This window comes from Arvicanthis niloticus, chromosome 1, assembly GCF_011762505.2.
Source record: "Arvicanthis niloticus isolate mArvNil1 chromosome 1, mArvNil1.pat.X, whole genome shotgun sequence".
Classification (NCBI taxonomy): Eukaryota; Metazoa; Chordata; class Mammalia; order Rodentia; family Muridae; genus Arvicanthis; species Arvicanthis niloticus.
This window is the reverse complement of record NC_047658.1, coordinates 134513181-134585269: the sequence shown is the minus strand read 5'-3', so window position 1 is coordinate 134585269 and position 72089 is coordinate 134513181. Positions and strand designations below refer to the sequence as shown.

At 41.9% G+C, this 72089-nt stretch overlaps 1 long non-coding RNA gene across 1 annotated transcript; it reads right to left on the bottom strand.

Annotated features, from left to right (window-relative positions):
- Positions 1–26916: 26916 nt before the first annotated feature.
- Positions 26917–39235, bottom strand: LOC143441112 (uncharacterized). Its single transcript, XR_013108339.1, has 3 exons — positions 39124–39235; positions 37226–37317; positions 26917–27825 (listed from the first exon to the last, which is right to left on the bottom strand). It is a non-coding gene; the product is annotated as an uncharacterized LOC143441112 (long non-coding RNA).
- Between the last annotated feature and the right edge of the window lie 32854 nt (positions 39236–72089).

The following is a 72089-nucleotide window of genomic DNA, read 5'->3' as shown; positions in this document are numbered from 1 at the left end:
TTCGCCTCTTAAGATTGAGAAACTGAGAGCCGGTCTATGTGGCTAAGCCCAGATCACATAAAAGGCAGGAGTTCTTTCTAACCAGCCTGGTTGTGAATAGTGGGGGAAGCCAACCTTCCAAAGCTGAAAGGCAGCCGTCACCACACAGGGAAGAACAGGCAAAAATGGGGTGAGAATCCAGAGGCATTCCAACCCATTTCTGCTTTGGCTATATTCCTATAGTGTCTGCAAGACACCTTTATATTCTTATAATAAATTCCCTTTAGTATTAAAATGGATTCAAGTTGCTTTTCCATATTTGTGCCAAAAAAAAAAATCCTCCATTATATCAAACATCCAGATTTCCCATTTCAATGAAGGAAATTATACTTGGCAGAAAAATAATGATCAGAAATGTTTTTAAAATGATGAACTTGACTGGAGATTATTCTTGCTCAGTGATGGGGAGCGCGTGCCTATCATACCCAAGGCTCTGGGTTGTCCCTCAGCAGTAAAATAAATAAACAAGAAACCCAAAGCCTTGTAAACAAATTATCAGGGATTCTTGTAGTATTAAAATGGATTTGGATTTCAGAACACTGGGTAAGCAGTACCCAGGGGCTTTGTCCATTCTTAGTTTTGAAGCAATAGGAAGATTTTTTTTCTCCTTAAGATAAAGAAAGAAAAATAATAAATATCTGAACTCACCACAGATAACATTAAACAGTAAAGCCAAGAGCCCAGCGGTGCAAATAGGGTTTGTGAGATACACACGTTGTTTGTCATGCTTCTGCAGTTCTGTCTTCCTGCTCCACCCGTTGCCAAGTCCGATATGTTCTTCTATCTCATCATGTCCTGAGCTTGCCTCCTCCCACCTGAACACTTGGCCATCATTTCTTATGAGAACTCCAAGGACGGCCATATTTAGGGAGCCTGTTGACAGGCTCCCTTGCTATCCGTGATTCAGCTCCAAAAGAGGCCAGTGACCTTCTCAACTTCCTAGCTGTCCCGTCACTACTTCCAAGTGAAACTTTTAATGACTGTGTTTACTTTTCTTGTGTCAAGTGCCACACCTGTCTGGCCCCATCTTGTCCTTCACCCCCTCCCTGTCCATACCCTGATACGGGTTCATCTTAGGCCCATGTCTTGTCAGTTACCTTTCCTCGGGGACTTTGATACATGTTACTTCTTCTCCTGGAATGCTTTTTTTTTTTTTTTTCTGTCATCCAGCTTTGGCCTCTTTCACGAGGATTCCTGCTAAGATAGGACTGTGCACTCAGTCCCTATGTCACAGCAGCAGACAGTATATGTAATTATGTAACAGTGCCAGCAAGTTTCACTGAGATAATAAACACATGGAAAGGTGGACCAAGAAAAAAGTGAGCAGAACAAAGCTGCCTTCAACTCAGCTTTTGTTTTCAAACACTGGGTGCATAATTTGGGTTTTTTTTAGACCAGTGGTTCTCAGCCTGTGGGTTATGACCCCTTTGGGGGCTAAACAACCCTTTCATAGGGGTTGCCTAAGACCATGGAAAACTATATAAATATATTATATATTATATATTTACATTATAATTTGTAACCTTAGCAAAATTATAGTTATGGAGTAGCAATCAATGATAGGCTTATGGTTGAAGGGTCACTATAACACGAGGAACTGTATTAAAGGATCACAGCATTAGGAAGGTTGAGAACCACTCTTGTAGAGAATATATGGCTATATCATTAATAATGATAATACCTCTTTTACAAATAAGGATGGAAGAGTATTGGCATATAATACATTATTACTGTCAGCTTTGGTCGTAGCCAACTTATATATGGTAATTTAACAACTTGTTCTTGTTATTGGTGGTGGTAGTGATAGTAGTGGTGTGCTTGTGTGTGTGTGCATGCATGTGTGTGTGTGTCTGTGTGTGTGTCTGTGTGTCTGTGTGTGCGTGCATGCACACACATAGCATATATACGTGTATTTGCCTCTTGTGGGCCAGGGATCAGTGCTGGGTTTATTTATTTATTTATTTATTTATTTTATTATATTATAATTGAGACAAGGTCTCCCCTTGGACTTGGAGCCCACTGATATGCTCAGGCTAGCCTGGACAGTGAAGATTCAGAAATCTGTCTGTTTTCTCTTTCCCCACACTGGAGGCCACAGATATGCATTGTTTTAGTGCCTAGACTGTTTATGTGGCTGCTGGGGCTGTGAACTCAGGTCTTCAGGCTTGTGTGGCAGGCGCGTTACTAACTGAGCCATCTCCCTAGTCATTATTGAAGTCTTACATCTTTGAGGCAGTGATTTAATCCTTGGAGTCTAAGTTCCTACAGCTTGAGAGGTAGGCCAGGGATATAGAGGGAAAGAGGACTCCAACAGTAAGTAACTCCCAGAGGCTCATGGAAAAAAGAGGCCCTCAGAGCCATTGCTAAGGTCTGCAGTTCTGGCAGTCAGCATGAGGTAGGCAGGCTGACCGAACAGAGGGAGTCATGGGGACCCTTCCTCTTCTCTACATATGTAACTGAGAGTATGGAAACCTCCATAGAAGGCAGCCTACCCTGCTGAGGGAAGACTTCTCTCCCCTCCAGACTACAGCAGTCGCCACATGCTTCGTGAGACTTTCTGTAAACACTTGATGATAAGAGGGAGAAGATGAAAGATTCCAGAGGTTCAGGATTGCTCTAAAGCTTCCTGATAAGGAGAGTAAAGGCAACTTGCAAAGGTGATGACAGACATTGATCACCAAAGAGAAAGGTTGAGAATCTCCAGGCAGTGAAGAGAAAGACAGGAGAAGACATGGGCTGCCTGCCTGGGAGACAGGGACACAAGCAGGCTGCTTCTGGTCACCAGGCTGTCTGACAAATATTCCCAGAGTAAAGCTTGGAAGATTGGCTACTTGCTTCCAGTAAATCTTTGTAGATAGTTTTTTTCTTTTGGAAAGAATAATCTGGCTGAGAAGTTAAGGAAAGGCTAGCACTGAGAAAATACTCAGTTAATACAATTACATTGTCATGCTTCATTTTCATGAAATGAGCTAAGACCATATACTCTGGAAAACACTTCATTGTTAAAATTCCAATAGAATAAAGGCTGGAACTGTAGTTCGGTTGGTGGAATACTTGCAAGGCTTGCAAGAAGCTCTGGTTCAATCTGTAGCATTGCCTAAACTGGGCACCACCCTGTAATTCTAGCATTCACACTCAGGAGAGAGAAGCAGAAAGATCAGAAGTTCAAGATCATCTTCAACTACATTACGGGTTCTAGGCCAGCCTGAGCCACCTGAGACTCTCTCTCAAATGAACAAAGCAAAACAAATGACAAAACAAAACAATGAAAACGAAAAAGCAACCAAACCAAAAGCAAACAAAGCCAACCAAACAACAATAAAAATAACAATCCGAAGCCTCCACAAAGAGCATTTTCTGAAATGAAATTCGAAATGCCTGCAAATGCTGTCCATGCAGCAAGACGAACAAGAATCCCAATGAGAATGAATCTTCAAGAATTTATCTCCACCTTCCCTTCCACTCCGGGGGTGGCCTCTTATTTGCAGCCGTGGGATGGAATCAGTGAACCAAACACTTGAAACCAATTTGCTGGTTTTCGAAGAGGTTATTGATTCTCACAGCGGGCATCTGCTTAGAAAACTTCATTGCTTAACTCTCCGTGTGGATGATCCTTGTCACACACTATTTTAAGTCGGGCAGATTGTGTACGGTATATATACTCTGTCCTGGCTTTATTGGCATCTTCAGAGGAGTTGAGAGATGTTTAACAGGTCTGATTGTTGCCTTGAGCTAAAAATACCTGTCTGTCTGATTTGTTGATAGGTATTTATTATAAGCATGTGCTTTGCTTTGAGAGAGGATGCTGAGAGAGACGTTTCTGGGCATTTTGTACAGCGCCAAGAAGACAATGGAAGTGAATGATAAACACACAATTAAGTAAATATATTTTTGGGTCTTTGTGTGTGTGAAAGTATAACTGCATGAAATGTTGGTGATTTATGGCTTTTCAGAAGCCCTATTCTTCATATGGTAGAGTCATAGTTTAGTGACCTGAATTTTTACTCTTCCAGTAAAAAGCAGCTAGCTTCCCTTTTCACCACCGGAAAAGGAGGACAGAAGAGGTCTGGGGACACCCGTGCTCACTGCAAGATCTCCTGTGGGCTGTTTTGTTTGCTTGCTTGTTTTTTTTGTTTGTTTTACTGCACAGTAAAAGTTCAAGTAAGTAACAGTCAGCTTTGAGTGGGTGAGAATGAGCTAAAGCTCAGCATGTTTGACGTTAGTTCCTGCTCTGTGTTTTATGGAAGCTGAGGGTGGGGCATGTAGCTCACTGGGAGAGCACCTGTTAGCATGGCTAAGGCCCTATTGAAATTCAATGTCAGCACAGGAAAAATGAAACTGAATAAAATAATGAGACAATACAAATATATATAAGATGATCATGGTGCAAACGGCTCATTGCTCTTGTTCACACGTGGTAATGGAGTTCTACCCCACTGTGACTCTCTACTCTCCTACTTTCCCCTAGAATGCTGTTATTACCCCCAGGAAGCCTGACAGTTTGAAGCAACCTAAGTAGCCTGATTAGCAGGAAGAAATGATTTCTTTTTCCACTGACCATTGGTAAAGTACTCAGTAAGACCCAGTTGGCTGTCACATCCATAACACATGAAGGCTTTCATCTGTGACAAGGGAAGTTTCTTTCTGCCTAATGAGGAGTGACATCTTTGTTCCCTGGCCCTTCCCTGTGAGCACTTGTGGTGGGAGAAAGTCATCCCTGTGGACACACAGTCAACACAAGCTGGTGTGTGTGTGGGCGGGGAGCTTTCTGATGAAGCATTATTTTTAGGAATAAAATCCAGAGCTGCACCTGGGGAAGCAATTAGTGAAAAAAAAAAAAAAAAAAAAAAAAAAAAGAATCAAGGTTCTGCTTCTCTCAAACATCTGCAGCATGGTCAAGAACAAAAACAAAACACAAATGGCAACATAACACAGTTATGTCTGTTTGGGGCCTTGCAGTCAGGAGGAGGATAGGAGAGCATTGTCTAAACTTCAGAGAGAGGAAAACAGAAACAAACAAACACTAGAATCGCCCGAGCATTTCACCCAAAGGCATGAGCCAGGGATGGAGGGTGAGCAAGCAGGGCAGGGCCATGCATCCCAGTAGCAGGAGGAGGCATCTGAGTGTGTGCAGCTTGTCAAGCCTGCAGCCTCAGACTGCAGACCTTACACTGTAGGTTAGGCAAAGGCTGAGCGTCAGGCCACTAGCCACATAAATGTCATGACAGCTGTGTGTCTTAGGCTTTGATGATTTGTCGCTTAAGGTCCTTCTGCTGAATTTCTTAAGGACACTTACAGAGAATCCTCAGGGATGTGACCCTTGGGCAGCAGGAGTCTCCCTTTACAGATGTCAAGGTCACCTTGCCACAGCACCTCCAGCCCAGTCTACAGCAGCCACTCAGAAATGAAATGCAGAGACAAAAGAGCCAGGAGGAGCCATTCATTCTTGTGGATGGAGAGGTGGAATGGTATTCTCAACGTTAAAGTAAATTTAAAGGTGTGTCAAGGACCCTGTTGCAGGATATTTTCAATAATTGACACCCATGTCAAAACAGCTCCTGACCTCAAATTTATCAGAAGAAAAGTTCATCAGAGATCATGAGAAACAGGCTTTGACTTTAGAGTTAAGGCCCTATGAACAGTTGGTCCAAAAACTGTGTGGCCTCCAGCTATGGCAGGATGTGAGATTTCCAGAGAGGCATGGATGAGGCAGGGTGGACAGAGGAGAAGAGAGAGAGCTGGTTCATGCTGGAGGGAAGAAGGACGGAAAGGAAGGGGGGCAGAGGGGATAAAGGTGAAGCAGAGAACACTCAGATGCTGCAGCCCTTGTCTTCTCTGAGAAAGACTCCCTAGCCTGGTCCCCAGAGGGAACAGTTCGTGGTGACAGTATCCAGATGACTTGGTGTCATTGGTTTCCAAGTAGAATCCAGTGTGACTGCAAACCTGAAAACCAAAGTGAGTGAGTGAGTGTTATATAGGGAATATTCGATCTAAGCCAACCCCAAGGGACAGTGCACATATGCAAGTGTGTGAATGAGCCTTCTGTGCTCGGAGTGTCACCTCAGAGTACCGAGGTGACAAAGGACCCAGAGAGTTTCTTTGAAGCCCTGTGGTATGAAGGCTGTGGTGTAATCTGTCCTGCTGTACCAATAGTCAGAGGAAGTGTTCCAAACCCAGAAGAGTTCTGCGTAGGAGGCAGCTCAATTGTAGAGACCCACCAGCTAGAAGGACATCTCAGCCAAAGCTGATTCAGCACACACACAAAGACACACACAGACACAGACACACAGACACAGAGAAAGACGGGGGGGGGGGGGGAGAGACAGAGAGCAGCATCTCTCTATTGACCTCTATTGACCTGGTACTAACGACAGGAATAAATATATAGATTTGAGTGACATTATGACTCTTACACTGAAGGTCAGCCCTGGATTGACAGAAATATAAAGTTAAATCTTTACAATTGTGTTTCTAGACTGAGGTGTGAACTCAGAAGTAAAGTTATTCAATAAATTGATAAGGAGGCTAAAGAAATGCCTAAGTAGTTAAATGTGCTTGCTGCACTTCCAGAGGACCAGGGCTCCATTCCCAGCATCCACATAGGGTGGCTCATGACCACCTCAAGCCTCAGCTCCAAGGTATCCAATGCCCTCTTCTGGCCTTCCAGGCACCCACATACACATGGAATTCATTTATACAGACATACACACGTACATATAAATACAAATAATAAAAATAGATCTAAAAGGTCTGCAACATGTCTGCATGCAACCTGAACTACCCCAGAAGCTCTCTCTGGTTTTATTCATTTAATCCTTGAGAAACATCAGTAGATCAGTTTATTCCTGTTCTACTGACAGATAAATGTAGGCTCAGTGGAGTGAGGCTGGAAGAGCCCATGTAACCGTGTGGCTTTGCCTGACACAGCTTGTTCCCACATTCTCTGGTATCCCTCCTCCAACCCTCCATCAACACAACTTCCTCTGTCTTGGGTGTCCCTTACGGTGGTGACCCACTTCTGTGCTTTTGCTCAGACCACTCCTAATTTGCACACTGCCCCCTTCCTTCTGTCCCTCTGTCATCTTTTTCATTTTCTGGGCACTGTTCAAGTCCACCAGTTGGTAGACATCTGCCTAGCCAGCCCCATACCTGTTCCTTTAGCACTTCTGTTATTCATCCAGTCCCTTTATCAAAGGCAGCTGTGCAGCCTCAGTGCTTGGTTAAGCTCACGTCAAATACCAGAGTGGGAACCCCAGAGGTGTACTGACTTGTGACTGTACAGCACCTTAGCATCCTGAGATGGCAGATGATGTGTACCTTGGTATGTGTGTGTCAAATGAGACTGAAGCCAAAGTTCTGAAACATGAACATAGCTTGGCCGTGTGCGCAGTCTCATGCTGCTTTTTTTCCCTCCAATTTGCTTCTTCTTTTTTTTAACTACAAAATAGTTTAAAGAATTGCCCAATGAAGAGTGACATGACCACCTAGCTTCTGTAATACCCACTCTCCTGTATGAGTGTTGTCGTATCTACTGCCCATCTGCCAACCCTTGTTATTCAGCCTCAATGGCTTTCAAACTCATCCAATGCCTGGGATTGGGATTAATTAATCCCAGATGTGGGATTAATTCCTTTCCTCAATCAGTCTGTATATGGCTTTGATTATGGTTTTGGCTTTGTTTTTATCTTAACCTGTGTCTGTCTCCCCCTTTCTCAGTTGGAGGTGGATAGTAATGCCTGACTCAGAGTATGGCGAAAGCCAAGTGAGAAGGAATAAATATCGACCCTGGAACTTGGTGTGTGTTCAGCTAATGGGAGGGGGTGAACACAATGTTTCCACCATCAGCACACTTTCTAGCAATTTCGGGTTTGGGCCATTTTAGTTCCAGTCTCTAGTTTAGGCCCTGAAGAAAAGGAAATGCTGGAGACTGTCGGTCTTAGGCCCTTCCTTCACTAGGAGGAAGAAGTTTCTGGCTTTGCATAGTGAGGTAAAGTAACCTGCTTTAGGCTTAGAAACTGCATTAGAAATCCCTGCTCCCTCACTCCCACCTCCAGCCCCCACCCCAAAAGCCACAGAACCATAGATCATTTGCTTAAACCCAGACAAGACCAAGACAGGGGGGTTGGCGGCAGAGTCAAAGCTCGTGGAAATGTACAACTTTCCTGGAGAGTGTCAGAGCTCTTCACAGCCATAAAATCCAGTTCCGGGGCCCCTTTATGCTGGGATTTGCATATTTCAGAGTCTAAGCCCTCATTACAAACAATCCTCTAAGGAACATCCCTATTATGGAGCCATCTTTTAATTAGGTTTCTTGCTCCTGAAATGGCCCTGCTGAGTGATGGCTGGAGACTGCAGGATGAGATCATGCTCTTTGGGGCTTTAGACCAGAAGGTGTTTAGGACATTGGAGGGTTGGTAAAAGAAGCCTTATCCCTACCCATGTCCTGCCTGGAAAACCACTGTGCCCATCCCCACACTCAGTCCTCACAGCTTCTAGCATGCCATTTAGCCAATCGCATCGCAGACATACTGATGCCAATAGTCATATTTTGAATATATGAATTGTGGTTCATCCATATGAAGTTTTCTGCGGCACATGCAGAATTGGACCTGCTAATTTCAAATTTGTGTTCGTGGGTGACAGAGAGAGTTGTCCCCAGGTGAGTTAGAAAATTTCTCATGTCCTTAAAAATCTCTACGGATTATCTCAGCCTCTTAGCTTAGTGCATGGTATCGCACACCCTTAATTGCAGCACCTAGGAAGCAATGGTAGGTGGATCTCTAGGATTTCAAGGCCAGTGTGGTCTATATAAAGAGTTTCAGGGCAGCCAGTACTACATGGAGAGGCCTGTCTCAAAACTAAAGTGATAAATAAATAATTATAAATAATTGCCTCTTGATTCCACATGTGTATAGTTCTTCCTAATATAATCAGTGAGTGAAGAAGCGTGTCTATTTTTGAAAAGATGCTTTTTTTGTTTTGTATCTTTAATTATGTGTACTGTGGGGGGGAGGAACGTGCATGTGAACTCACTGCATGTGGAAGTCAAAAGAGGGTCTAGAATGCCCCCAGAGCTGGAGTTAAAGGCAGTTTTGAGCTATCCTACCTAAGGGCTGGGAACTGAACTTGGGTCCTTATAGGATCAGTACATGCTTTTAACTGCTGAGGCATTTCTCCAGCCCCTAAGTCAATGGCTTTTTTTGTTGTGGAGTTATTATTGTTGTTGTTGTTGGTGGTGGTGGTGGTGGTGGTGGTGGTGGTGGTGGTAGTGGTGGTGGTGGCAGCGCGGCGGGCTGCCGCAGTGGTGGTGGTGGAGGAGGAGGAGGAGGAGGAGGAGGAGGAGGAGGAGGAGGAGGAGAAGGAGAAGGAGGAGGAGGAAAATAAACCCAGAGCCTCCCAAAATAGAGGCAACCAAACATTCTGCAACTGTTGCCCTTTGCAGCCCCAAGTATGTCTTCTTTTCTTTTTTTAGATACAACGTCTTAGTTGACCTTTTCGGGTTTTTTTTTTTTTTTTTTCTTTGTTTCTTTTCAACTAAGGGAAAACTAATTGAAGCAGAAAGATTGGGAAACTTTCTGACATGGAATAGATTGAATATTAAATAGAAGTAAGGGAAATACAAGGAACCCAAGGAGACTCAGATAAGTGAAGCAGTGCTCTGAGGTTATCTCAGCTACTGGGGAAATGCAGGGGTTATCAGCAAAGGGTACAGCCTAGGATGCAAAGACAGGCACACAAAGGGAATGGCTGCACTTGGTCTGTTTGAATAATACATCTTTCACATTTCATTATCCCCAACAACCGCCAGGCTGGTGCCATTAGGACAGAATTATAAGTGCTCATACTTGATGAATTTTCTTACTAGTCAAAGTAGCACTATTGGATACCTTCAACTCCTCAAAATTTCAGTCAACAAGGCAGTCACAGACTATTTGGAGGAAAGGGAAGACCTTGTCGTTGTCTAGGAATCTAGTGATATCATATGCTGCTGGTATTCTTTTATAAGATGTAGTATTGTAAAGGCTTTCTGGGTGTTAGTCTTAGAAAAGAATTCTGTACATGATCATGCAAGACTTCAAAAAGATTTATATTGCTGTGTGTGTGTGTGTGTGTGTGTGTGTGTGTGTGTGTGTGTGTGAGAGAGAGAGAGAGAGAGAGAGAGAGAGAGAGAGAGAGAGAGAGAGGATGATGTGGATGCCCAAGGATGTCAGAAGAGGGTATCACATCCCCTGGAGATGGAATTACGTGTGGTTGTGGGTGGTGGATTTGAACTCAGGTCCTCTAGAAGAACAGCAAGTGTTATTAATAACTGAATTATCTCTAACCCTGCAGTGTTTTAAAGCCTCTCTGCCTGCCTACTTTCCTTCCTCTCTCTCTTTCCTTGCCTTCCTCCCTTCCTCCCTTCCTCCCTCCCCCATCTCTCCCTTTTTCCTTTTATTCTATGTAGGTGTATATGGAGACCAGAAGACATTATATCCTTTGGATATAAAGTTTTGGGTGGTTGTGAGTTATCTGATATAGGTGCTAGACCCAAATACTGGTCCCCTACAAGATCAATAAGTCTTTTTAACCTTTGAGCCATCCCTCTGGCCCCCATAACCACATGATTCTTTTAAAGTTAAGGCTATATTCTTAATTCCTTTGGTGATGCGAATACCAGTTCCATATGCCAGTTATGTTTGAAAGGTGATTGTAGGCAACTGATTCTAAATATGGCAATATTTTAGGTACAGTGTCATTTCACATATTTTCTCTTGGTGGTACATAATATACTTTTAAATAAAGCTCCAGGCAGTGGCGGTGACTCGGATGCAGTGTAATATGGAATTTACAAAAGAGAATATAGAGGATTTTCAACTACAAACGGTTCCCTACTCTTGGTAATAATTACCACCCAGAACTGATAAGCATGTGCAGAATTCTAGGAGGAGGCCTACTGATTTGAGTATGCCTAATGTTCATACAACCTACCTTCTGACAAAGACACAAGAAAAGACCCCATATAGCTAAAGTAAATTGGCGACCACCGATCTCTCTCTACCTTACGAGCACAGCCACATCTAGAAGCCAGCAATTTGGACCATACAAGGCACCATCCCCTCATACTAAGCTTGAGACTGATGGGAGCCATCAAGCCTTGTCTGCACTCATTGCCACTAGTGCTGGTGTTCCTTGGCCTTGGTTCCTACTAAACTTCATGACCCTAGTGTCAACCCAAAACACTACTTTCTCTACGCTTCAGTTAACTGAAGATACTGTTGTGCTTTTTCTATATCAATAACAAGACTTCCAACTTCAAAACTTCCCAGAACAGCCTTCCAGGTTCTTTGCTTCTCTCTACTTTGACATTTGCCACTCACATCATAGAGACCATTTAACATACAGTTTGCTTAATTATAGTGTCATAAAAATCATATGCTTCTACCTTTTTTTCATAAAAAAATATATTGAAAACCCTAGCAAATGTCTTACGAAATACCAGTTGGTAATAAGCTGTATCTCTCTATATAATTTAACAATCTATATATCTAGATCCTGGATCAAAATAACAAGTGAAGTAGAAGAGGGGAATAGGGAAAGCTCAGAAATTTGGTTTTATTTAAGCTTCCACAGACATAGGTATCGCCTGATACAAGGCCTAGATGAATGATCAATTAATGCTTCTTAGAATGAAGCACAGTGTATCATTGTCAAATATGTAGGAGATCTGCCTGGCCGGTGGCTCTTTCTGGGAGAAGGTCTCTTTCTACCTATCAAGAGCATCTGTTTGGGGATGTCACCTGCATTGCTTAGGTCTATAGCAGAGCATGAACTGAACTCCTGCCTAATCATGTAAGTATTATTGCTGATGTGAAAACATGAGTCGGGCTGCCAGGGTGATCCAGATGCAGAAAGTCCCAAGTCTTTTATGTAAGCAGTTAATTAGGCAGCATCTTCAAGTCTGGAGACAGGTCCCATGGTGTTAATCAAGTGGAATATCACCAGCTGCTAAAAGAACAGGCTCTTTCCGGAAGCATCCCCTACACCAGACAGGAGAGAGATGCAGCAGTGGGAGGGAATCTTCTAAGGAGTCAGTAGCTAAGAATCCCCATGGAAGAACTGTGGGAAGGTGCTGGACAGGCGCCACCATGACAGGTCAAACATCCTCGAATCAGTGCTGGAGTTTAGGGAAAAGCCTACATTTGGAAGCCACTTAGAGCTGAGTTCAACTGTTGGTTCTCCTTTTGCTAGCTTTGGAAAAAGTAACTGAACAGGGTAAACCTTAATTCCTTCAAATTTAAGATGGAAGTGGCAATGCCTCCCTGGTGAGGTTTCTTAGCGATGAGAGAGAGAGGCCTCAGGGGGGGATACCCAGGGGCAGAGTGGTCTGGATTTCTCTCTGCTGCTGGCATAGCCTCTGTGATCCTGGGTGTACATTTATGTTTTTAAAGCTTGTTCTTTCCTTTTTTTGAAGAGGCAGGACAGTGCTGGCTGGTGCTAGCAGGTGTGCTGCCTGCCACCCTGACGGAAGAGACTCAGGGAGATAAAAGTGCAGTGAGACATGGCAGGATATACTGATGTGGGTGACGATGTGGTCATCCCCCCTACCCCCGGCAAATTCCACGGACTGGCTGGAGGCTACCTGAAGTAAGTCAGCTATCTTCTACCCTTACTACATGCCTGGCTGGCTGTTGGGCATCACAGGTGACAATGCCACGTGGAACATGTCTGTCTGTTCAGGGGAAGAGGCTCTTAGCAAGGCAATAAAGACTCCTGAGAGAACACCATGAATTTGGAAGGTAAGCAGCAGGACATGTCTTGTATTATTAACGTTAGTTTCTTTTCCTGTATTCCTCAGCATGCTATCTTGTATTTCTCCCTTTCTCTCATCAATGCTAAGTTGCTGATTTCCCCTGATTGTAAGACCTTCCTTGTTGGACAGGGGTAATCAGGGTGATATGTTTCCTCCTGGAGCTTATATACGTACACAACGCATGACCAGGAAGCAGAAGGAATAGTTCCCAATTCAGGCTTTCATGTTTACTTCTTGCTTTAAAATACCAATGTATATTTAATAGCATGTGAAAATATGTCGGAAGGTAAAGAGTCACAAGCTGGGATGGTGGCCCAGCAATTGACATTCCTTCCAACTCTCTGCCACCTCCAGGCCTGTGAGATGGCTGCTACATGTTTATATTTTGTATCCACACCTAGGGCTGGAATGATGAGGAAATGAGGTGAAGAGGGAGAATGGTTCTCTCCTATTGAAACTTGCCTTCCCATTCAAGAAGAGATTTCATCCCAAATTGGCCCAAACCAATGAAGTTGAGGGAAAAATTTTTTTTCACAGTCAAGATTCTTATCTTTCAGTTTGTGTTTTTCACGTTGCTTACTCACAGTGACTCATGAGAAGATTCTAACACAAGGTGAGCCTCGGCTTTGCCTTTGATAGAGATGACTGCCTAGACTGCCTACAGCAAGGTTGCAGTTGCTTAAATAACTTGAATTCTGCTCATTCAACATCCCTGTTTCGGTGCCAATATGGATAGAAACAACCATGAGGATAAGATTGCAATGGTTTATTTTTAAAAACTGTAAGTTTTCATCAGCTTTGGAAGAAGAGTCAAGAGCTTGGGTAACTGAGCTACATGGCGTGTAGGAGACTTTCCGTAGGGGTTGCTGCATGCCTGTCCCTAAGGAGGCGCATACTCTTAAACACATCCCCAACTTGCCAGGCTACTTCAAGGGGATATGTATGGGAAGCAAACATGTCTGCGGGGTGAAATTGAGAATCAGCACTGGAACAGATGCGTGATTACAGCTCAAAGCAGGACTCAGGGGTGGAGTAACTGAGGACAGAGAGTGTGAAAGTGAATGAATGAGAGTGGGATGCTGGGAAAGCAGAGTAGCCTGAAGGGTTTAAGCTATAAAGAATACTAAACAGAAAATATGATGACCCATGACCATAGGAATCAGGCAGATTCCCCATGTCTTGGGAAGAAGACTGTAACACAGTGGTGGCAGGAGATAAAACAAACCAGACATGTGAGATTTCAGGTGAGTGGCCACACTTCCTCAACTGGGCATGGGGTAGCAGAGGAAGGTTTAGAAGTAAGGAAGAGGCAGGCGGATTTCTGAGTTCGAGGCCAGCCTGGTCTACAGAGTGAATTCCAGGACAGCCAGGGCTATAGAGAAAAACCCTGTCTCGAAACAAACAAACAAACAAACAAAAACAAAACAAAACAAAACAAAACAAAAAACAAAAAAAAGAGAAGGAGAAGTAAGGAGCCTTTGAGGTAGCTTATTTAAAAATAAGCTAATGTGAATGTGTCTTTCATTCACAGGTCCAAAGATAGTTCCAGGGCGGCTGCTCGAAAGCAATCCCTCAAGAGCCATAGCAGTGTAGCAAAAACTCACAACAGAGATCAGTCAAGCTGGATACTCTAGTTTCTGGATTACCTCTTAGTGACATTTATCCTGGCGATTTGCAGTCATTCTTCATTGTGTAGGAAGTAAACAGGATGCCTGTGGATATACAAGTACAAAAAAACAAAAAAAAAAAAAAAAAAAAAAAAATAGTAATACCATCCCCAAGCCTACAAGCTTTCCCCAGTGGGAAAAGTCACAGACAACCCCAGCATCTTTAGCCCATGGGTAACTGAAGAAGCAAAATGTTTAAGAGCAACATCAGGGTATTTGAGCTAGATACATTTTATCACCAAGGAAGTTGTTATCAAGAAGGATATTATATTGGAAAATAAGTTCTTTTTAAAAGTGAGAATCAAGGAAGACAAACACACACACAAATTCAGTGAGTTCTCAAGGCAAATAAATAATTGGTTTCTGAACACATTTATATTCTGAAATGAGGTAGTTATTTTACATAGCTCATTTTGAGTGCCACATAGCACATTTTAATGCTCCTAAATTCTCAAGGGGGAAGCAATTAAAGAGACTGGAATGTACTTTCTTATGTCTAACCTAGAGTGAACCTAAAATAGAACTTTGTAGTTGTTGTATAAGGAGTCACATATTAGATTTAAAATTTGGTTTCTAGGGACAGAACACCTGCGTGGGGACTGTGGCTCCATCACATATCAGCTGTGTGAACTGTATGAAAGTCACCTACGCATATTACATGGTCAACTGCTTTCTAGGATGGTTTTGAGGATTAAGTGAGATAATCTATGTCAGTCTCACCATAATAAACATTCTGAAGGTTATAGACACACATGGAGGAATGTGCTGCCTAGCTTTCTCTCACTGTGACAAAATGCACAAGAACCATTGGCTTAGGGGAGGATTTTGCTGTTTTGTTCTGTACTTTGTGTTTTGTTTTTGTTTGTTTTTGTTTGGTTTTGTTTTTTTCTGGATGGCAGTTTCAGAGGTTTCAGCTCATGGCTGACTGGCTCTGTTGATCTGTAGAAAGACTGTTGTAGTAGGAGTCTAGAGTAGACTGAAACTCATGGTGTTTGGGAAGGAAAAAGAGAGAAATAAGGAAGGAGCGTTGTTCTGATAGTCCTTTCAAGAGCTTGTCCCTAAAAACCTATCTTCCTTCCACTCAGACTCACCTCTGAACGGTCTAACACTTTTGACCTAGTTTTTAACAAGTGCAGTAGGTATAGAGATGGATAATTAGCATCTTTCTTTGATTACTTTTATGTCTTTTTGGTTGAATGTTTTTATCAGGATTACAAACTTATTTTAAATGTAGGAGCCATTTTCATAGGCAGCTCTTGGGGAAAAAAAAAAAACAAGAAAACAACAACAACAGCAACAAAACCCCCAAAAGAAAACCAGCATCAACCTGTGAGGTGTCTGCCTTGTTTACTTTTTATTTTGGCAGAAAAGATACTTACAGGTTTATGTAGATATTGAGACGACGTGACCATCAAGAATAATAATTACAGTATGAGATTTCTGGGTCCAAAGTCCCACTAGATTCACCACTTTGAGAAGTTACTTAATCTTGTTGAGCCCCTTTGTCCTTATCTGTAAAAGTATTACTATATTAATATTGATTCGTGAAATTAGTATGGTGGTAGTTAGTCCTTAACCAGCTAATTCTCCAACAACCACACAGAGACTCAGGTCTATTAAAATTGCCATGAACCAAATACTGAGCAGTTATTACTCCAATCTAAACCTCCGAGCTGGTCAGGCTTCCTCCCAGACAATATTCCCCTCTTCTTTGAGATTTTTCATCTTTTCTTGACTCAGCTCTTTTCTCCTGATGTTTTCTCACCCTCCCTCATGGCTCCTCCTTTACTCTCATCACTTTCTCTGTGCCTCCTAGAGTTGGAAGTCCCACCTATTCTCTCTAAACCTCTGCATTGGCTCATTGACTTTTATTGGCAAGGCAGAGAATAAGGAGGATCAATGTTTATACAAACCTGAGATAGGAACTTCTAAGAATAAGCATAAGAAAGCCATGCTAGGATTGAAATGAGATCGAAACAAGGGCAGAGAAGTCAGCGTTTGAAAACACAAGGGTAAACTTTACACAGTGCATGGAAACATTATGCTACATTCATCTTTAAAATGGGGATCCGAGCTGAACATGACGAGAATTGTGCCTTTAATCCTAGCACTTGGGAGGCAGAGGCAGGTAGATCTAGTCTAGCCTGGTCTACACAAAAAGTTCCAGGACAGCCAGCCTATGTAGCAGGACCCTGTCTAAAGCAATCAAGCAATCAAGCAAGCAATCAAGCAATCAATCAATCAATCAAGCAAGGAAGGAAGGAAGCAAGCAAGCAAGCAAGCAAACCAATCAACCCTGGAGATCCTATATTCATGATTGGTTTTCATTTAGTTACTTATTTTTCTTTTGAGATAGGATATTGCTATGAATCACAGGCTGTGTATCACATTCTCTGTGCTTCTGCTTCTTAAGTGCTAGGATAAACCATCATGCATACTTTTGACTTATACTATTAGTTAAGCATTTTCTATAAGAGACCTTGGAAATGAAAGGTAATATGATAAAATATTTTTTCTTTACCTTGTAAAAAATTTAATAAACTTCTGGACTCCAAATTTATAGTGCAAATTTGAAGGATGTCTATGTCAGGACTTTATAATTTTCTCTCTTAGTCAGATAGTAAAGACACTATGAGATTATATTCAGATAGACTTGACAAACATGGGACCTACCCATACTCCTAGCTAAGACAGTGGCAGACATTACTAATCTATCTGGAATGTCTATGTACTGAATTCATACTTGCCTCCAAAGCTTTCTGCATGCAATACTCTAGAGATTGTTGTCCCTTTGATGAGCACTTATGATATAAGTAACTAAATCCTTTTAGAAAGATGAGTCAATTTCTAGGAATTAGATTTGCTGAAGAAAAACCAGATCAATTATTGGGTTGATTGTTGGAGTTCATTTTAGACCTTGAGTATTTTTCAGATTTGTTTTTTATCAGGTAGATATAGTATTTTAGTGTTGATGCTAACATTAAAAACAGTTTAGAAAAATATTAGGCTCTTTTTATTTAGTTTTGTTAATTTTTTTCCACATAACATTTTTATTGATTTTCTAAGAGTGTTGCATCATCCACTCCATAACAACCCCTCCCCAGTCTTTACATATCTACCTCCCCTTTCGTGACCACCCCCAAAAGAAGTAAAAATAAAAATAAACAGGCCTACTTTGTGTTATCTATATACTCGCTGGAGCATGGTTAAACCTTTAGTGGCCTGCCATTTAAATAAAACTGAAAATTTCCCCTCCCATCTCTGCTAGAGGCCATCAATTGTGGAGAGCTTAGCCATTACTTTTGAGAGGGAAAGTAGAGAGGGTGGACTTGAAGGGTAGGGCTTTTCACAGCAGCCTTCCATGTTTTTTCCTCTTAACTGTGTATCAGCAGTCATCAGTAGCACAGAGAAAGTAGCCTCCTTGCTCTTCCCAGTCAGTGGGAGCATGGAATATGGACCACTACATGGCTTCTGGCGACAGCAAAGACCACAAACATAGGCCCCCTGCTACAGTAAGGACCATGGATCCAGACAAGGCCCTTAGAGGATGCCTGGACCACACACTTCAACATGGCTTCAGATGGTAGTGCAGGCCACACACATTAGTAAGGACCCTAGTGGCATCACGGCCTGTGGACATTGATGCGGCTTTAGCCTCCACTGCAGACCACGCACATCTTCATGGCCTTTGGTCTTAGCTTGGGCCATGGACATCGACACAGAGCCCTGCTATAGTATAACTGCAGACCCACGCATGGCCCTCTGTGGCAGCAAGGACATGGACATTACCATAGCTTCAGAAGACACTGTGGGCCACTCACATCAATATGGCCCCCAGCGGCAGGATGGTCTATGGACATCAATGTGGTTTCAGGCTTCAGAACAGACTGTGGATATCTGCATGGCCCTTGTGGTAACAGGCCACAGAGGTCATCCCAGCTCCCAACAGATATGCTGTCTTTTCTGCTGTGTGCCCAACCACCGGTTTGGTTTATTTTTATATATTTTAAATAAAAAATAATTACATCATTTCTCCCCATTTTATTTTTTTTCTTCCACCCACCTTCCTCCCTCTCAAATTCCTGGCCTCTTTTTGTCTTATCGTTACATGTATTTCTGGCACATAAATACATAATTACAACCTTCTCTATCCTTTTAGTTTGTTTGTATGTATATGACCTCAGAGCTGACCACTCGGTATTAGAGAACCAATCTTGGTACTCTATGCTGGGGGAGACTATTTCTCCCCGATTCTCAACATTCTTTAATTGCCTGTAGTCCTTTGTCTGTGGATGGGGACCACGAGATTTCCCTCATCCAACATTAGCGTGTCTATTGGTATTGTCCTTGTTCAGATCTTGTTCAGGCAGCTATGTTGTTATCACAGGCGAAGCTTTCCTGTAATTTATAAGAGACACAATCTCATAGCATAGTTCCTGGTCTTTGGGCTCTTACTATCACTCTACCCCTTTTCCATGATGTTTCCTGAGCCTGATGAGCAGAAATTAGACTGTTGATCTACCCACTGGGGCTGGGCACTCCATGATCAGCTGCTTTCTGCATTTTGCCCAGACCCAGTTGTAGTTTTCTGTAATGGTCTCTGTCTGTACCAAAAAGAAGAAATAAATGGTTTTTCACTCTCATTCCAGTAACATATCTTCAGAAGTGACCTGACCATCCCCTCTGGAAGATAAAGAATGTCAATGTTTTCAAGCAAGCTCCTTCTGAAGTTCCAGTCAGAGATGATGATGAATAATCCTCTCTCATGCCTTTCAATAAACAGCATGTGCTACATAAAAGAGAGGGAAAGAGTTGACTAGCAACACTCAGGACCTACTGTTTGTACTGCTGTGGAAGATTCTGTTAAGACAGATGATGATGATAGCTATGACTCTTAAGAAGAGATTTGCTACAGCCTGAGAAATTTTATTTGGGATGTAGCTCCTGCAGCCGTTGACTCTGAATAATTTCCTGGAATGATAGCTTAGTTGCCATTGTTTAGTGCATCTTACAGCTGGGTGCCTTTTATTGTACCTTGGAAGAAAGACACAAATGATAAGAGTGAAGATTGGCTCTTCTGTGCTGATTGGTTTATAGACATTAAACTCTGCATTCTGCAGCATCTTGTAATCAGCATTGTTACGTATCATCATGGGATCCCATTCTTCAAGAAAGCGTAGTAGTGTTCATTATGAATCATTTTAGAAGACAAGAAAAATCTGTGCTCCAGAGGAAGCTCTGTCTCCTAACAATCAATACTAACCTGGAGATACCTCCAGTGGAAAACGGGCTGAAGATTTGGAGTGTTACACTGGGAAGAAGAGGAGATTCAAGAAATTGGAAAGAATAGGAAGAGATGCTCAAAGTAGTTATTGATAGAAAGATACAGAATAAGTTAATTATGTGCTATTATTTTACATGTGCCAGGTAAGCAAAATCAAGAAGCTGGCATAGACCTTGGCTCATGGCAATCCTTGTGCAGCGCTGAGAAACTGGTGTAGACATGCTAGAGGCAGTAGAAAACTAGATCTTTATTTTCTCTCTGATACAGCAGGCCAGATCCACTGCTGGGCATCTGTTTCCCAAAGGAACTATCAAAATCCCTATGAATCAGATACAGAGGTGTTCCAGCTTGCCTGGGATAGTTAAAATAAGCTTCTCTATTCTTGATGTAATTACTGACATCACTCTTTTATTTCACGAGTATATGCCCTCTGTCTGAGGCTACTTGTGTTTGCTACTTTTCTCATCTTCTTGTCACTGTAATAAATAGTTGACAAGAAGCAACTAAGGGAATAAGGGGTCATTCTGGCTAACAATTAAAATGGAGATGCAGCTTATCACAGCTGGGAAAGCATGGTGGCAGGCATGTGAAGTGACTGGTCACATTGGATCCACAGTGAGGAGGCAAAGGGCAGACAAGAAGTGTTAATGGGGTAGCAAGCATCAAGACTCACCTTCAGTGACCCACTCCTTCTACATGTGAGTGTATATATGTGCACTCAGTCTCAGTCTCTCTCTCTCTCTCTCTCTCTCTCTCTCTCTCTCTCTCTCTCTCTCTCTCTCTCTCTCCCTAATCCAAAGTCTTCTCCAACACTTAGTGCAATGTTATGATTGCATTTTCTAGGGACTCCTGTAAAAAATATTTTTTTAAGCATTGGAAGTTACTTACTTCCAATAATATACTAATATACAATGGCACAGAGTAAATATTTCCATTTCAAAAAGGGGTGATGGGAACATACAAAAGAAAAATTAGAACAAAGCAAGAGCTCAACCCAACACTCCAGACCACAAGACTCTGCAGCTACATATCCAGCATCTGGGACTCATGACACTCATCTGGACTCCAGTGTCCTTGGTTAGCCCTGCTCCCCAAGTTCTTCTACTCACAGCATACAAGACTTATCTCTGGGGCCAGCTACATTCCCACTTGTTGCTTATGTTAGAAGATGGTCTACTGTCCTGACATCACCACCACTATGGAATCTCTACTATACCTTAGATTTCACCTCCAGAACTTTACAAAAACATCTTTTCAGGGCCTGGCTTCAGTGATCTTCTGGAACCTTGTCGCAAGACTCCATTGCTCTCTCTGTGTTATATCTAACATGCCTGTAAGACCAGTACTATGTGGCTGCTGCTGCAAAGTTCTACAACCAGCTTGAGATGGAGTCTGGCTCCTTCAGATCAAAGCTGCGGTGACGTCTGTGTGTCTTGGCAGATGAATATGGGAACATGTTTTCAGCGGGCAGTTTAATTTGATCAGGGAACTCCTTGGGCAACATTTTCAGCTCAGGCTACCTCTTTTCAAATGAATTAGCATTTCTACCAGTTGGAACCATCAGTGGGCAGGGCCTTGCCATTGGGGCATGTTGTCTTGTTGTCTCATTGCAAAACCCCAGGGTTCTCTTTAAAGGGCTCATCTTTTTAGCTGCTTTTTCTCCCTCGTTATCTGTAACTTCACAGTCACTCACTGCTCTTCTAAACAAGTCAACATTTGTCCTATTTTTCTGCTGCATTTGTTACTCTCTCCCACCACAGAACCCGATGAAGAGCAGTGAGCAGTCACCATGACATGGCCTAAACTCTATCCTGTCTTACGATTTTCTCTGCCAAATGAATTAGTACATTACTTTTGAGTTCAGCCTCAAAATTGGTAGAATCTCAAAATTGGTATGGAAAGGAGTGGTCAGGGTACAACTTAATGGATTTGATTTTTTTTTTTTTTCTTCCACCTTTACGTAAGTTCTGGGGTAGAACTCATATCACTAGGCTCTCATGACAGGCTCTTTCCCTGCTGAGCCTTCACTGTCTGCATGTCCCCCAACATTCTTGTCGTCTGACTCCCACTAGTATGGCCCAGTAAGCTTATGGCAGTCTAGGGCTTCTGTAGTCCACAGTTCCAACTTCTTCCACATTCCTTCTGAAAATCCATCCTCAAGGCCTACAAGACACACAGGCTTATCGTAGTAGAAGACTTCATACCAATTTTCTCTATCATTTGCTGTTCTCACTGCTGTGACTAAATCCCCACCAAGAAGAGACTTAAAGGAGGAAGAGTTTATTTTGGCCTATGGTTTAAGATGCAGACCATCCTGACAAGGAAGGCATCATAGTAGGGGTAGGAGGTTACTGGTCGGCCGGAAGCAGGACAGGAAGTGGAGCTAGACTCACCTCCAGTGACCCACGGACTCCAGTGAGGTTCCACTGCCTGCAGTTTCCACAACCTTCCAAACAGCGCCACCATCTGGGAGCCAAGTGCTCGAGCACACCAGCTCTGGGGTATATTTCACACCCAAACCACAGCAGTGGTCTTCACAGAACATTTGCCGTGGTGGGAAGTAGAAAGGCAAAGTGTGTTAGGCTTCCGCTATTTAGCACAGAGACGCAACCGACTAAATGTGCTTGTAGCAAAAACACTTGCATCTTAAAAGCAGGACTGGATGGGGAGAGAAACAGATTGCGTTTGTAAAAGTTACATTTGCATGGAGTTAAGGCCACAGCAAAAACTATAAATTCTACAGAACTATAAAGGAGCCAGAGGGTGCGGTCAAAACTGTTACCCGGTGGCAGCAAAGGGAATAAGCAGGATGTGGGAGACAGAGTGGGAGGGGTCTTAGCTGAACCAAAAAATGAACACAGAGAAATGTGATGATTCTGCCTCGGGACCTGGATTTAAAAAAAATAAGCATTTTCTCAAAATACATGGAACTGGGGGAATTTTTAAAAAAGTACTCAGAAATAGAAATATTCAAATGTGAGCTTTCTTGGGAAAGAAGCATTTATTTATTTATTTATTTATTTATCTATTGCCTCCCCCCCCCCTTTAAAGTTCCATAAAGCACTGGATGGAGGCTTCTTAAATCACTATTTGAAAATGGAAAAAAAAATGAATGTTAAAATATTTAGACAAAGAAGCAGACGCACATGTATATGGAACTGCAGCATCTAAGGCAAAAGCAATGTGAAGCTAACATCTAAAACCCACGGCAGATGGGCCTGGAGACATGCCAGGGATGGGTTTCAGATTTGGCACTGAACTGGCCAGCAGGCAATACACAGAAAGGAGATGCCCTCACATACGGGATCTGTGTTGTTGAAGGAAAGAACCACCCACAAACTCGAGAATCCTAAAAAGCAGCGCACATTTCCACATTTCCCATTCTGAAGCCAGAGAAGTTTGTCTCCAAGCTCGTTAAAGAGGGCAGCGTGTGATGGACTACTGACCCAGAGAACTCATTTCCGCAGGCAGATTCGTTCCAAGGCCGTGTTGAGAAGCAGAATGTTAATTTACTCTAACAGAATTGAGGGCTCCTCGATGTCCATAGAACAACCGGGTTTCAGCTTCAGATCATCCCAGGACATGTTTCTTGGTATCCATACCCCAGTAGCCTTCAGAAACATGGGCTTTGTCGTTTGATCATGAATCTCGAGGGTGGGAGACTCCCGGTCATTACAGCTCTAGCTAATAAGAACAGAAAGAGAAGGATTCTTTCTCCAGATTCTGGGAGAGTCACTGTCTCTGGGCCCCTGAGGAACTGGTGAGAGACTTTCCCCATTTCTTTCCAAAATAGTTTTAACTGCCATTAAATTTTCATCGCCTGTAAGCCAAACATAGTGTTGTGGAGTGCATAGAAAGCAAATCTGCTGCCGCTGTCTAGGGACAGGGCTCACTGTTTAGTGGCAGACATGTGCAAAAGGGGTTCATCCCGAGAAATGCTCTTCAGATGTACACTTGGAAGAAGAGAGAGAGAGAGAGAGAGAGAGAGAGAGAGAGAGAGAGAGAGACAGAGACAGAGACAGAGACAGAGACAGACAGAGAAACAGAAACAGAGAGAGACAGACATACAGAGTCAGAGACAGACAGAGAGACAGAGAGAGGGACAGAAAGACAGACACACAGAGAGAAACATAGACAGACAGACAGTCAGATGACAGAGACCAATAGAGATAGAAGTAGAGAGACAGATACAGAGAAAATCTGTTACATTCTGTTTTACTCTAGGTTGGGGGCCAATACAGTTCATCAAGCTATTTTGAAGCCTGGTATAAATAATCCTTGAACATATCCAATTATACTTGATTTCATATTCACCAAGCAGCTCCTGCTTATTAATTCAATTTCCAAGAGTCTCAGAAAGGAAGCGGTAGATGTGCCAAAGCAGCTGTAATTATCCCCTCCCTGCAGCCAGGCCTCATGCAGTGTGACTTTGAGATTCCCCCCCCCCCTGCATACAGCTCAGTTCTTTACCTCTCTCTGGACTGGTATTGTGTTATGTCATGGTCATGCTGGAAGGACCAGTGTGCCAGCATTGAATCTAGGTCTCAAGAGGCCCTGTGTGTGCCTCTCCCATCCACTGAATTATATACAATCACCATGGGATGAACCTGGACCAACCTGGGCCAGCATTGAACCTAGGTCTCAAGAGGCCCTGTGTGTGTCTCTCCCATCCACTGAATTATATACAATCACCATGGGATGAACCTGGGCCAACCTGGGCCACGATGAGAAAGAAGGCCTATTCACTCTGTTTGCTGGCAGGCTAACTGACATGAGGCTATGGGATTTTTCAAAAATACTCCTCCATTTCCAGTTTACCTGTGCAGAGAAGGACCTAGAAGAGAGGCATTATAACAATTCAACATGCAGGCATGAAAATGGTTGGAGGAGAGTGGATGCTAATTACTCTCACTGGATCAAGCCTCCTGTGCTGGTTAGTTTGTACTGTCAACTCAATAAGCCAAGAATCACTTAGGAAGAGTGTCACACTTGAAGAACTTAGTGAAGCAGATTGGCTTGTCGGCATATCTGTAGGGGATTTTTAATTGATATAGGAAGATTAATTGACATAGAAAGATTGTTAATTTATATAGAAAGATGCAACCTACTGTGGATGATGACACCATTTCCTAGGCAGGGTACCCCTGAGTGGTTAAGGATGCAGAAAGCTAGATGAGAGCAAGCAAACAAGCCAGCATTCTGCATGCATCTGCTTCTCTCTGCTTAGGACCATGGCTGTGCTATAACTAGCTGCATAAGTTCCTACCTCTGTGCTGGAGGGATGGCTCCATGGTTAAGAGCACTGTTTGCTTTTCCAGATGACACACATTTGATTTCAGCATCCACATGGCACCTTACAACTATCTGTAATTAACCTTCAGAGACTCCAACATGTCTTCTAGCCTCCTCAGGCACTGGACACCCACGTGGTGGACATATATACATATACAAAACATTATGCATATAAAATAAAACAAGTCTTGAATGGTGGTGATCCTAGCAATCAAGAGATAGAGGCAGGTGAGTCTCTGAGTTTGAGGCCAGCCTGATCTACAGAGTGAGTTCTGTGACAGCCAAGGCGACACAGGCAAATCCTGTCTCAAAAAAATAAAACTTCCTGCCTCTACTTTCCTCAGTGATGGATTGTGACATGCAAATTGTAAGCTTAAATAACATTTTCCTCCTCCCTTGTGTTACATTTTTTGGTCAAGATGTATACACACACACACACACACACACACACACACACACACACTCAAATATGTATTATGTTGTAATTGGCATTTGTAAAAGAATATATGAAATTCTTAGTATTTAGGTCACCCCTCTTCCAATCCCTGCTAGCTCGAGTGACAGTGGCAGAGGGTTGTTTTCTGTTAGTGTGTCTTTAATTCCCCAGACTTTCCCTGCACCTGCTGCTGTGGCAGTCGCAACAGCTCCTCACAGAGCTGAGCCTCTCTGCTGGGCTGTAGCTCATCACCTCTCCTCTGGGAAATGACAGGGAGTTGTGTACCAAGTCCCTGTCAAGAGAGAAGCGGGGAAAGCCAACTTTTAATTGGGTTGTGTAGTGGCCAGACCTGAGCCCTGGCATTTTCCTTTCCCCGAGTCCTGTTGTCAGTTTTATTGTGAAGAGTTTGCTAGGGCCTGAGTGGATCTCCCTCTGAGTCCCTGCTTTCTGTTAGGATGTGCTGAGCCTCATAATTACCACTGCTGTTGGCTGGCAGATCTTTTGATAGCTGAAATGGAGGCCCATGGGACTCACTAATGACACGTAGAGAGATTCTACAGGTGGGATGCTGCCTAGGAGAGACCATGCACCCGTCTGTGACTAGCAAGGCACGAAAGATGTCTTTCCTTTAAAGACCAATGAAGGAGCCAGGCTGGCCTTCTTCGGCTGCCCATACAACACGATGAGGAGTTTGGGTTCAGGTTAGAAAAATGTCTAGGAACTTTGGGAATATTTTGTGAAATTAAAATTTTATTCATGCTCATTCTCCTGTTGAGAAATTAAAGAGTTAGGCCATTATACTGGGGTGATTCCTGGGATGGGAATGTGGAGCCTGGATTTGAGGCTCACTTGGGGACTATCCTGGCTCTGCGGTGCTAGCTGTGTGCCCCCAGGCAAGATACATGTACAGCTTTTCTGAGACTCTATGAAGTGAGATTGGTATTAAATTTGTCATGAGGATTAAGTAATTTAAATGTGTATAATATCTAGCATGGGGCTGAGAGCATAGACGCACTTGATAAATGTGAGCTTAATTTCCCACTCTCTTATCACCGTTTCTGACTTGATTTTATTGCTGTTGTTTGTTTTCCTGTTCTCTCTGTTGTGTTTGTGCATGTGTACATGCAGATGGACACACACACACACACACACACACACACACACACTACTCTGTAAAGTGGTAGATGGATTTTTGGAGAACAAGATGGCCTGTATATATCAATCTTTAAATATATATATATTTTCAACCTAATAATCTCACATAACTGTGTACTAAAACTATGACCCAAATTTTAAAAATTTACAAAGCTATACTCATAGCCTGGGTGTTGCTTTAAGAAATCATCTTTTTGATCATTTCTTATTTGTCTTTTTAAAAAAAAAATATGGCCATTGCCCTTTAAATTATGCCACCTGCAGTTCTTTTATTAATGCTTCTGTGGAGTCAGTAAGTTCTCATTACCATCCCAAGTCATTAAAAATACAGATTGATTTTAATTCCCCCGTGGGCACACAGTGAATCACTTCTTCTACAAAGTTTGTCAAATACGCTTATTTTCTTTATCCAGGGAACCAATGTTTTAAGCAAAGCTTCACTCTAGACCACAGCCCATCTTCAGTGATGAGGTATTTGATGGTACCAGATATGATGATGGTCCTTCATCTTGCTGACAATGAGATGGTCAAAGTGAGTACACTACACGCTGTGTGTTCGCAGTTGGAGGCAGAGGGAAGTCATTTTCGGGTGGTCGGCTGCTCCTCCCAGTGCAGGGCTCCTCTGTATAAGTCTATTACAATCCTGCTGTGTGGAACCATTGTAAGATGAGTTCTCTGAGTAGGAAGCTGAAGTCCAAGATTGCAAACGTCTTGCTTATAGATCTAGAATGTCAAAGGCAGCATGACCCTAAAATCCATGTTCTTTTTCTGTCCCCAGTGGCCTCAAAGGCAGAGGTTCATGCCTTTGGCTAATGCAACGTTTATGCAATCATTTTGAATGCTATCAAAAGTAACATTGCCTGATGCGCTGCTGGACAGGAGCAAAGCCAGAGATGCCCTATACCTGCTTTCAAAAGCAGCTCTAGGGTTCATTCTAGAGTTGCACTCCATCTTTTAAAGAGTAAAAGGTCAGTATCACCCTATGGAAGGTCAGCAGAGCAGAGAGGGTAGGAATAGAGGATTACAAATTGCAAACACATTTAACCTGCCATTGAAGACTGTGGTGAGCACTCAACTGCTAAAGTGCTTGACGACTTGAGTGTGAGTCCCCAGCGGCCATGTAAAAGAGTCAGGTGTTGGCTCGTGTGTATCTCCAGCCCTGGGAAGCAGAGACAGGCAGATACCAGAGTTCACTGATAGTAATCTAGAAAAAGAAACCCAGTAAAGACTGTAGAAAGGCTGGTTGTTTCAGAGCCTCAGGAGGCTGCAAAGAGGGGATAAGTGGAGAAGGGCAATTGTTTAACATAGTAAACTTATTCTACATTATATAAAATAACATATATTAATATATAACATCCCATTGTATATTATATTATGGGATTCTGTATTATATATTCTTTAATTACATAGCATACATTTTCGAGACCTGCAGAAACTCAATAACACAAAGTATAAACTTTATTGTATACTAACTAAATGAATCATGAAGTCAGAGGAGTCTTGGGGTGAAATGTGGAATTGTGACAAATCTCTTTAGTTTACTAGATAAGTTGGAAATAGCCTCACTGAAAGGCATGCAGACAAAGTGGGGCTAGCCCAAGTAACTGGGGAAATAATTGACATCTATAAGGCAAAAACCAAGAGAAATATAAATATACAGAAGCACCATGCTGGAGTTGAAAGCATCTCTCATAATGGTTCACATTAGCAATTTTGTACAGCTGTACAGCATACTAGACTCGCACATCTAGAGGCACAAACAGTGAAAGGAGCCAGGGGTCTCATGGTTGCCATGGGATATTACAGTTGAGTAAAGGAAGGATTCCGAAATCACCTGTGTGATACTGGATTAGAATTGAGGGTTTCAATGTAGATTTTGTGCACTGTATATAGACACAGGGTGTTACATATGAAAGTTTCTATAGATAACACAGAAATGTGTGTGTGTGTGTGTGTGTGTGTCAGTATACACACAGATATTTGTGTGACCCAGCAGCTGGGATGCCTTATATAACACTATTCTAAGTGTAACAGCCACAATTACTATGTGGACTTTGATTTCTTTAGTAAAATGAACATATTTTGTGTAAATGACTTGTTCTAGGACTAAGGTGAGAAATAAAAAAGATAAGACTGGAATTTTAAAAACGCTCATAAACACAGGCATGTGTGCACACATATGGGGATATGCCAAATTAGCCAAAATTAACCAAATTAACTCCCAGTGGCTCAGCGTGGCACATTTGAATAACAAAGGAGATAAATCCAAGGTGATACATACATGACTATATATAATAATATATTACACACATTATATATAGTAATGTATATGTAATAAATACACATATGACTATGCCAAAAGGAGTAAGTTATTAAATAAATATTTTCTTTTGTCAGGGAATTCCATCTAATATGTGTAGACACTGTATTCTTAGGAATTAGAGCATAATTCCCTGCTGTTTAAGAGTCAGTTGAACACAGTCCTTTCCTTCCAAAGAGGATAGTTTGAATACCAAAGCACATACACTGAAGCTAAATCATTAGGAAGGCATCAACAGATCCCACGTGAGGATCATTTTTTTTTTCCCAAATATTTTACTAGTGCTCCTCAAAAAAAGCTAAGGTCATAAAAACAAGGGGACCATCAAGAGCTGTTTATTATCAAGAGGAGCCCAAGGAGACCAATGGACGGTGCTGTCCATGTAGTGGAATAGCCTAAGGAGATCCTAGAAAAGAAAGATGGGGATGTTGGTTAAAACCTGAGGAGACGTGTGGAGTATAGTCAGTGATACTGTATCAACAATAACGTATCCTTGGGTTAAAGAGTCAGCTCAGTGACAGAATTCTTTGCTAGTACTTGAAAGACCCTAGGTTCAATCCTAGAGAGGCAGTAGAGAAGGGAAGAGGAAGAGGAGGAGGATGAGAAAAAGAAAAGAAACACCGACTTATTAATAATAAATGTCACATATTAATAATGGCAGTCTTGAGTGTGGCGTATATGTAAACTCTATACCATTTTCAACTTATATAAAGACAGCCTTACTCTCAGAAAAAAAAAAAAAAAACATTCATTTGAAATATTCAAATACTTCGTCATCATGCCCAAGATTCTGATTTAGTTAGTCTGGGTTACTGCCTGAAATTCAGGAACTTTGGATGCTTCCAAGGTGATTCAAATTTGTAACCTGCAATTCACCACTCTGTAGGAGGGTAGGTGTCTACAAACAGGCTGTTCTTTCTCCCTCCACCCCTTAATTATAAAAAGTATCCTGGCCTGGTAGAAGAGTCTGACTTAATGAGTTTGGCTGTTCGGATGCAGCAGTTCTTTAAGCTCAGGGCCAGTGAGACGGACCTTAGAAAGTGCTTTTACCTGTTCAGTTAAAATCTTATCCAAAAGCTTAGCACACAGAATTTAGGGAATTAGAGAGTGAAGGACAGAGTGTGTGAAATCTGCTACGGGTTGGATCTGAATGTGGTAGGAATGTCTTTTCCCCCTTTGCTTCTTACTCTTTGGGTTAGAAGTGAGACATCCCTAGACATAGAAAGGTTGGCCTTAATTAGAGAGAGAATTATTCTCTGGGGTTCGGCAGTGAAAAAGTGTTAAGATGTATGACCTGTGGCAAATGTCACTTTCAGGCTCAAGGGCCACAGAACTGAAGCCATACTATTTGTCTCTTGTAGGCATGCAGGGCGGCTGGCAGCTAGGGCTCCAGACATGTCCCATACCCTGTTCTGGAGATGGTGGACTTCATCAAGCAGAGAGGGGGAGATTGCAGCAGCCTGACATAAGTGTGGGTGAAGAGAGAAGGCCAAGAGGTGAAGGAGTCAGCAGCCCCTCACTGACAATTTGAGGAGACTTCCTTCCTACACTCAGACTCCTGGCTGAAAATTCTCGAGGGCCTGGAGATCACCTCACCCACATCAGGGTATGAAGAAGGCTTATTTTCCCTATCATTTTTCATCCTCAAATAACCAGTTGTAGGAATTCTTGCATTTTCAAAAAAATATTTAACTTGCCAGGAATCATTTTTCTAACCGTAGCTTATACAATGCTAAGCCCTGAGGAGGAATGTGTAAATGTGAAAAGGAGGCACGGCTTTTATTCATTTACCCCACCCACTATTTAATTGTGTCTCATGTGCCGGGCAGCTGGTAGATACTAGTGAGAGAATAAATAAATAAATAAATAAATAAATAAATAAATAAATAAAAGTTGTGATACAAAAGCAGAATCTAAGTGAGTTTTTGGCTTCTTTCTAAGTTTCTAGCCATCTGAGAGTTTGCTGTCTGATCTAGGTATTCCCAATGTCGGGAGAAACGCTTGGTCATAGATACTGGGAGGTCTGGGAGATGGTACTGTAGTGTTGTAGCTGGGGTGTGAAGCATCTACCCAAAAGATTCACATATTGAGGGTAGGGTCCCCATGATGGATCTAATCATTAAGAGGTGACAGAATCACAAGGACTCTAATGTCACCAGTGTCCTGGCAGAAGCTCTGAGGCAATGCTCATTCTTGTGTTACCTCAGTTTGGTTGTTGGTTAGCAAAACTCAGCCATGTTCAGCTATCTCGGACCATCTCTTTACTGGCATGGAATTTGGGGAGTGATTTACAGAATGGGTATTGGTTACTTATCATAAGATTAAAGATTTTCAGAAAACTATAAACAATATAAAATTTAAGTAGCTAAACCCTGTCAGGCATTGCTGATCTAAGTGTGTATTATTAAATAATTGTTCCATTAAGGCATGTCAGTAGGGAATTAAGATGTGACCCAAATTTTGTACTTCTTTTTAGTAACTCAATGTAATGTTGAGCTAACACTCAGTGGATCCCAGCTGCAGGCATGTGACATGAAGGAAGGGGAAGGGGGTGATATGTCCCTGGGGAGCTCTTACTAAGTGTAGGCGTAGGCTGGTGGGTGGGGTCTCTCTCTCTCTCTCTCTCTCTCTCTCTCTCTCTCTCTCTCTCTCTCTCTCTCATGTGTATGTGTGTGTGTGCATGTGCACACGAGTGCATGTTTGTGTGTTCATTTAGTTCTCTGTTATTCACATGTGAATTATGTTTGTTATTGTCTGCATCACTATGACCAAAATACAGAGTACCTAATAGGAACAGATTAAAAGACACAAGATTTATACCACTCATGGTTCCAGTCTTTATGTTGCTCATGGTTCCAGAAGGATGGGCCCATGACTGCTTAGCACCATATGAGGGCAGAACATCATATTAGCCAGAGTGTGTGACCAAGGATAGGGATAGTTTCGTACTGACCAGAAGTGGCTGGGAACGGGACACCCCTAAGAACTCATCCCAGGTGACCTACTTTCTCTAGTTAGGGCATAGTGAACATGAAAGGAACCTCCCACAACAGTGCCACTCCTGGGAGTGGGGTGGGGGGTGGGGTGGAGACCTGAGCATTCAAAACAGGAACTGGGAGAAGGGTAAGCATTTCATATTCAAACCATAGCATTTGCAATCTAAAAATAGTTAGTTTAAAGCTATAGAAAGGGCAGTTAGTGAGTCTCTCTTGCTGTTGTTGGAAAGGGTGTGTGACCTTTAAAAGGCACCACCCTCTAGACATTTAGATTCAGTGCAGCTCTGCCTAGAAACTCTATTCTCCAGAAGCCCCATTCTCCCTGTGTCCTTCTTTGTGGTCCACTCACCTTTGCAGCCTCCTACCTCTGAGTCAAGTAGGAGCATCAGCAGTTGAGTTTAGAGCAGTGACTTTAAGGACGTTTTTTTCTTTTTCCAACAGTATCTGTCTTAATTTTTTAAGCTGCCTATTATATTCTGTTCTTGAAGACCTGAGGTGATAATATTATGCACTGTTGATCAAAGGTTGTAACTTGTTCATGGAGGCAGCATCAGCAGCTGATGGAGTAGGAGCCTGGGTTTTCATTCAAGCTGAAGCCTCCCCCCTCCCCCTCCTTAGGAAAGTGAGCTGTGTGAGGCAGAGTGTGAGCTCTCCTCTGAAGGCATCTAGTCACATATTTGGATACATATTTTAGTTAAGAACCTAGAGTTTGCATAGAGCTTTGCTTACCTTTCTTGCTATTAGAAGGTGGTTACTAGTCATTGATAAATCCACTAATCCAGGAGAGTGATATTGAGTTCCACCAATGGAGGGAAAATTTAACACCCTTCTTCTCATGCTTGTTTTTCTTCACAGGGAAGAGACATACTCTTACAGTTTCCTGTCTTAACATATCAACTTGGGCCAGATGCTACTGGGTGGTCCTCTATGACAATTCTATTTTAAAGTGTCCATCACAGGCTCATGTGTGTAGATGATGCTGACTTGGGGGGTGGAGTTGTGGATGCTACAGAGTAGGACCCACGGCTGGTAGAGGTAAGTTCCTGGGGATAGCCTTTGAGGGTTTTAACCCAGCCTTGCTCCCAGCTGAAGGTGCTCCCTGCTTCTTTCCTGCTATGGTGATGTAACCTGCCACTATGTGGTCCTGCTATTGCAGACTGAGCTGCTGCAGCCATCTTGCCTTCCCCGCCACAATGAGATGCACCTACTAAACTGTGAGCCAAGCGAGATCTTTCCTCCCATAAATTGTTTCTGTTGGGTGTTTGGTCATAGCAATGGGAGAAGTAAGTAAAACACATACTTGCCAGAGACATTTCCTTCCTGTGGTCAGTAGAGCTATTTCCCTGGGGGAGACAGGACCACCTGGCTTGTAGTTGTGGAAATGAAATAAGCAAAAACAATATAGTGACATCAGATCTATGGCTATTAATTTTTCTTTGTAGGTGGCAAAGGGAGACCATCCATTTGATACTCACTTGAGACTTCAGGCCACAACCCTTCCTGCTCATATGCCAAGCTGCATATGTCTTGGGTGATGCTATAGTGTATCAATAGTACAATGTTGCATGGAGATCCAGTGACTTTGCTTTTGTGAGCCGTTGCCCATGCTGGGGTGAGACTTTTCCATGGTGCAGACAGCTTTGAGTTTCCTATGCTCTTTAGGTACCCCTCTCTGTTTCTATAAGTACCTATAATAAATCCATTGGTTCACCATGCTTGATTAAGATGGAATCTTTTCTTTGGTATGTCATTGTCCTTTCTGGGGTGGATGGATGTTTCTTTATATCTTCCCACAAAATATTATGTAACAGTTTCACACTTGGCTTCCATTATGTTCCAGCACATTCTTGCTGTGGGTATGCTGGTTTTAGGGTAGACTGGGTGGGTTTCTATTGTGACCATAAACCCACAAAACCTTGACTGTATCCTTGGGGATAACTGGAGCCTTATGGTTATCATTTACTCAAAATTAACTGAGCCTGAGCCTCTGTACATCCTGGTGCCATTGCAGCAGGTTAGCTTTCCTATGGCTAGTTGGCCAGTCACAGCTAATGGGAGCTTTCCTATGTGCCCTTTTCTCCTGGTAGGAACAAGTCTGAAACCTGCTCGTGTTTCCACATTCCTTCAAATGAACCTCATCCACCTGTTGGGTCAGTAGCCACTCCAACTATAACTCTCTTAGCTTGACACAGTAGCTTTACAATTTAGATACCTAGATCCCTGGCTTGGCCTAGTCCCCAGGGATGGGGCATCACCAGAGTGTGTGTGTACATGTATGGGGGTGCCCTTGATATATTGAGGGTTAGCAGGCCATGCAAAGTTTTCCATATTCAGGGGACACAGTAGACAATGACATCTTGTGTCTGCCACACTTCAGTACTCATCCTCTTCTCCAGAGATTACACTTTGTAAAACTTCCAGGCAGCTACTACATCAATACAAGCAAGCATGCCACACGTCAGCATGTTCAGCTCCTCTTACAGGGAAGACACAGGATCCTGATGCTGCTGTAGCTTCACCCAACACCCATGTAACACTGAGAATTTTACATCTTATGTTCAAAGTGGGTCATATTCTTGAATGGACCACATTTATTTTCCTTTTCTTTCCTCCCTTCAAGTTGCTTTAGAAAAGCCTTGCCTGCATTTTGTTTTGCTCAACCTGGATTTTAGTTCTTACTGTTAGAAACTCAGTTTTCCCTGTGGTGTGTAATACTGATCACTTGGGGTTTTAAATGGTTAGGTGAAATCCAAGTCTCGGAAACTATCTGAATATAAACACTTTGGGGTAGCATAATATGTAATCACTATGCTCCCACCTATGAACATAGCCAACCCCAATCTCCTCCTTCTTTGAGGGCATCAGAGCTTGTGGATTATGTTGGAAGAAAGAGATAAAGGGTAGATAGGAAATGAATAGGTCAGGTTTTGTCTCTGAAAGACCTTCATGTTTCATCAGTCTTCCTGTGTCTGAGCTGTCAAGGGTATGGAGCATCCTTAGATTCTGGGAACCATCAGGTTTTCTCTTCTTTAAATTATCCAGCTAGAAGGGGAGGAGGCCTTTAAAATTGGAATTTAGATTTATGTTTTTCATTAAAAATTCTTTTTATGACAAGAGAAATAAGAAATAGTTTCAGAGTAGCCTACTAATGATTACATTAGTCATTCACAAAAAAAATTATTTTCTGACCTTTGTGTGCCAGACACTGTGGTACAGTATGTTGCTATGACATGGTTTTAAAAATAATTAGTCTTGGTTCCCATTTCTAACACAGAGATCCCAAAAGCTGTGAGGTTTTCTGAGTGAGAGGAATATTTACGTATGTTAATAGGGCAACTAAGGTAGGAGTGGACACAGTTTCCTTGAAGGAAGAAGTTGGTCACCAGAGGAACCCAACACATGTCTGGGAGAGTAGAGTTCTGAGTTCTGCGTGTGACCTCTACTTCCAGGAGGTGGTCTGGAGGCAGAAGATGGAGTTAAATGACCTATAGCTAATGACTCAGCAAGTTGTGCCTACAAAATGAAGTTTCTATAAGAGCCCTGGGTTTAAGTGAGCTTCCTGGACACAGAGAGCAATTCTGAGAGGCTAGCATGCCCAGAGAGGCCACGAAAGTTGGGTTTCCCCAGCCATATACCTGGTTTCATGGAGCTCTCCAACTGGCTGTTTCTAGGTTGTACCACTTATAATGAAACTGCAAAAGATAGTAGGCAGATAATTTTTTTAGTTCAGTGAGTCAATGACTAAGCAAATGACTGAACCTGTGTGTGTATGTAGAGAGTGGTCTGTGGTAGGCTAAAGTACAGGTGTCTTTGTAGCTAGTACCTAGAGTGGTGACATCTTCTTTCTCTATTGCTTCACTTGTGAGGACTGCACTAACTGAGATGTAGCCAAAGGAATTCTACTGCTGGCCAGTCAGTTGTTGTTGTTATAGTGAATTGAAGAACTGGCTGCTATTTGAACAATGTATCTGGGGATAAAATGGTGAACGGAAACAGAAAGCTTCCATTCTCAAAGTCTGCAGCTATGCAGTGAGTTTATTAGGGTTCTCTAGCACAGTGCCTCATATCGTCCATGTATTCACTGAACTCTACTCAATCTTTGAGCGGTATCACATCAGTGGGCTTTATGCTTTCTATCCCTGACTGTGTGAGATCGATCACTGGAGCTCCAGCTTCCATCAGGAAGTTGATGGGAAGGAGGTGAATAGAAGCAAGGGGTTGGCCAACATGGTCTTGTTTCCTCCTTGTGAGGCCACCATTGGCCTTGTGTCTTTTCACAGTGTCTTTCTTCTTTTACATCCTGATAACTCCTTCTGGTCTCCTAGAGGCTGGGAGTGGTAAAAGTGTTTCAGCTTTCTAATATACAGTTATATTATATCTGTATACACACTTGTAAAATGAATGAATGAAGCAAACAAGCAAGCTTTCTTAAATATGCCATCTTCAAATTACTCTCATAGGAGTGTCCCATCTCTTTGCGACACAAACCCAGAACTGTTTTTGTGAATTCTGGATTTATGTTTGCTGAGTGTGTTGATTCTTCTTTTTAGTTTAGTTGGTGCCATGCCAGCTGTTCGGCTGTTTGCGAAGGTCATGCGGTCTGCAACGATAAAAACTTATAGAGCAAAATGCCTATCTTCCCATTTCCTTTGGCACAAGAGAGCAGAGAAGGGGCCAGAGCACCAGCTCTGTGTTATAGCATTTGGAATTGCACTTTCCATTGCCAAAACGCACATCTTACTCTTTATGATTTTGGCATCAACTCTATACTCCAGCTTTTAAGATGCATTGATGGTCCGGGCTTATAGCAAAGTGCAGCATGCCGATGAGGGGCTAATAAATGATGCAGAAGTTATTGCTATTAACATTTTATTGGTGAGATGGGACAGGATAGCAACACTCACAAGTTTAGTAGTTATCCCTGAAATATGGTTCATGATAAACATTTTAGTGAAAGAGAACCCAGGAATAGACCATGGAAAGAGGGGAAATGTGTGCTTCTCTTGCATACAGAGGTTTTGCCACAAAGAATCATAAGATTGGTGTTTGTGTTTGGCCTCACTGACTGAGCCCCACACTTGCACTTGTCTTAGAATCTATGAGAGGTTTTTTTTGATACATTTCTTGTGAAAAGATATGAACTTGTATGTTTTGCCCCTTTCATGAACACCACTTTGAGCCTCTTTTACTTTCTAAGTCATTACTGAAAAATGCATTAGGCTGGCCAGGAAGTATATACTTACAGATGGTTTCAACTGGTTTCTGATCCATTCTCATGAAGATAAAAGGGACAGCTTGTGTAGGATGGTCTCTGAAGAGCTGATGAAATCCTAACCTAAAGAAATGAAGAGTTTCAAAGGCCATTAACCCCCGGTGCTATAGAAAAAAAAACATACATCTACACCCTAGACACATAGTGTGGTGGTTTCATTAAGTACCCTTTGGTGACATAAGCCAAAATAAACTCTTCCATAAGTGAACTTTGGTCATGGTGTTTTGTCAGTGTCAGGGAGGAACTAATACAAAAGTTGGTACCAGAGAGTTGGCTGGTGATGTTAAGAACCTGACAATGCTTTTTTTTTTTTTTTCAATCTGGAAGACTTTGGACTATAAATGTTCTATCAGCAGAACTTAATGGGCCATTCTAGCAGGAGTCGATGTGACAGAAATTCTGAGAATCATGTAGATTATGGAAAATCAAGGTTTCAAACAATGTCTTGATAAGAACTGGGCTAGAGTTCATTCTTATGATTTTTAGCAAGAGTCTGTCTGCCTGTGCCCTAAGAACTTGCATAAGACTAAATAAAAAAAAGGACTCATCCTTTGGTGGAGGAAATTTCAAGACAGTGTAATACTGAGTGTGTTGCATGGTGGTTACTGGCAACCCTTACGCAGGTCTACAATGATAAAGATTGAGTGCGACAAAAAGAAATACAAGATGTGTAGTTTGGAGAGAAAAAGAATACTAGAAAGCTTAATTAACAGCCAAAGATTGCACTGAAAGAGGATGCAATCCTTTAGGAGCTTAATGTCATTGAAGAGAGACTTCCTGCTTTGCACTGGGGCACTGAGAAAGATGCCCTCAGGTGAGATCCCACTGTCTGCTAAGAGCGCAACTTGTGAAAGGAGAAAGAATTAAGGATTTCTTGTTCCTAGAAAGCAATTGCTTTAGCATACAAAAGTTACTATAAATGTAGTTGTAGGGGCCATGCCCACCCCAAGCAGGTAGCTGAACTTGGCAGTGTCACCCATGTGGTACTGGCTATGGAGGCATGTGAGATATATTTTGGCTCCAGGTATTCAAGATGCAGCTGAAGTCAATGTGTGACATTGAATCGTTGCAGAGTGACACCCCCAGGAAGCCACGACGCCACAAGGCCATGACAGGCTGTTGCACAAAGTTGTGAAGGTGAATCCCCAAGTTTCAGGAAAGACCTTAAGATGTTAGAGATGCCAGAGATGGTGAGAAATCTATGAAAGAGAACTTCATATAGAAAGCAGAATGAGTGGGAAGGCACACTGCAGACAGCAAAACTGGAGAGCCCTTTGAAAACAGAGCTGTAGATTTCAGACACAGAGCCAAAGGATTTGATAATTTCCCTACTGGACTTCAGCCTTGCTTTAGTCTAGTGTTGTATCACTACACTCTCGTTCTTCCTTTTCAGAATGGTAGTATATATTCAATGCCATTGGGTTTTGAAAGTATGTAATTTGCATTTTTATTAGCAGGGGTACCAGTTAAGACAATGTGTTCAGTCTCAAGAGACTTTGGACTTTAAAACAACACTGAGATTGTAGAAGCCTATACAGACTTCTGTAATTGGAATAAATGCATTTTGTATTATAATATGGCTATGGGCCTATGAAGAACAAGGAGTTCTGTGTGGTGCTTGGAATGAGAAATGTCCGCAGTAGGCTCAAGTATTTGAACTCTTGGTCCATGGTTTGTGGTACTACTTTAGGAGGTTATGGAATTTTCAGGAAGTGAAGGCTTTCTAGAGGAAGTACATTACTGGGGTGTCCATTGAGGATTCATAGCCCCACCCCACTTTCAGTTTTTCTCTGTCTCTATTTCTTTGTCTCTCTGTCTCTATCTCTGTCTGTCTCTGTCTCACTGTCTCTGTCTCTCTCCCACACTCACTCTGATTTGTGTTTGTAGTTGACAATGTGATCTCTCAGGTCCCTGCTCCAGCCAATTGCAGCCACAACGCCTCCCTTGCCATTATGGGCTCTCCCCCTGAAATCACAAATCACGATGTAACACAAGCAACACAAGTAACAAATAAGCAACTGATAGGTACAGCTATGTTAATTTGCTAGGATTAACTTGAGGGCCTTCTGTAATCAACTTGGTTAAAGAGTAATTTACTGAGTTGTAATTCTGGAGGATGGAAGTCCAAAATCAAGGTGTTAGCAGGCTTGTTCCTATGGAGAGCTATGTGTGAGAGATTTGTGCCAACTTTCTCTTCTTAGCTTCTTGGTGACTGTCTTGGCTCCATGTCTGTCCATAAGATCTTCTATTTATGGTTATCTGTGTACAAATTCCAGCCCCTTTGAGGACACAAGTGATACTGAATTATAGACAACCACAATGACCTCATTTTAATTAGAGTACCTCTTTAAAGGTCCTCTACACAAATTCAGTGATGTTCTGAGGTTGTGGGGACCAGGACTTCCACAGTGGATTCTGGGAAAGATGGAACAGGGATAATTCAGTCCTTAACATCATCTGTCTAAAGACTGAGAACAACTCAGTTCTTCAATACCCTTGTTAGCTTTTATTTCTGTCCTACTAATTTCAATATTCTCATTTTCAATTTTTCTTTTTTTTTTACCCTGAGATAGAATACTAGAAGGTAATTACAACTAAGAATTTTTACAGACACCTCAAAGAATTCAATTTAGAGGAAAATAAAGCTGAAGCAAATTCCAGGCAGCAATGACTATTATTGATATAGCCCTGAAATACTTGTTTTGGGGATAAACATGAACTTTTTATTACTCCATGGTGGCTAGATGGTGTTGAAATTTGAAGGTATAATTTTTTTAAGAATTATTTTATAAGCTGTATTTTATGTTATTAAATTGCAATAATAAGAACATGTGTCTGTCTTTCCCCCCTTTGAGTCTCTTTACTTCTGAGAGACAAATTCTCCTATGGAGGCAAGATTTTTTTTCTTGAAATGTCCCTCAGGTACACTTTTGGCAGGACCATAGACAATACAGACATTAAATTCATCTAAAATGGTTTTGTCAGTGGAAGGATGCTAAAACCACATGAGAGCAGGAGGCAGCTATGTCAGTATAGCACTTTGTAGAGGTGTACCTACACATTGCTAGGAAGATAGTGTTCTTGTGTTGGACCAAATGGTCTCTTGGGGAAGGAGGCTCTAAATGAGGCAAATATGTCTTTCAGGCATACGCCGGTTGCCAAGGTCAACGTGGCTTGATCAGCCTCATATCAACTCAAGATGTTTTGATTTGTGGCATCAGAAAACAAATATCAGAATGTTGAACTCCACTCTGTAGACTCCATTCTTCCTCATCTTATGTGGCCCAAGATGCTTGCTGGAAGTGGGTGGCTGCTGACAAAGCACTAGTATCCTCCTTCTGAGCCCACAGTCAATGTCTTCTTAGACGTGCATGGCTTCACCAGACACAGCAGCAGTGTTTCACAGCTGAGAACTTTCCTCCCCAACCCCTATGCTCAGTGGAGGCTTTTGAAACCAACCCATAACACAGAACATGTTTCTTGTGGGAGCCTATAAGTGTCCAGAAGTAAGCTGCATCTTCTACTGAAACTTCACCAGAGTTAACTGATTGATGAGAACTCTAATGGTTGTGGAGAGGTAGGAGAGTTGCAGGTCTAGAGACCAATTATGAATTGATCCATTGTTTTTCTTAATAGTCATTTGTTGTCTGCTTCTATATGTGACCTAACAGCTTTGTCACTACTGAGAAAGTCCATTGGACTGAACAGATAGAATACTACTTTCTAATCAACAAAACAGCTGTCAGATAGCCCCTGAGGCTGCAGCATGTTTCTTTTTTCCTTTAATCTACTCACCTGATGTTTCTATGTTTCTATGGATGTATTAGTCGAGTGTCTTTATTTATGACTTCCTTTGTTCTGTTACCATTAAAAACATCATCAAACTGTTATAACATTGGAACACGGACTTTGAAGTAACTTGACTTCAAAGTTACTTTGAAGTAACTGAGCCATGGTCATTCATATTTGGCTTCAGAAGAGACTATCTCTTAACTCTTGTTTATAGGACTATTTTCTGAGCAAAACCACTGCCATGTTTTCAAGTGCAGCTTGGCCAGCTTGCCCATGGTCTTTACAGTTGGGCTTGTTGACTATTGACCTTCCTTCTTGGAAAGGGGATGGAGGAAATGTCATGGGACCCTTAACTGAGTGTGCAGATACCCTACCCTCACCCTAGCCAGTCATATGCCATACTGCCCTAATTGCACATAGGTCTCTGGGAAATGCTATAGTATGTGGGGGGAGAAGGATAGAGGGAAGGGACTTCATACACACAGCTGTAGGAGAATCATCTTCTATGCTGGGTATAGATCTTCCAGTGTGGTTGCTTATAACCTCACCCATTGCTCTGTAAGTAAGCCTAATAAACTTGTGGGTCCTCCCGGTGAACTTTGTTACTGAACCTCCGTTTATCATTCAGACCATAGCAGAAGGGGTTGGTGTTGCCTACAAAAGAAGGAAATTTAGCAATATCCTCCTTGCGATGAGTATTGTGGTTTTTTGCATCAATACTTGGTACCTGACAGAGGTAATAATGGGTTTTAGGCTGTGACCCCAAACAATACTAGCAGGTGCTTCTCAAGGGAATTGTTGAGACTGTCCTGGTGCATGCCCTGAACTGGAGAGTTTGCAATTCTCCTAGGGCATCAGACCTTCACCATATGCCAAGGGAAAGAATGTCAATGACTAAACAGGTTTGGAAAATGCCTTATATTGCACCCTTCCCTTATACCTTTGTACCTATTGGAATGTAGAAAGCTTTAAAATGTTGAAATAGCAATGAAAAAGAAATTTCAAATTAAGCCGATGTGTCCAAGAGTTTCTTGATCAAGATACCATGTGTTCATACAAAACCTGCAAGGAGGTTTTTTGAGAAACTCCATTTAAAATCTGCATAAGCTTAAGGCCCAGATATACATTGAAATAAGCTATATGTTAAGCTCCTAAGTGACATAGCAAAAGCTTCACAGGGAAGGAAAATCTTAATACTATGACACAGAATGTTGCCATGTGTGTGAACATGTACAGTAGGTGGGTGAGGGGCACCCTGAGCTGGGCTCACAGGCTTTGCATCTTCTGGGGGCTTTCCTAATTTTGAGAGGGGTGACAGTATGAATCATTGTGAGCTTGGCCTTAACAAATCCTGGGCTGGCAGTTAGAAGGCAGAGCATACATGCCTTGGCCTTTGTCACCCAGCTCTCAGTGGGTTAGTGTCCCATCAATACCTAGTCCCAACGCTCCACCACACCCAGGTCTTTGGTGTCTCCATGAGCTGTCTCTCTCCAAGAGCTCAGAACACACTGTCTGAAGGTGATGAGGAGAATATCATTGAGCTGATGACATAATGTCTACACTGCCCCATGTCATCCCAGAGAAGCAGCATTTGGTTCAGTGAAGCTGCCAAGGGAGGCAGGAGGACCACATGATAGAAAAGCAGGTGAATGCTCCTGTTACAAAGACCCTTTGGTTCTAAACTACAGAAGTTACCTTAAACAAGCTTAAAACAAGAAGATTCCTTTGCAGGGAGGTAATGAAGCAAAAGACAAAAATTAAAGAATTGAAACATTCACCTAAGGTTTGAAAACATAACAACAAAAGGGTTCTTTGAGACTCAATTGCTGTGTGTCTTAACTATGATTTTTGAGAAAGGGGATTTTCTAAGCCCAGTCTGAAATCAAATGCCTGAAGTTGTCTACCCTGCTCTATCAGATCCAATAGGTAGCAATCTCATCTTTCTTTCCTGTGGAAACCCTGGTTTATTCAGAAGACTTTGGCAATAGCTCAACATTAGGGAAAATGGACTTTTTCTGGTTGTTTATACTCTGTAAGTGATTGGTCATGTCATCTAGTTCTAGCTGGATATAATTCTAGATAGCTTTTATTTTCTTTAGGTAAAAAGACATATATTCACCTGGCATGATTCTTTCTGTCCTCTCTTTTCCTTTTCTTTTCCAGATGCAGACATGATGTCTGGTAGAACAGCAGCTACCTGTGTTCACAATGTGACAAGCATGGGATACCACCCATGCACTCATGCCAAGAAGAGAAGACACAAAGGAGGTGCCATGGACCCTCATAGTCGCCCTGCCATCATAACACTGGACTGGGAACTTCCTGCTTGTTTCTTATTTGAGAAAAATGAAACCCTCTCTGTTGAGCTCACGTCTTGATTATTGTTCTTACTTAAAACAACCAAAGCATTCCTAAGTGGAAGAATTATGCAGTGAAAGCATGGGCGCCAGGAAACAACTATGAGTCAGAGTGATTCAGTCTCTATTAGGATAGAGGAGTGTCAGCTCATGAAAGCATGAGATGTCCCCAAAATGTGTGCTGAGACTCCCTGCTGCTACAGAGCACAGAGAAACTCTCCAACCTCTGCACCCTTGTTCTAGCTTGAACTCATGAATTAGTTAAACCGATTTTTGTTCATCGCTCCTTACCTGCTAGGGGTTTTCAAGTGCTCACGGCAGATGGCTGCAAATACTGGCTCTCATTAAGCTGACATTCCAAAAGGAAAGAGACAATAGACATGGAGTAAAATGAAGAGGTTTGTTCTGGGTGGTGAGGAACCTAGTTCTAGATTGTAAATTAGAGCATCATGTTGGTTAAAGTTAAGGGAAGCTGTGGACATCAAAGTCTAAGAAATTGCTATTTTAAAGGAGACTTGAGTGGTAGAAAAAAAGACAAATGAGAAAATTCAGAGGACCAGCCACTCAGGATAAAAGGGTCAGTGCACAGACAGGGCCTGCCCTTCTGGAGAAGGGCAGGTGGCTGGTGGGTAGGTATCTGCTGCAGGGCCTTTGGGATCCCACCCTGCACCAGCATCTTCACTTCTTATCCATCACAAAGCTCAGGTTGCTGACTGAACTCTGTGTAATACAGTATGGATTATGAGTTTTCTATCATCTGCTGCAACTGTGGAGGAGGGGATTGCTGGGGTCTATGTGGGTGGGTAATTCCCTCCCAGACTAATCTCCTTCTGTCCATTCAAAGCATTGGGGATGGATTCATCACTCCCAGCTACAGATCCCCAGGGGACTACTTTTCCCATGCACAACCAGGGCTGGCTTCCCTTGAAATGGGGTCAGTCCTGTGCTGGAGGAACTAGCAGAGCATTCAGTGGGCACACAGCTGCTAACCAGGCCATGCTCCAGCCCCCCTGTCAAGGTCCTGCTGTCACGTCAGACATGTCTCCTGCTGGTGGCTGCCCATGGAGAGACCTTTGTAGAAAAAAAAATACCAGGGAGTCAGTGAATGCCCCAGGCTATGGCATGCTGCCTAGGGTGGCTCACAGCCTGCCACAGCTGCTCAAGCCTGGCGTCATTTTCAAGTGATACTTATCAGAGAAGCAGTCACATGAGATCACAGGACCAGTCTCCCTCAAAGGTCATCCTGTATTACATACCTCATTCATCTGTCATTACCCAGAGCAAAGTGTTGGAATACCACCATCCCTGTTTCTAACACGGTGCCTGCTAAGCTGGATCTCTACCAGCAATGGGAGAAAACCATTTCTCTTTTCTCTGACACTAACTTGCTGGCAGTTTGATCCATGACATCTCTAGGCAGTTACTTTCCTTTCTTGTGGGACTGTGGGACTTTACAAGGGTGATCATTCACCTTAGGTGGATAAAGTTGCCAAGAAGTACCAGGCTACCTCTTCAGATAGCTTGGATTCATACTCCTAGACCTGGGATGCAAAGATACCAAGTGCCAAAACTGGGGAGAGGTTAGGATTCCAGTTAGGATTCCAGATGCGATATAAAATAAGGATAGTCCAAGACTGGACCAAGATTGATGTTCATACTACAAAGGAAGGTTCTTCAAGGTCTATGCAGTGCTTTTACAGATAAGTGGGGTGTTGTGATGTGATGACCTCTTTTTCATATGGGACAAACAAAATCGGGTGTTCTCATGTCCACCTTGTGGTCTTTGTCTACCTCTGTTGTTTCGCTTATACCTTCTTCTGTGCTTGGTATTATTTTTCTTTCCACAGGCAATGAAATGAGACCAGAATCATCAAATATATTTAGCTGGCATTAGCAATGCAGGTGGCAGTTGGAGACTTCTAATTCTAAGTCTGCCTGTATTTCCATCCTCTGGAGGAAAGAGGGGTTTGATGACATAGCAGAAATTAACCATGGTTTAGGTAGGGTGAAATGCACACAGGTTCTGTGAGGTCTCTACTCATGAGGTAGGTCTTCTGGGTAAATAGGAGTCCAAACATAGGCCATTGGCTTTTGATGGTGGTGCTCCTTCATTATCCGAAGTGTCCCATTAGAAAGTATGCCAGCAGAAGCAGTGTCCATGAAGCCCCTAACAAAACACGGTATATTCTCAGTAGCTCTTCATGATCAAAACATTTTTATATGGGTATGAGTCACCATGTGCGTAGTGAGCATGTGTGTGTGTTCTCATGTATGTGCTTGCACATGTGTGCAGAGGCCAGAGGTTGATGGCAGGTGTCTTCCTCCATCACTCTCCATCCTCGTTGAACTTGGAGCTTTATGATTTAGCTGATAGAGCCAGCCATCTTGCCTGGGGGATCCTCTGTCTCCTCTGCCTTAACGCTAGGGCTGCACAAGGGCTGCCACGCCCCTGAGCTTTTATGTAGGTCCTGAGGATCCTAACTCCAGTCTTCATGATTGCATGGCAAGTGCTTTATCCAAGAAGTCTTCTTTCAGCCCTTCTTATTTTAATCAATACTGTGAGACTCAGCATGGAACCTCATAGGCCAGGTTGTAAGAACTACTTGGCTGGATGTAAGCCCTGCTTCTGATGTGAGGCTGAGGTATGTGGCAGAACCTGTCTGTGTCTCAGTAGCTCACGAGCAGCACAGAGCAGCCACAGAGCCTTCCTGAGAAGGTGGTAAAGACTGAGAAGGAAACTGAGCTGTACGCATGCTCAGTAAGTTAAGCTATTCCCCGTGCCTCTTAATCCAGCTGCCGGAGCGTGGACTCAGATCTGAGTGCTTTAGAGCACTCCAGGAGGACTGAATCCATAGGTCATGGCAAGGGCAGCCTTTCTAGGGCAGGAAGTATCCCAAAGATACAATTGAGGACCATTTCTCTTAGCCCTATGGACTGATCTGCTTGGGATCTTGAACTCCCAGGGTCATCTTCATTTTCTGCCAGCATCACCCCTATAACAGCAGAACGCTCAGCTCGCCTACTTGAAAAGCAAACACTGACCTGAAGGTTATCCTAAGTATTTGATCTGAGAAGAGAAGCAGAAGTAAGAGCCTCTTATGTAACTTGGAGGGCATAGAGGAGCCAACGATAAAACCACTGGCCTGAGCTTTCTGGAAGCACCATAAATCTCCTGTACTGGTTTCCAGTCCTGGCCAATGTGTCTGCTGTCTGTTGTTTTAGTCTTAAGATAGACTAAGGGAGCTGGGGTGGGGGTGGGGAAGCTAATTTGTAATTAAAGGCTACAGCGTGCTACTATTTGGAGTTATTCCTGTTATATCAAACAATCTGGAGTTCCTTTCCCGTTTCTCGGCAATATTCTGACTTAAATGGATTGCTTCCTGAAAGTGTATCTGGTTCCCCACACAGAGCCGTTTCTTCTTCCCTCATCCTTTCTCCCCTTTCCCCTCTCTCATATGCAGATACTCTTTTCATATTTAGCTTATCTCATCTCTCCACTGACCTTTCCACAGCTTCACATTCTGTTGTGGAATCCGAGCAAAGTTGAAACACAGAACCAAGTGAGAAACTGCCATGTAGCAGCACAAGGCAGATGTGCTCCGGGCTATTTCTGGCCAGAGCAGGTGTGGCCCTGATGGACTGTGGGCAAAAGCATCTCTCAGGTAAAAACACGTTATTAAGATTAGAACACAGATGATGCAAGTCCTTCAGTCCACAACCTGATCGTGAACTGGGAGCCACAGAGGAGGAAGACTGCACCCGGACTCATGGAAGATCCTACACCAGCCATCAACCGATGGCCCCCAGGCTACATCAGCAACTAAACCGAACACAGTCACAAAGCTCTGTGTGCTGTCATCCAACTTGGCCCGGCACATCAGAGTGACAGGCTCGCATCAGAAACAGTTGAGGTCTCCTGAATTCTAGCTCTCTTCTTCCCACCCCAGAGATAACATTGTAAACATTGTATTCAGCTTGCATACTTATGTGTTTCCCCGCATACGTGTGTAATTCATGCTTACATGTTTTCCTGTGTATGTGTGTGTACATGTATAATTCAGTAGGATGAAATATTGCTTTGCATAAATAGACCTTCACGAAAGCACACAGGACATGTTATTCTGCAACTTGTTTTAAAATGTCACTAGATTTTTTTTAAAAGCAATTTAGCTTTCCTCACATGTGCGACACAAAGCAGCAATTTATTGAGCCAGTTTGTGAAATACCACTTCCCAAACAGAACTCTACACATTAGTGTATTAGCCATTCTGCAGGTGAAGACCATTCAGGTTGCATCTCATTTTCCTCGGTCACAAACAATGCTTCGGAATATGATTTTACAAAAGCCTCTTCAAGACAACAGTAGTTTCTCTTCTCACAGGAAAAGGTACACCTTACGCCACAAACCAGCACCCATCTATGTTATATTTAAGTGTGCATATGTATGCAAAGGTAGAGAGAACATACATTTCCCAACATAAAATCTTATTTTCATTCAATTATACTTTAGTTTAGGAGGATACAGTCTATACTCCAAAACTTCTCAGCACAGCTTATTAAATACTCCCGCTACCAGCGGAATCAGTTCCACCAGTGGTCTTGGACACACGCAGAGACAGGAATTTCTTTGTCTTGGGAAGTGCCAGTGGTGTGCAAACAGATGGCCCTGTCCTTGTGAGTTCATGAATTAAACAAGTAAATGGATAGTATATGTATTTCGGAGCACTCTATGTACTGCTAGAACATAGCCTTCCAGCTATTCAGTGTGCCACACGGCTGAAACAGAAGGCCTATTTTAAGCTTTCTAGGTCACACTTTCTTATTGGTTCCAAGAAACACACACAGACACACAGACACAGGCACAGACACAGACACAGACACACAGACACACAGACACACACACACACACACACACACACACACACACACACATACACACACTGGGAGGGGGGTGAGTAGAAAGAAAAAGAGATAATTGTTTTGCAGATACTTTTTTTTTTTTTTTTGAGCCCCACGGTCCTGCTGACAGCTTAGAGTCTGCTACAGTGTACGCACATCCAGGAAGGGTAGAGGGACAGGGAGAGAGCAGGTGATGTTCTGGACCCTTCACCCCTGTGCTTACCCAAGGAATGTCACCTTAACATTTGACCACTATATTTCCTTTGAATATCATTGACAAAAATGGATACACCCTGAAAGTAATTATTAAACTATGGATTTAGATATCTTTAAAAATATTTCAAGATTTAAACAAATAAAAATAACTTGTGAGTCTCTGGAACATTTATAGTTGCATTCAGAATTAAAGAACTGGCTAGCTTAGGCATGCAGGATTCCCTGAGTTGGGTCTAGATAATTCATGTTGGCTCCTCAACCTGACAGGTAATCCCTTCTTCCTGCCACTGCAGAGGCTAACTTGTGTAGGACACGTTTGGAGAGGTATAGATAGCAGTAAGTTCAGCACCATCATGGGCTGCAAACTGACATCTTTTCAATGACCATTTTGGCTTTGTTGGCAAGAAGCTACTTAAAAAAAATGCAATCTTTTTGCATTGCGCTTGTTTATTCTGTGAATAAGAGGCTAACGTAAATTTTCCTGAAAACCGTTTCTTCCCCACACGCTGTTCCACTTACTCATGATAAAGCTTACTTTCTCAGCAGGGTGCTCAGACAGTTAAACTATCATATTCAACTATTATAGTCACAGAGATGAAAATTTTATTATTATTTTAATGAAAATATTCAGCTTCTCATGGGTTTATTTTGCATTCTCAAATATAGTGAGAGCATTTACAAAAGAAAACTCCTGGGTAGTAACTTGGTGGTGAAGTGAGTTAGAGGTGGGCATGTGTTAATTAATTTGTACAGATTCATAATTCTCCCTCTCATCGCTCTGGCTTCCATCACACCCCAGGCCTGGATTACTGCCTCCTCCTCTCAATGTCGGGTGCAGCCCTCTGATTTGTCCTGCTTGTATTTCATCTTCCCCAATCACTATCTGCATCACGTCACTCCCAGGCTCCTAAGGCCTCAAGGGATCTTTATTTCCCACCACATCAAACCTAATAGGCAGCTGCCTGTTTTCACGGCCCCTCCTAATCTGGTTACTCCTTACATCTCCAGCTTTAGTTCTTTTGCCAGATGTGATCCCTGTTCCTGTGGTTTGGAGATAATGGAATTTTTTGTACACCTCCCAAATTGAAATCTGCATCATTTTTCTTAGGCATAATTCAGCCCTGCTCCCTTTTTCCAAAGCATGCATAGACATGCTTTCCCTATCAGGCTATGGAAGAAAGGCTATGTGGTGTCCCATGGGGGTGGGGTAAAGGAAAACCTTCTATAGACCACCATTTCTCAATGTACAAGGAGGAGATCTAGGCCCAAAGGGTGGCTCTCCAGAGCAGTTTGTAAAACTCTGCCATGTTGCTACATTTGGTAGAATTCAAGCCACATACGAGCAAGTGGGGAAATAGTAAATATAAAACCAGCAGAGGCTGGCTCAGAAACCTATAGAGTCATCCCCACATCCCCACATGAGGACTGAGCAGGTCACAAAGCGCCACAGAAAATGCCTGAGGGGTAAATGAGAGTCAGGAGAAGGCAATGAGTGGGAGGAGGCATTTCATGGCTATCTCTTTTATTTTGTTTTGTTTTGCTTTTTGATTTTCAAGATGGGGTTTATCTTGTAGTTCTGCAGTCAGTGTGTCTAATACTGTGATAAATGCCATGACCAAAAGCAACTTGGGGAGGAAAAGGGTTTATTTTGTCTCTCAGGTTACAGTCTATCATCAAGGGGGTCAGGGCAGGAACACAGGGCAGGAACCTGGAAGCAGAAACTGAAGCAGAGGCCATGGGGGAACACTCCTCACTGGCTTGCTCCTCCCAGCTTTCAGACCCCAATTACTTAAACATCCTAGGACCGCTTGCCTAGGGATGGTACCACCTCCAGTGATCTGGGCCCTTCTACGTCAATCCCCAACTAAGAAAATGTACCACAGACTTGCCTACAGGCCATCTTCTCAATTAAGATTCTCTCTTCCCAGATATGTATAGGTTAGTGTCAAGTTGACAAAAAAAAAAAAAAAAGCACAGTATCTTTGAATATAATTTATTTTCAATTTTTGTTTGGCTTTTTTATTTCATAAGGCTATGATTTGGAGAAAGTTTTTCTTTATCCATAAAACAAAGGCATTAGTTACATAAAGAACATGAGGGGTTCTACAGCTAAATGACAAATATATTTGTTCATATTCGCTTCTAGTAATCTGTTTTTTCTATTTCTATACTGTCAATTATAATGTCTCCATTTTTGTTCCTCGTTTTATTAGAACCTTTACTTCTTTCCTTCTTAATCTAGCTAAGGGTTTATCAGTTTTGCTTATGTTTTTCAAAAACCAGCACTTAGTGTTGCTGCTGGTCTTTTGCGAAACTTTCAGTGTCAAGTTCACCAATTCCTGTTTCGCTCTTTCTCTGGGCTGTGGTGCATTCTTATGTCTTTAGTTCCTTATAAGACAATGACAAGTTCTTTGAGATCTTTCTGACTTTTAAGGCAGTGATGAATTTAGATATCAATTGTTATTAACTTCTTTCTTGGTACTGATTTTGTTTCTGTGTGTGTGTTCTATTTCTATCTTAATTTGTTCCAACAAGTGTTTTCCATTTCTTTGTTGAACTATTTAGCAATCTGGTATTTAATTTCCATGTATTTTTATGGTCTCCAAAGTCTTTATTTATCCATTTCTGATTTTAATACATTGTGTCCAGTGGTTGAAGTCAGTCTGCTAAAGCGAAGCCTGAACATGCACTGCACCGTTCATAACAATTAAATGGAAACGTTTATTTATCACATGATGGGTGGGAAAAGAGTACACATGTAATGCTCTTCAACCATGTAAAGAAAGTACTCCTTTTATTTGCAATGACATGAGGAGAGCTGGAGGACTGGAGGACTGGAGGACTGGAGGACTGGAGGACTGGAGGACTGGAGGGAGGACTAGAGGACTGGAGGGAGGACTGGAGGGAGGACTGGAGGACTGGAAGATGACTGTATGAGTGGAGGACTAGAGGACTGGAGGGAGGACTAGAGGACTGGAGGGAGGACTGGAGGACTGGATGGAGGACTGGAGGACTGGAAGGAGGACTGTACGACTGTACGACTGGAGGACTGGAGTTCATTATGTTACATGAAATAAATCAGACACAAGGGGGACAAGCCTTCATGAGCTTCCTTTTTGTGAAATCAAAGATTATTCATCTCATAGACTGGGGAGCAGACTAGTGGCCACTGAAGCTTGGGGAGAGTAAAGGACAGGAGGGAGCAAGGGAAGGCAATTGGATGAGTAGCAACTTGACAACTAAGGGAAAGAAGAGCTACTGTCCCATTGTAGAAAAGGCAGACAATAAAGATAGTGTATTGTGTATTTCAAAAATATAGAAGAAAAAGACTTTGAATATTTTCACCACAAAGTATAGCAAGTGTTTGGGGAGCTAAATACATAGACTCTAAGTTGAACATCACACAACGAATACATGCATTCAAACACAACATGGTACTTAATAAAACATGTATAATTTTTGTGCCAAAGCCACATATAAAGAGGATTATAATGGAGCTGAAAAGTTCCTGTCATGCAGGGATGATGAAACAATTCAATGGGTTAGTCATGTTTGTAGTGGTGTGCACAAACCTATTGTGCACACACACCTACTGTGCTCACAGCCATATAAAAGTACAATGCATACAACTATGTATGGTCCCAGCACTTGATAATAAACCAGTAGACTACTGGTTTATGCATTTCCTCTATTTGATATCTTTGTCATTATTTTAAAGTTTATTCATACTACTTATAAAAAATTTACTGCAGATAGTAGATTGCATTATGGATACAGGAGCCCTATAAAGCAGGCATTCACTTCATCTATTGACGGCATCATTTTCTCTTGTGCTTCATTTAACGTACAGTGTTTTAGCCACAGTTTCCCTACGAGCACCAACAGTGCCATGCACACACGTGCCATTAGCTGACACAGGTAGCAGACTACATGCAATACCCAGCTTTGTCTAAGTTCACATGACGATGCTTCCACAGTGAAACCCTATCTACGTATTTCTCAACATTGTTGTGCAACATAGACTGGGGCACCTGTTTCTGTGCGTTGCCCCTTGTTGAACAAAGACAAGAGAGCATCTAGTGACAAGGAATATTGTTCAGACATTTAGGTTCATTCCAGGAAGGAAGAGCTGAGGCACATCAGAGAACTCACAGCAGCGACTTCTAATGACCCACAGCTTTGCAGTGATACAGTACCTACACTTGCTAAAGGTGAGGAACATTGAAAACATTGCATTAAGTAAAACAAGGCACAAATGATTGTGTATTCCATTATTCAATTTATATAAAAGGACCAGGAGACAAAGGTCTGGAGTCCAGTGGTGTTAGGATGTTAAGTTTTAAACCTAACAGATGCCTGAGGTTCCTACTTTACACATCAAAGTAAACCTGGCTGCCAGCTCCTACCAGCATCCCGCAGTCCCTCCCTGTTACAGGGCTCTCCTGGCCTACAAACCTTGCCTTTTACCCTGAACTCTTCAGCTGAGGGGGCTGGGCTGTTCTTCACAATTTTATCCAATCTTTTTAGTTTTCCTGATCTCCTTGGACTTCCTGAATGCTGCACCCGGTTCCCTCTCCCCTCTCCCTTCCCCTCCGTTCTTTTCTCAGGTGACTCAGAGTCATGTTCTCTCTGAACTCTCCCAGATGTCCCTGCCTCTGGCTGTGTCTTCCTTTTATCTACAGTAAACTTTCTCTTCCACCATATCAAGAAGTAGTCCAGTCTATTCCTTTTTATTTTTTATTGTTTTATTCATCTGGTGCCAAAACCTGTAACTAGTCATATCCTTTCCCTTTTTCTTCCTTCCTTCCTTCCTTCCTTCCTTCCTTCCTTCCTTCCTTCCTTCCTTCTTTTCTTCCTTCCTTTCTCCCTCCTTCCCTCCCCCTCCCTTACTTCATTCCTCCCTCCCTTCCTTTCTTTTTCTGTTCAGGCAGTAGACTGGTATTACCTAGAGCTTGTTATTGGCAAGGAGACTGTGAGGTGAGTGTTAGTGAATATGAGGTTTCTGCTTTGAGGTGATAGAAATATTTTACGATGAGATGTGATGATGATTGTACACCCGTGAATACAACAGACATCCTGGGCTGTATATATTGAAAGAATAAAGTTTATGAGCTGTGAATTATATTTCATTAAAGCTATTATTTTAAAAACTGTTGCACACAAACATCTTCTTGGATATGGGTCAATTAGTTGGTCTTTCCTGATTTAACTCAAGGCACTTTTGAAAATGACAGTTCTTTTGTATATTATTCCTATTAGATTGTTATTTATTTGATGTTTCTTCACATTTCTGTGCACAGCTTAGCCGGGAAGATCTCAGAGGGGATTCTGGATTGTTCTCCTTGGATTTTGTGCATGACTTTGTTCTCTTATCTCTGGTTCAGCTTGACTGAGGTATATAGTATCTATCTATTGTTCTTTAATGTCGGTTTTTTCCCCTTTGAAGTCATTTTACTTTGTGGAAATGCACGTTGAGCCTCTCTCTCTCCAATTTGTTATGAAATATTTGTTTGTATCAGAAGAAATGCATGCTTTCACGGCTAACACGATACATCATGGTGTGTTTCTAACATTACCTCTTCTGGTCTTTAAATTACCTCAGGCTTGGCCGTTGAGAGTCCCATCAGGCTGGCTTCTGTAGCATCGTTGTGTGTCTCTGACTCCTGACTATGTCCTCACTCTGATACAAGAAGGTGACTCCTTTCATCTTGTGCTCTGTCTGCCTCAGTCAGAAATAGCTCATTTTCATAGAAGTCCCTGCTTCATTTTGTGCTACTATGTATTTAGATACCAAACTTTGACCACAGAGACCTGTGCACTGCTGGGTGTCCCTGCTTCTGGGCCCTCCTAGTCAACTAAGCAAGAATAGATCCTTGCTTACTTGTCTAATACACATTTATGTCTCTCTGTTACCCATTCTGCATATGTGCTCACCCACCCTCCTGCCTTACCATAGATACAAGAACAGTTCATATTAAGGCTTTCACTCCAACTCCACACATCTCTTCTAATTTCTCCTTTTCTACCCACATAACTTCCTCTTTTGAGACTAAGAAACTTTGTTTTCACTGTCCTTGAGATAGTTCTGTGTCTGTTAGACATCTGAGATATTGTCACCTGTCCATTCTCACACCACTCACGTTCCAAACCCCTCCCTGAACTCCTGTCTTTAGGCTTATGTTGCAAGTGCCTTTAGTCAATGAGCCATCTTTCTGGTCTTCAAAGTGTCTCTAAGTTCATTTATCTTTCTGATATGAAAAGGCTTTGGAATGATAGAACTTTCTCAGATACTTCTTTAATGGCCTTCTTTGGATTCCATGAGAAATATAAGGAATGCAGGGCTTCCTCCTGACTTCTTCATAGTTTCCCAGCTCTTTTGGCATGGAAATTCTTTAGGAATTTAGGTGTGTTTTCAGTAGTGGACCCCAGTGATGAGCCTCACATAGCATCTGCTTGCAGCGGTGACTCTGGCTAATACCACATGAATGTTTATCACAGTAGCATGTGCTCTCTCATGGGGACAGACAATAGATTTCCTGCAGTTTTAAGAAAAGTTCTCAAAAATTCAATCAGATCCCATATGTTACCCAGTATTTGACAGAGGAGATTGTAGAAAATGATCAGTGGGAAGCAGGGCCAGCACCCACTGTGTTTGCTCAGCTCCATGTCCAGACTGATCCTACAGAACTTCTGGGAGCCCAAAGAAAGTTAACCAGCAGCATATACCTGCTTTGGGAAACACTTGTAATTTTAAACAAAGGTGGAATCTGAGGACATTCCATGTAGACTCTAGTCACTTTGTAAGTTGTGATAATTGTCAGGCTGAAACCCAGAGCACAATGCTTAAATAATGTCAGTAGTTGTTCCCTTGGTGACAGCTGTTGCCCTCCTACCTTGCCCTTACCACACTTTCTTGGCTTTGTGTCTAACATGAGTAACTTGTTTCTGTTTTTGTGGGCAGCTGGCTAACCTTGGAGGTAAGCACACTGCAGCTCTCAGACCTGCCTCTAGTAGCTGATGAAACCTGAGTTGCTCTCCTGTTTACATGTAGTGGCTCACAATTTCTTCTTCTCCATCTCACACCAGCTATTCTAGTTCTGCTTAAAAGAGATCTTTAGTATCTATGTAGAGCCCTCCAAACAAAGAGCAACATATGCCTGTGTGTGTTTATGTGCACGTGTATATGCACACACTTCCCCAATGTATGTGTGCTTCTGTACATATATTCATAATATGACTACTTCTGGGGAAAAGTGTGACTTCTAAAGTTGTGAAGATGAGGAGAAGGAAGAGGAAGTAATTGGGTGATAATCTTCAGCTTGAGGTCTTTCTGTGTTGTTGCATCAGTAACTGGCTATTGGGTAAGTGTGCTTTCCAATGACCCACATGCTTCAAGCAGGCCATTGGCTCTGATGACCCAGGGAGACTGCAACCCACTTTGTTTTTTTAAGGCAATGTTTCTCTGCGTAGCCTTGGACCTTGGCTCTCCTGGAACTCTCTTTGTAGACCAGGCTGACCTCCAACTCACAGAGATTCACCTGACTCTGGCTCTTGGGTGCTGGGGTAAAAGACATGCTACACCACCTGACAACTGTAAACTACTTTTTAAAAAAGATCTACATGAAAAACAAGGTACAAATAATGGCACCTGAATTTCTAAAGCATGCTCACTCGTAAAACCAGTAAGCCATAGCCCTTATATATCCTGGGAATACTGGTAAGCTATATCCCTTATATATCTCCTCTCTCTCTCTCTCTCTCTCTCTCTCTCTCTCTCTCTCTCTCTCTCTCTCTCTCTGTGTGTGTGTGTGTGTGTGTATGTGTGTCTCTTTCTCTCTCTCTCATCCCCTCTTTCTCTCTGGTCAAAAGTTTGATCAACATCCAGGGTAAACTGAGGAAGGCAGAGAGCTGTGAAATTGGGGGATTGCGGTTGTTGTTGATAGAAGCCAACCGCTCCCAACTTCCAGAGGAAAACTTAATTATCTAGGATCAGGCAAGAATGCTGGGGAGAAACTCTGAACTTTTTTGACTCTTAAGTGGTTGGCAAGAAAGAGAAGGATAGAGAGAAAGTCATGCTTATGTTCTCTCGTGCGTGCGTGGGTATGCACACACACACACACACCACACACACACACACTTGGTCTGCCTGACCACCTCTTTCATCAATTTCACAAGTGCATATGCATATTTATATACATCCACATATACCTATATACATATGTATGTACATATACATATATATTATACAGAGAGACATATATACACATACACCATATACACATTTGGTAGATGGAGCAGAGCCCCAACAGCCACATTTTTTTCTCTTAGCCTTTTTGCAGCTTCTTAGACAAAAGTCCTTTATAAAATTATCTCACAGATAAAATGTTACACAAAATGAAGTTACATAGGGTTTCAATAGTAAGTTCAAAGCAGTGTTTTATTCTATAAGCTCATTATAAGTTCAAAACAACGGTTCCATATGGTCTTGCTTTATAATGGTGCACACTTGTGGCCTCATCCTTAGACCTAACTTAGAATGAATGTTTTTCCTTAATCAGTGATCTGTCTCAAGCCTATTTCTATTCTTAGTACAATTTATGAAAGTTTTTTGTATTTCTTATTATGAAGCCTTTACTATGAGGAGGGGGCACATTCTATTCTTGATTCTAGTTTTATTATATCTTTCTGGCAAAACAACTAAAGCCATCTCTTTAAACTTTCTTTCTAAAATTATTTGAATCAAATCAGGAATCCTATAAATTCAATAAAAGTTCCATTTCATGTTGATCTGCAGGAAATTTGTCCAACAGGGTGGGCTGATGCCTAGGATTCATTAGGCTCTGTAATACTGGCAGGAAAGGCATATCAGCGGTGAGAAGCAATCCTGGGATGAAGTCTCTGAGGTCCTTGTCTCACAGCGCACACCCACTGCAACTATGCAAAATGATAGACCATCTCTAGAAAACTAAAACTCACTTGCTTGCCATAGCTTTTCCTGCATGCCCTGTGCGCTCGCTCTCTCTCTCTCTCTCTCTCTCTCTCTCTCTCTCTCTCTCTCTCTCTCTCTCTCTCTCTCTCTCTCTCTCTCTCTGTCTCGTTGAACCCATACTTGTTGGGAGCCTTGCCTATATTACACAGTTTGTGTACTGTGGGCGTGTTATTAAGTGAAGGCAAGTGTTGTTCATGCTAGTAAATGTGCAACATCTGGGTTTCCAGACACAAAATCTCCAATCAGTAGTATTTGCCAGTTTCTATAGTATAACGATCCCACCATAGCCACTTGCAAACCATCTGTGTCCTGCCCTACCAGAAGATGTAGACATAATCCACAATTGAAAGGCAGTGTGAGCTGGCTGCTACATATAAGCTTACATATGGTAAGCTACATATAGCTTACCCTTGATGGCCAAGAGCTTAACATCAAATTGAGGAGACATTACATTTAAAATATCAAAGTGTCACTTCAGCCTGTGATAAGGACAGTGAAAGGGGACTCTGGAAAGCTAGAATGTAATAAAGTAGCATGAACTAGATTGCAAAACATTGTGTTTCCTAGACAACTATATTTAAAACTTTAGATCCTCTCAAAGGTCTTGGGACTGAAAACCGAGGGAAGAGCATAGGATGGGTCTGAAACTAAGCTACAAGACAGGACGAGAATGTGGATTTTCATGCTAAAAGCAGGGTCTAGTCATTTGTGAACTTAAAGCTTTACAGGAACGTGATGAAATCATCACTTTTGAGTTATCCCATTTAGGGCTGAGCACCCAGAAGACTGGCTTTCAATAACATAAACATTTATTTTGCCCATAGATTTGCAGTCTGGTGGAGGCATAGGAAGGACATTTTTTTTTTTTTTCTGATTTTCTTGGCCTCAGCTGGAGTCATGAATGCTGGAGAGGGAGATTATCTGCAGGAACCCCCCCACCCCCCACCATATGTTTGGCATGATGGTTGACTAGGGGCAGTGGCAGCAACACTGACTGGTGACCTTCCACATGACTGGTTGTCATCTTCAAATGATTGCAGCAGACCTGCAAAGATGACTGTCCCAAGAACCAGATGAATGCTCTATTAACTATTAGGTCCTAATTGAAGTCACCTAGTATCATCTCCTCTCCATTCCCATAATCAAGACAATCATGATCAGACTCAAGGAGAAGGGAAACACTGTATCCCTCGATAGTAAGTAAGCATTCTGCAAGAGCATGTGGAATTGGAAACACTAATGGGCATTTTTTTTGAAAACATAGTCTGTTACAGTTAAGTCTATCTCCACAAATGTCAAATCTACAGTGAAAATATGGAAAAAGAGCCAGATGCTCTTAGTTAGCTCTTGGGCTGCATGTGAGAATTACAATTTTATCTTTAAAGACAGGATTTATGCATTATAAGAACTATAAATCCTTAAGTGGAAAAAGCAGAGTCTTTAAATTTTAAATTTATTTTTAACTATTAAGACATAAATATTGCACATTTATGAGATACTTTGATATGTGTATATATATGTGTATATATTTGATATGTGTATATATATATGTATATATATATTGTACATGTGATATTTTTATCAGGTTAAATATATCTAGCCCCTCATACTTTTTAAATACATCTTATTATTTAATTATTGTTTATATATGTATACGTGTATAAGTATATATGCTTTTACAAATATTGATAAATAAAGTGTTTTGAAAAAATATATCTAGCCCCTCGAATATTTATTATATCTTTATTGTAAAAACATTCCACTTCTCTGGCTTTCTCAAATACAGAGCACATCGTGATCATTTATTTTTACTATATGGTAAAACCTCTTCATTCATATTTCACTGTTTCTTGGTATTCATTGATCAACCTCCTCCTAACACCAAAAGATTTTGATATTGTCTCACTGTCTTTCCAATTCCTGGCAAAGCTATACTTTGAAAATTTTAGCTTTCCTGTGTGGCATGAAATTTATATTAACTTAAAAGGTAAATTGATCTATTCCAACAGTTAAAGAAATCTACCTTTTCCTGACCTAACCCAGAAGCTGGTGAGTTTACATCTTTTTTGTTTTGTTTTTGTTTCTAAGCTTAATCCTCAAACACACACACACACACACACACACACACACACACACACACACACACAAATAAGCACAGAGGAAAATTCAAGAGAATGAATGTTTGCAGAGGAATTTTAAGTGCTGGTCTCCAGTGAGTATCAGCATCTTTCTACCACTTTGTTTCATGCGAGGCTGTGATACACTTAATGTGTTGTGTGAGAGTCAAGCACATTTCTCATGTTATTTGTTTATTGGATTTGAATCAACTTTTTGGTTCATATCCCTGTTGCCCTTGGTTCCAACTGGGGCAGACACACAGACCATTATTAACAAGAGACTAATCACTGTGCTTTTATTGACTACTGCAGAGCCATGCTTAAGGGATTGACAGGAAACACCCCATTAGCAGAGCTCACTGGATCCAAATCTCCTTTTGTGGTTTGAATTGCTAGTCCAAAACAAGATATAAATTACTTCTGCAGGGATCCTAATTTCTCAAGACACTATTATTATACCTTTTTATATCTTTGAACATACCCAAACTCTTGCCTCATTTGAGCAGTTAAGGTTATCACATAATAGAAGCTTAAAAACTAAGTGATTTTTGTCATAATTGCCCACATACAACAAGCTTAGTGTGTAAAACAAGAAAGCAAACAAGAGGACTGGGGTAAGTGATGGAGAACTTACCCACCATGCACCAGGCCCTGGGTCTAATCCTCAGGATTACAACAGCAAAACTTACAAAGCCTATACACAATTTGTAAAATTGACTAGACTTTCAGACTGTTTTCTAAAATGGGAAAAGTGATTTTTATTTGTGATCATATAAGTCAGTTAAATTGTGCTTGGTATATGCACATTTGTGTATGCTGATACACGTGGTTTCTGTGCACACATGGAAGTGAGGGGAATTCTGTATGTACTAATATCATTCACCATTTTGTTGCTGTGAGACAGGTTCTCTCAGTGAATCTGGTGGCAGGCTTGGGCCAGTCTGCCCCAGTGTTCTGCCTGTCTGTTCTCCCATAGCACTGAGATTCTGGGTTTTACTGGCTTTTTATGTGGGTACTGGGATTTTCATTCAGCTCCTCATGCTGTGTATCAAGGCTTGGTATTCCTACCCTTAAGTTAAATTTTTTAATCTACTTTTTATTTTTGAGATTATAATATTATATTATTTTCCCCTTCCCTGTCCTCCCCGTAAACCTTCCATGTACACATCTTGCTCTCTGTCAAATTTATGGCCTCTCTCTCTCTCTCTCTCTCTCTCTCTCTCTCTCTATATATATATATATATATATATATATATGTGTGTGTGTGTGTGTGTGTGTGTGTGTGTGTGTGTTATATACATCTACACACATGTATATATACACTTTATGCATACATGCATATATATGTATATATGCATGCATTTACACAATATATGTATGCATGTATATATGAATGAATATATATGAATATATATTTATAAATATAAAAATACAACCTGCTTATTCTTTATAATATCGCTTGTATGTCTATAAGTTTAATAAAGTTTTTCTCCCAAATATTTTCTTATTTAGACCAAAAACTACTATTAATTCAACACTATTATATTCCAGACATTTGTTAAGCTTTAAGTATTTAGCCATCCCTCTTCTCGCGGAAATATGGGGCCGAAATAGCAAAACTAGTGAGTGTATGGGCTGTATCTTCTCTGCAGTGACAACATAGATAGAGTCCAAGCATCTCAGTGTGCATTTGTACTTATAGGAGTCATTTCCTGCTGTCTTCAGCACAGACACTTCATTATAGAATTCGTCAGTTAAGAGGCTCAACTTGGCTGTTTACCAATCTGCCTAGGGGGGTTTTATGAATTATGAATTATGAGCTCTTGGCTCCCAGCATTCTGAAGATGTTTGCTCCCAAGGCAAGTATGAAGATGAGCAGTGTGTGGTGTCCCAAGGTTCCCCCAATACTTCTAGTATCAGCCTGGGCTGAGAGCCGCTGATCTGGAGTGCCAGGAATGGAGACAGCCTGCCTTGCTCAAGCCTCTTAAGAGTTTGGAATGATGTTACATTTAAATGTCCTTGTTACAGGCTACCAGGGAGATAGGTTTACAGTAAACTGTTTTATATTCATGTGTTTTACATGGAAGCTACAGCCTGATAACAAACAAACAAAAAAAAAGGCAATCTAATTTAGAACTTTCATCATTATTTCTCTTTGAGTTTTGTGGATGGGCTATAATATGTTTTACATGTAAATGTGTATAATACTAAAGATAACCATTATAATGATAATCTGGCTGGCTTTCTTTTTTCAGATTCCTCAGGCCCTTCATAGCAAACACAGAGCACAGTCACAGAGCTGTGTGATTTGTTCAGTGTGACCTGCGTGGCCTTTACGTGGGAGGCATATATGTGTTGACTTTCACTGATAGGAACAAAGAATTCTGTTGATTCTCTCTGCAGTCATGTGGTGTGACCTTCTGAGGGAAGTGGGCTAAGATGGATTCTAATCCTCCCTCTGGCCTTAGGGTTGCTTAGAACTGTGGGCATTGAGAGGGGCAGCAGGGAGACTGATGCCACATATTTCTATCCCAAGGCCATATGATACAGACTTATGCCTTCTCCAAGTGTGTCATCCACATTGTCCCTAAACTTGGTGTACTGTTCAGCGATTTTTGTCCTTCTCTCTCCTATGTGGTCTCTCAGAACAGACCAAGGTTCCTGACTCATGTCGTGTTGATCTGTGGATGCAGATATAGGCGTTATGTGTTCATTTGTCCTTTTAATCCTGTTGACAAGCATTGTGTGACAGAAGTTAGCCATGTGGTAGAAAACGTGAAGTCCAGCCTGGTGTTCATTGCGTGTCATCGGGATCAATGCTTGGATAGGGTAGCTGATGGGTCCTCAGATTTTCTGCACTTACGGATCCCCATCTGAAAGTTATGGGCCTGGGAGAAAATAAGGAGGCACAGCAAGTCAAGAAGTCTGAAAGCTATGGGCCAGACACCTCCTCCAGAACTAAAAGACAAAAGTACATATGGCATACAGCCACAAACACATACACTAGTCGGCCTAGTAAACTTTCAATTCGTTCGATCCAAATATGTTAAATGCATTAAGAAATTTAAAAATGCATTTGTGTCTTCAAAACTGTAAGTTATGTGAAGATTCCTTTTGTTACGGCATTTTGTTATTCCTTTTGTTATTACATTTCAACTATCTCTAGACACATCACTTACACAAAATACATAGGTTCTGCATCAATACCATACAAACATTTTATTTTTCTTTGAAAATTTTATTTGCAATTAGCATGATACTTTGATTCTAAGGCTTTCTTCATTGTTATTCTTTAGCATTCTGAAATACAATTACAATCTGTGTGGGTTTTCTGTCTGTCCCCCGCCCCTCCCCCCAACACACACACTTGCTGCTCCCATCCTTCTATTGCTGCTAGATCAATGCTGTTCTTGGCCATTCTCAAGTTGAAGAGCTGTGGGAAGTGTGAGTGTGGAGGATGGATTGCTCTCAGTGACTTTGCAAAACTGAAATGAGAACATTGGTTAATAAAACATAAAGAATTCTTCTGAAAATTTCCAAATCATTGTCTCTCAGTTTGTACTTGCGTGTGGATGTGGATGTGGATGTGTCTGACAGCTGGGGATGCGAGATGACTCTTCTACGGCATTTAAAGGAGGTTTAAAAACCATGGGAGGTGACTGAAGACCACATTAGCTTCAGCTTTGTAGGTTTATTTTAGTTAGCTGAGAAGGTCGATTGGCTATCGGTGCTAGAGGGAGCAATCTTCTCTTTGCCCATAGATTAGATTTAACACAGAATTGAGAGCAAGGGAAATTGAAGAAATTGTTCTACTGCAAAGAGCACTTGATGTTCTTTCAGTGGTCCAGAGCTCAGTTCCCAGCACTTACATCTGAGGGCTCAAAACTGCCCATAATTCAGGATCTAACACCCTCTTCTGGATTCTCAGGGCATATATATGTATACTCATATACATATACGTATACATATACATGTGTGTAATATTAAATATAGAGATATATTCATTTGAAGCTTTTTTATCTGAGCTGAAGCTTTGGATATGAGAACTTGCCCTTCTAGCTTCCAGTCTAGAATACTATTTGGTAATTCCTCACCCTGAGAATTGTAAAAGGTTCTGAGAGACTTTCATCCATGACTTTAACCTTAGAATAGCACCATTTATGCACTTTAAGTTTTCTGGATGCCACAGATGGAAAGTGAAGGAGGTCTCACAGACAACAGCGCAAGCTTCAGTTGTGCCATCTCCTCAGCTTTGCGATGGGTGAAGTTATTTAACATCTTTGAGCATGTTTGCACATCCTTGTCCCTCAAAAGATGGTTGTCATCATGAGATTTGTGCATTAGAATGTGCCAGCAGGAGCTCAGATACTCCACAGACATCATTAAACCCAGGAGCTTGTTCCTACACTCATGGACTGAGCTCAGGAGAACACATGAGAATTAATTGTCAATGATAAAACCTAGGTTCTGGGGTAAAGGTAACCCTGGCTTGGGGAGGGAGCACACTGCTAGCAAGCCTTTCAGAGTCGTATCAAACGGAGATATAAACAACAGGAGTCATCAGGCAGTTAGGAGAAATAAGGAGTACCTTGTCCTTATTCCCTATAAACTGGGCCACTCACTGCATCCTTCTCTTCCTTGTTGGATTATAACAAGAAGCAGGCTATGACTGGGACATCCTAAGAACCATTATAATGATTCTTAATGTGCCTGACAGTTCTGTTAGGGCCAGCTAAAATGTATCACCTTAGGCAATGGGGTTCAAAAATATGTAAGATGCTATCTCCATATTTCTAAGTCTGTAAGGCCAAAAGCCTGTCTGTGTACTTCTGTTACAGCGCTCTGGTATGTTACTTCTTGCTTATGTGTCTGAAGCTCAATACCATCAGTGTAGGGAGCTGGAGTGTTTCTCTTACTCATGGTGGAATCCTTGGTGCACAGCAGTTCCAGCAGTTTCTAGGGCTGATGAGCCTTTGTTATCCATCATTCTTCTGCCATAGATGCAGTGGGCATCCTGCTGTATCTTCTTTGCCTGACCTCTGTTTACATCTGCCAACCTTTAAAACTGCCAGCACCTGTATGCTTTGCCTGAAGGCTTTGTCTGGCTGTTGAGCCCCTTCAGCTCCCAGAAGAGGGATGCTGCAGATGCTGAGAACGGAGCCTCACCCTCAGCTGCTGTCAGTGATACCACATAGCAATTGGTGGATTAGTATCCCCTATGCTTGGTCCCTTAGGAGAGAAAAATATTGTGAACTGAGATTTCCTCCTAGAGAAGGATAAAGGCTTACAGGACTTGAGAATCCAATGAGACTTAAAGGCTCAAGAAGTCAATGCAACTTAGCAATCGTGGAAAGTAACAAGATTCACAAGACCTCTCTCCCATGTTATAAAAGCAATACACGATTTCAGAGGGAGGAGATTCTCCTATCAGCTGCAAGCTGTGCAGCAGGCTCCTGGGATACAGTGTTCTTGAGTTTTCACCCATGATGGGGTTGGTGCTTTGGTGAAGCAGCTGGCCACTTCTGAGTCACTCACATGCCCATAATCAGCTCCAGGAAATTCATTGGTGCATCAAGCTAGACTTGAGTGGAATAAATTTTTGTCATTGTTCTGTTTTCTGTATGTTGAGATGAACAGAAATGTGCCGTGTCTCCCCATGAGAAGTCATACAGCACCTCTGAGTTATGGCTCCTAGGTTGATCTCTAAGCCCTCCTTAGTGAAACCTTTCTGGATAACTTGACATCATTTTATTTTTTCTCTTACCTTACTTCTTTTCCAACGATCCTTGGAATTCTTCCTTCTCCCAAACAAGCCATGGACACTGGAAACATTGTCTTGAGCTCACTCAAACTAAACTACCCATTGAGCTTCTCTGCCCCTATTCTATTCATAGGCAATGTTGCTCTCATTACAAGACCAAAACTGCCAGTTCCTGTGGCTTACCTTGCTGCTAGGTTTAGGTTTGGTTTACAATCTGTCCCGAGATAATCAGGTATATCCAGCCCAGTCTCTAAACTGGAATCTTATATCAGGAAAAAGGAAGAAATGCCCAAGAGATGTTTCTGTTGACATACAGAGGCAGACACCTTGAATCACAGCTTCCAGAACCCAACATTAGTGGCACCTGTGGGGAAGCCTTAACTAGAAACTGTGGATATGATGGTGGCCTCATAGAAAATTCTGCTTTAGTTTGTTTTAAAGGCTTCTCCTTTTTTACCTCTGAGACTGATTCTCTAATCTCTCCAATGCCTTTTCTAATAAGTCTCATTCTTATAAAATATCAATGTTAGTTTCCGTAGCTTGTAACTGTGAATATTGTTTGTATCCATCAGGATATAGCCAAGAAAATAACCCTTAGGGTATTTTGAACAGATGGAATCTAAGAGAGTTAGTTGGCTAAAGGGGTGAGAGAAAAGCTGAGACACCAAAAAAGAAGCAATGAAGTGACCAGGATGAGGAACAGCTGGAAGATGCCTCCCCCAGGGCCAGAGGAACAGTAAAAGAAGCATGCTATAGAAGCCATTGTCTGACACGAGCTGTCTGGACAGACTGGACAGCTGGGCTGGAAACAGAAAAAAGAAGAGTCATAAATAGAACCCGAAGGCCAACAGGCACACATAATAGAAACACAGACACTTTTTGGCTAAGTGAGTCAGGAGAGTCAGGGAGCTGTAAGGCTGGATTCCAAGCCTTACAGAAACTCTTAAAGGTTTCCCTCAAAGACAGAGAGATCTGAGGGAAAACAAGGATAAGCAACCTCCTGGAAGCCACAGCTCAAAAGCAACCAAGTCTGCCAGAATCCTAACTGGATTTCCAGGACCTGGTCTTCTGAATTATTCATTGAGTCTAGACAGGAGACCCCAAGCACTCATCCATTAGCTTTTGGTATCATAGCTTCTAATCCAGCGATTCCCTGGGTAATGTGGCTTCTTAAGTGAGGATAACAACGGCTTGCCAATTTTAGGTAGGAAGGTGAGAAGCAATGAATAAAGAAGATGTTTAAATACTTGGCAAACAGAGCAATGTGTTACAGCAACATCTTAATTGACAAACTAGAGATAAGTGCATTTACTTTCACTTTGAATTTATGGACTCTGTGATGTAGCTTACAGGCCCGAATGAGATATATTGCCTGTGTTAGTGGCAGCCCTGCCTTCCTGTATAAAAAAGAACAAAAGTCTGGGCTTAGAGTTTATCAAAAGAAGCAAGATATACAATTAAAAAGAACATAGATTTTTTTGCTCATATTTTTCTATTATATTATTTTTTAATTGGAGGATCAATATTGAGTTTATTGTGTATACCATAATATTCTAAAATACACATACATTGTAGAATGTCTCAAACAAATTAACTACCTGAAATAGTTATCACTATGGAGGGAACACAACCTCCATTTTTCTGTGCAAGCACCTGAAGCAAGGTTATTACCTATATTAACCTTGTTGGACAATGGGTCTCTTGAACATAGAATAATACTTCTATTTTAAATTTCATATCCTTTGGCCAATGGCACCCTCAGTATCGCCTACCCTCAGCCCATTTCACCCTCAAACCTTGTCAGTCATCATTGCAGTCTCTGTTTCTGTGAGTTTGGCTTTTTAAAATCCTACTTATAAATAAGATCATGTGGTATTTGTTTTCCAGTGCCTGGATTCTTTAGCTTAGCACAGTGTCGCTCATGTTATGGCAAAGAAGAAGAGTTACTTCTGTTTTTAGGGCTGAATAGTATGCTGATAAGTGTGAATATATATATATATATATGTATATATATATACGCATATCATGTATACATATACAGATAGATATGCATGGGTATATATACATTTCACATTTTTTATTCATTCATGAATGGGCACTTACGACGAGCCTGTCTCTTGGCTATTGGGAACTGTATTACAAGACGCATGGAAGCAAAGATATAAAAAATAGCATCAATTTAAGATTCAGAAAGATCTCATGTTAACATATCAGCTCAGTTGTTCCTTCATCTTCTAATTTAACACATATTGTGAACTTCTTTCTAGTTTGTGGTTTAAAATTGGTGCCATAACACAGTTCCGTGCTTAGAATCATGCCAGCTTGCTATGATACCATGGGGAAAGCTTTACACGCGACACTCAGCACACCTCTCCCTTCCTCAATAGGCCTCCTTTTTCCCATAGTTCTAACCTAGATGAGAACAGAGCAAATATAAAGTGGAATGTATCTTTCTGGGGGAGGCTACTGTGAATATAGTCCTATAGAAAAATGTTTGAAGGAAGCAAACCCAAAGCTCAGTGTCCTGCTTATTGATGGGATTAAAGTCCATGAAATTAATTGTGTACACTTATGGCCATTAACTCTGGATTTTAAATGGGTAAAAAGAACTTTATTTGTGCTTACAAGACCCTGACTTCCCACTGCTGCTTTAAAATGTGTGTTGTCTGATACTTAATGAGGGTTTTCCCCTCCTATCACTTTTAGGGTTTCCATGACCCAAACAAAGCAGCCTCAAGCCTGTGCACTGTTTCTTTTGGACACAGTAGGAAATGTGATCACCTCAAGGACCTGCAATAAGGAGCTGCACCTTTGCTGTATTTCAGCAGCAGCCTGATGTTGCTAAGTTACAAAGCATGGGGCTTCCAGCCCATCTGGTTTCTGGAGCAGCCGCCTCCAGTTCAGCTGCTGAAATCGTGGCACCTTTACTGAAATACAAACACATCTGTGCTCCAGGCAGGAAAATGATACTTGATATGACTTTCTCCCTGTTGGTTCCTATTAATTCAATTGATTCATCATGAGTTGTAACTACCCGAGGATGGAGACTCCCCATGATGAAGACTCTCAGATGGAGAAGAGAACTAAGTACACCTCACACTCACAGTCACTAGGATGTTCCCTGCTGGCCTTGCCCATAAAAGTGCCAGGTGAGCTCAGGTGAAACTAGACCTGCCTTCAGCCTCACCGTTACAAGGGCAACCCTGCATTGTTTCTCTCATCCTTCAATTAAACTTTTTTTTTCTAATTTTTTAGCAGCTTTTCTCTTAACCATTTTATTTCCCCAAACAGTAGGGATAAATATTCCCTCACGGGTCACCTACTTTTAAACGGTAGGTGTGTAATGTGACTTTCTGTTTTATAGGAAATAATTTCAACTCAAAATTTATTCTTTTCATTTAGAAGCAAGTGCAATATAATCCTGTGGATCAGAGCTTTTTGAAAGAAGAAAGAAAAAGGAAAAGAGAAAGTGAAAAGAGAAAAAAATTCTTTATCATTAGCAGGCTGGAGTGGTTAGAATCGGAATGTGCCCCATAGGCTTGGGAACTGAACACTCAGTCTCCAGTAGGGGTACTGTCTGGGGAAGTTGTGGGATCTTTGGGAGGTAGAGCCCTGATGGAGAAGTTTGTCACTAGGAGCCTGCTTTGAGGACTTATAACCTCAATGGCTTTCAGTTTACTCTTTATACTTCATGATTAAAGAACTGATCTCTCAGTCTCTTGCTTCAGCTACCATGCCCAATGTTTGCTGCCTCTTCCCCGAAGTCCTGCTATGATAGATGTTTTCCATTTAAAAAAGATTCATTTTTATTGTTCCTAATTAGGTGTAGGGGTACGTGTCTGCATATGTCAATGTTTATGTAAATGCAGGTGACCACCAAAGCCAGAGGTGTTAGATCCTCAGGATCTAACAGAAGGCTGTCGACTGCCTAATGTGGGTGCTAGAACTGAACCTGAGTCCTCAGGAAAAGCTGCAAGTGCTCTTATTCACTGAGCCATCGCTGTAGCTCTGTGATGCACTCTTATTAAGTTCTGTTGCGGTAAATCTCCTACCCATAGGGAGTCCATAGAATAAAGACACAAGTCAATAAATATCAAATGAATGCTACATGCCTAGATTGGGCAGATTTACCATTAAACTACACTATTCCCTGGCTATGAGAGCTCTTAACAACTTGCGGTTTCCTTGGTCAAGGTCTCCTTCGTCTTCTCTCCTTCCACCAACTGCCAACCTCCTCTGCTTCCACCAACAGCCAACTCCCCCCACTCCAATGGCTCTCCTGGTCTTATCCTCTTTCCCTGCCTCTGGCTCCTCCCACTTCTCTTCCACTGCCCAATCACTGGCTGTAGCCTTTATTTAACAAATTTGATTGGACAGAAGGTTTACAAGATTCACTCCTCCTTCGCAGCCCCTCCCAGGAGTGGAATTACCATGACAAGAAGAGGCTAGGGCTATCCACCACAAAGTTCCTTTTGTTTGTGGTGTTTCGTCACAGCAAACAGAAAAGTAAGCAGTAACAGTAGCCCCTGAACATGTCTTATAAAAGAAACAAAGCCTTGTAGGGCATAGGGATCCATGCTAGGGGCCTGAAGAGTGGATGGCAGACGGTAACTCTTCCCTCTGGGTTCCTCCTGAGCAGTACACATCTTGAAACCTGTATCAGAATCTGTATAAGGGAAAATGGGCATCTTCCATCCCTTCTTTTTTTTTTTTTTTAATATTAATCATTTTTTGAAAAATTAACAAACAGCCAAAAAAAAAAAAAAAAAAAAAAAAAAAAAGGCCAGGCCTTTAATCCCAGCACTTGGGAGGCAGAGGCAGAGGCAGGTGGATTTCTGAGTTAGAGGCTAGCCTGGTCTACAGAGTGAGTTCCAGGACAGCCAAGGCTACACAGGCAACTCTTGTTTCATTCCCCCCCCCCAAAAAAAAAACAACCAAAGTTAACTGAGACTAATTCAATATAGCCATTCATTTCAATGGCTGGAATTCCCCATTCCAGATACCCTGCTCACTTCCTATTATGGCAGCTAAGGATGCCTTCTTACATCCTTTTGTCCTTCATGACTTTCCTCAGTCTACTTGTGTTCTAATCTTCAACATTTGCATAGTTTCTCAAGATGTATTTTAGTTTTAATTCACTCATGGGTGCCTGTGGAGGCCAGAAGAGGAGGCCAAGTTCCCTAGAGCTGGAGTTATACATGGTTGACTAAGAGTTGTGAGGTGTTCAGAACAAAACTGAGGTCTCCACAAGAGCAGCAAGCGCTTTCAATCACTGAGCCCACGTTAGCCCTGAAACCACATTCTATTCTTTTTACAAGGACTCGAGATTTTCTCCATCTGGAAATAGTCACACCAGAAAACCCTGTTGTACTTTGGAGTCTGAGGCAGGGGGATTCTCTTTCAGGTTAGGCTGAGCTAGCTACATAGTTAGGTCCAGGCCAATGGAACCTGAGGCTATACAGTGAACTCTTGGTTGATTTTTCTAAGGGTCTGTCTGTCTTGTCTATTGACTTTCAATTGAATCCTCTACCAACCCCAAATCTCCAAATATTAGGGAAACACAGTGCTTACCAATATGCCATCTTTGAACATGGTTTTTTTCCTTTGGAATCAAGTGTTTGGTTCTCTGTTCTCATTCTCTCAGGAGCATTTGGTGTCCTGAATTGTCTCCTGCTTCTGGCAGCTCCCTAGATTTGTTCTGTCTCCTACTACCTTGGCTACTCTTTTCCAGTCTCCTCAGCTAGACATCCAGCATAAAAACAACTCAGGATCCTGTTCTCATGCCTTCTGCTCCTGACATCTTGTTCTGCCCTGCCCATATTATCATAGTGATGGTTCCCAGATCTGTACTTTCTCTCATGTTTAAAACTCCCACTAGTCACTCTAGGGGTCCATTAGACATCACCCCTGGATGCCCAGCAGACATCCGACACCATGTGACAAGCACAGAAGTCTCTAATAGCTCCCTTTCTGTTCTCATCCTCACATACATCTCACTTAGAAAACTGGAACCAACATCCAGCAATGCTCTTATTCATGCCAGGAGTCTTTCCTTTTGCATAAAACCTGAGATTATTTAACTATCTATACTCATGATTCTACTTCCCACAGATGCCTCAACAATGTCCAGTCTTTGCATTTCCATGATGCTTTCTTTAGCAAAGACATCAATGACATTTGTTTTTCTGAGCCTATACAATAACTTTCTATCAGGTATCTCAGCTTCCAACCTCATACATAATAACACCCCCCCCCCGAAAAAAATATAAATAGTATGGTGTACTCAAATACTTGTCACCTCTTTCCATCTCCATGGCTTCCAGAATCCTCCATGCTCTGTCTCTTGCCTATTAAGCCTTTATTTGGTTTCTTACAGTACAATTTTCTCTCATGACCTTTGACCAGCACTTCCTCTGGCAGGAATCAGCATCTATCATCTATTCCTAGATGTCATATTGTCATTCCATCTGAAGTATCACCTCTTCAGAGTGTCCTTTCCCAAACTCCCACACAGTAATTTCCTTTCTCAACAGCCTACTGTAATTCCACAGAACATCATTATCTCTGTGTGGTGCATTTCTCATGTACTTTTTTGTCTGTCTAGCCCCTTCCTGAATGTAAACTGTATAAGGGCAGTGGCCTTGTCAGTCACATCATAGAGCTTGTCATCGGTGTCTTGTACTAAGAAAGCACTCAGTGCCTGT